Source organism: Rissa tridactyla, chromosome 3 (assembly GCF_028500815.1).
Source record: "Rissa tridactyla isolate bRisTri1 chromosome 3, bRisTri1.patW.cur.20221130, whole genome shotgun sequence".
NCBI lineage: Eukaryota > Metazoa > Chordata > Aves > Charadriiformes > Laridae > Rissa > Rissa tridactyla.
The window spans coordinates 85845877-85917965 of record NC_071468.1 but is presented as its reverse complement, the minus strand read 5'-3'; the positions used below and the strand labels follow the sequence as shown (position 1 = coordinate 85917965).

Sequence of the window (72089 nt, the reverse complement as noted above, 5' to 3'; positions counted from 1 at the left end):
GGCCTCGCTGCTTGCCTCCTGCTCCTTTCCTTCACCCACAGCCACCTACCATGGAAGGGAAACCCTCCCATCACTCCTCTTAGCTGTCTGATGGCCTTGCCACCCACACAGGCTTCCCTGTCCTCTTCTTACGGCTTCACCAGCGGCCCCAACTCCCCTTGCTCCCATCACCCCAGCTCTTCTCAGACCTCTGGCCCGTCAATGCCTGCATGCCACCGTTGCCTCCTGAGACCCTCCAGCCCAGTTCCTCGCTGCTCAGAGCTTCTTGCACCTCTTTTCTCCCTGCTCCTCATCCACGTCTCTCTTCTTGCCGTCCTATGTACGGTACTGATGGAAATCTTAGTGTGATGCTGATTTTTTCTGGTGCAGGCTCCTCCTCTCTTTTCATCTGCCATTGCACTAGCTGGTCCCTCCGCCTTCATTGAGTCCTACACCAGGAATTTCAGCTCCTTTTCACCCATTTTTGCCTATCTCTTCCTCCGCCACATTCCTTTCTGCAGAGCCCAGCAGGTTTTGCTAAGAAAAACAGTGAGCTCTGCTGTGACCTATCTCTTCCGTTTGACCCACTCTTTCCTTTAGTCACAAGCACAGCTTTGACTAACAACGTTATTCTCGGGACTACGGCCTCTCCTTCTGTGAAGTTCAGACACAACAGCCGTGCCTCTGCTACAAAACAGGCCAAGGGAAAGGGCCCGAGCAGTGACATATCTTTGTCCATACAGTTAATTAGGAAGGTCCCGGCACACTCGCCCTCTCTCAGCAATGCTGAAACATAGCCTGGGACTACTCCCAACCGGCTGCAGCAGCTCCATGGGGTTACCTGTGCGGTGTGAGCAGGTCGGTGTCAGAGCTACAAAGCCATCTCAGGTCCATTTTATTTACTAAGCCAGTTGTAATCAGCATGATCAAAACTGTTATGACAAATGAACTCATCGGCGAGAAGTCCTCCCTGAGTGGCAGTCCGGTCTTTCCCTCTCAGCAAGCGAGGGATGAGCCCCAGCAGCTCTACTGGCACCACTGTGCACCTCCCGCGGGACCTGCCCTTCCTCGCCGTGCCTGTCGGAAAAGTGTAACAGATTTGGGGAAGCCCTGAGATAAACTCATGGCAGAAAGACCCACCAAGGAGCTGCAGACCCTTCACGCTTTCTTCGGAGATGCCTCAAGCCCTAGGTAACTGCGAGGCGAGAGGAGCGACTGGGAGAGGAGGATCACCTCATACCTGCTCTGCTTCCGACGTGGCTCCCTGAGCATCCCCCACCGCCTGCTCTTGGGGACGGGCTGGATGGGCCCTCGGTGGCTGTTCCTCTCTGCTTGCCCTGTACGCAGTAACAAAAGCAAGTTCAAGGGCCAGAGCTCTAAGGGTGGCATTTTCTTCAGTGTGAGGACAGCTAGATTTACATACTGAATTGCTGTGTTAAAACAATTCAGGCAACAACAAGGGGGAAGACCTAGAGAGCTCATGCGCTACAAAAACCCAAGGGAGCTTTTTCTTATGTGCATACCTTATATTGTAATGTACGAAATATTGTAGCTAATGAGTCCCATTTACCTGAGATGTTAATACATCCACATCCTGTACCACTTTATCTTTTGACATTTTAGAACTTTTTTTTTTTTTTTATGGAAGCGATAATTTCCTTGAGTATATTATCTTGAATTCATTTAAACACCTAAAAGCTTAGCTATAGTCTAATTGTGACATAGATATCAGTAATATGAAATCTGCTTTTGCAATGCAAATGCCTGACTATTAGCAGAATCTTGTAAATTTGATTTTGAGTTTGGAGCAGCAGCTGTTTATTCAGTTCGCAGGTTTCTTGTGGTTTGTGGTTTCTTGTGGTTTAAACATTTGCAGGGTGTAGACACTAACGAGAGCACTGAATTGTTTATGGGGATCTTTGAAGCAGCATTGCAAATTTGTTATGATTTTTTTGCCAGGCCAGCAGAAACACATTAGCCTCTCCTTATGCAAAGTCCCACGTGCAGAGTAACCTTGCTAATCCAGTGCTTTGGGACCATGCCACCACGCAGGTCAGTGAGAGTTTATGCTGCTACTGTTTGGCAGTTGATCACGTCCTTTCTTCAGATCTATTATTTGGAGGATTGTCTTTTCCCCAAAACAGGGCATTCAGGCATAAAGAAAAATAAAAAAAGAGAATCATAGAATGGTTAGAGTTGGAAAGGATGTTGAAGATCATTTAGTTCCAGCCCCCTGCCATGGGCAGGGACACCTCCCACTAGACCAGGCTGCTCAAAGCCCCATCCAGCCTGGCCTTGAACACTTCCAGGGATGGGGCATCCACAGCTTCTCAGGGCAACCTGTTCCAGTGCCTCACCACCCTCACAGTAAAGAATTTCTTTCTAATATCTGGCCTGAATCTCCCCTCTTTCAGTTTAAAACTGTTACCCCTCATCCTATTACTACACTCCCTGATAAGAAGTCCCTCCCCATCTCTCCTGTAGGCCCCCTTTAGATACTGGAAGGCTGCTATAAGGTCTCCTTCTCTTCTCCAGACAGAACAACCCAAGCTCTCTCAGCCTGTCCTCATAGCACAGGTGCTCCATCCCTCATCATCTTCACGCGCGCTCGCAGCAAACACCCGTGTAAGAGCACTGGACAAGGCAGCAGGTCAGTGGTCATCTCAGCGACTCGTCAATTATCTCTGTAACGCCAGCTCTGCACTGGCGGTGCATGAACAGGCCCTCCTAGTTGGAAACACATCTCGCACAACAATCTCCTACCAAAGTCTGTGAGGCAGAGCTCTGCTCGCCTCTTCTGCGTACTTTTGCTGGTAATTCCAGACCAGTTCCACCACTGCCTGTTTTCCACTTCAGTACTCTGCAAAATGACTTTCCAGGAGTCTGATCACTTCACGCCAAGCTCCCTTGCATGAGCTACAGGGAGAATGGGCTGGTTGTCCCAAAGTCAGAGAGCAAGTGTCTGGACTTGTCCTAACAACTCCTATCTTGATAAATATTGATTGCAGAGTGGTCCATAGGTTGTTGTCACCTCTACAGGGAAAGAGAAGAAGCTTACCTGAAAAAGGTTGGGCAAACCTCTGAAGAGATATAGTTGTTGAAACAATATTGCACTATGGAGAAATAGGAAAATTAATCTCACAAGCCCTTTCTACCTAATTCTTGACAACATGCCATCTTCCTTGGGTACATGGCAAAAGGGAGCCCTCTAGGGTAAGTGTTGTATAGGAAGATCTCAGTCTTCAAGTTGCTTCACAGTTGGTTTCATTTTGTGCTTCAGCAGGTATGAAGGTTCATGAAACACGATGATTTATGTTGCAACTTCCAGCTCAAGGGAAACCCAAGCTGCTCATCCGAGCCCAGGGCACTTGGTCAGCAGAAAGATCTCGGCATCTAAGCCCTGTTTATCTAAGCATCCATCGAAGACAAGCTGGAAGGGCTGGGAGACCTTTGTAATGGCTCAGGCTGGCTGTTCTCATGCTCCCTAAAATGGGCTATGAATGGGTGAACGAATGCTGGGGGGTGGACACCCCTCTTACCAAAGTCCCACGCTGGCCTTCATTTTTTGCTCACCTATGAATGTTTCACAGCTGCCAAAGCCCCACGTAAACGTGCTGCTTCTCCTCTTCCTACCGCTATCCTTCATCACACGCTGCTCCCACTCCCACTTACCTACCTGCTGCCAGTACTGCCAGCCAGCATGTCCCATTTGTCTACCTTTTCTGTAGCTATCATGTCTTTTCCTCCCACTGCTCTTGAACTCCTTCAATAAACAAGCAAACCCATGCTGCTCGGCTTGTGTATGCTGCAGCGGGGGCGAGGAGAAGAGGAGAGCAGTCGTGGTGTCAGTGCTGTGCCAAGGAGAGAGGGGAGGGAGGAAAAGGGACAGCTGGAAGGAGGGGGATTGACTGTGATATTTAAAAATATGAGAAGATCTTTGTACCTAGCAAGGTCAGTGTACCTAGCAAGGCAAGGCTTCTGTTTTATGTAGGGTCTCTTCCTTGCTGTTGACTGAATGCAAGAACCAGATCTGCTCTGGTCCTGTGATGGCAGCCCCAAGGACAGGAGGGTGGCACTGGGGACATCCCAACACCTGGATGCCCTTCAAACTGGGCACGGCAGACGCCGACCAGCCGCAGCCTCCTGCCGCTGCCTCGCCAGCCCTCCCGTCGCACCCGGCTCGGAGGCACCGCGTCCGCTGGGCTCTGGAACTTCATACTGTTTTCTCAGTCAGGATTTACCGTCGTGTCAAGTATAACGATACTCCCTCCGCTCTCCCTGCCATTTTGCCAAAGCACATGGCTGTAGCTCAGGTAAATTACAAGCCTGCAACAGAAATTACTGGGTGTAACTCCCTGGCCTGAGTTAAAAGGATGACAGACCCAGGGATTGCAGAGCTTCCGACTGAGCCTGAGAAACCATGAATCGCCTTGTGAAGCCCGGAGCTTTACACAGTATTGCAAAGTCTCCTTTTTTTTTCCAGTCCCTTTTGTTTACCAGCCCACTGGTGGTGATTTTACTGGATCAGGCAGCTGCACAGCTAAAGGATCATATGACTGTATATTCTCTTGTCTTTTCTTCTAATCCAGAAATACCATAGACAGTAATAAATTCTTGTTCAGAATTTACTGTCAGGGAGGCAGTGCAAAGCATTTTCATTTTAATGGGATTTCCCATTTCTTCTTTTTCAACTGCTGCGCCGAAGAAATAGAAACAAGCAGCTTTGCCCTGGGTGCCAGCCTGTGGTGGTTCCTCTCCCATGTGCGGCAGCTCGGCCTCATGCTTCCATTGGGACCGAGATTTCTGCGCAGCATCTGACTTCAGGCAATGACATATGAGGTGAGGGAATGCAGCGGTTTGGGTGAGAAAGGCACCGCAGCCCACGTATTGCTGTGCTTGTTAATATTGGATTAGAGCAACAACAGCAAAATTAATTAATGTTTCTTTCCTAATCAGATGCCATGGCACTGTCAGAGATAGTCATGTGGAAACTCCCTCTCAGGCTTCACTGCTGACCTGGAGTGGGCTTTAGACTTCAATTTCATAATTCCTCTAAAAGTTTTGTCCAATTTTGAACTGGCTTAACTTGGGGGCCATCCCTACGTCAATGTGCCCCTCTGCAATCTGCTGGGGTGTCTTCTGAGTGCTGTGGGGCTAAGCCCACCATGCTTCGTTCTCTGCAAGGATGCTTCATTCTCCCCGCCCAGACTACATCTCCTATCATTCCTCACTCTCCCATCATCTGACTGAATTTCTGAGGTAACCACACAAGCACAGAGGGGCTGCAGGCATGGGAGCACGGCTCACAGGAGCGGGAAGGGCTCCGCTGGGCACAGCTCATGGTGAGATCCGTCTGGAAGAGAAGGCAAAGGGAGCACTCGCCAGCAGGGCAAAACACTTTCAAGAGCCACCACCTGGCACAGTGCCCTTCCCTTCCCCTGACGGGAACAGCCTGTCCTCATCAGAGAGGCATGAAGGCTTTGTCTTGGGTCACCAAATGGCATCAGTCTCCAAAAATACCTTCCTGCTTCCAGCACAATCCTGGTTATTGAGTCAAGCATATTCAATACCCAGTAACTAATACAAGAGTTTGGCTGTGACCGATGCTGATTGCAAAAGGCTTCACCCGATAAAGAATTGCTCAATTAGTCAATTAGTTGCTCTGAAGGAACAGAGAATGGCAAAAGACCAGATTTTGGGGTATTAGCTGCAATCTCTGGAGTGACAGAAATCAGAGAGTGTGAAAAGGAGCACACAGGCGAGTTACAAACTGTTTCCAGCCAGTGTCCTGGTCTCTGGCCCAGAGAGGGGAGGTCAGAGCGTGACTGCCTTTTCTTTCAAAAAGGCCTTTTCACCCCAGCAAGCTCTAGGTTCCCAACACTTATACTCCTTTTCATCCAAATACTCCCTTTTTGGAAAAAAATCCTTTAAAAAGGATTTCTCCAAAACCCTACCAGCAACTACCAAATAAACTAGCAAGCAAAACCTCCAAGAGTGCCGTCAGGACAACGTTTCCACTGCCTCTTGAACTTGGGAGACCCATTTCCCATGGCAGTGGGGCAGCACTCACTCTAATACCTAGATGGGTAGCGATGATGCTGCTTGCAAATTAGCGCCATCCACTGTATTACAAAGATTGTTTCGTCAGATGCTCATACAGATGTTGTAGCTCCAGAGCATTTACACGAGGCAAAGAGTAACTTCACAGCTCCCAATTAGCTTGTAGAAAAGAATACATGGCGCTTAAGGTACGCCAAAAAAGCAGCATGCAACTCTTCTGAAAAAGCAATGCTTGCTACTCCTTGTGATGCTTTAGCCTCCCGCGGTGCCAGATGTAGCTAGTGTTTTACTATTTCTTTCTTCAAATAGCAGTGCTCAGGGGGGATAAACTTTACTTAACCTAATTAATTTTAATCACAGCTTTCAAATCTCATACTGTGCAAAGAATTACAAATTGGAATACATTAATAGAAGCCATGGTTTATGCTGCAAGCTAATCGGGAAGTGTGCATTTACATTTTCTGCATGAGCTTGCAATTACCATTAAAATAAAATTCAGTTATGTCCTTTTAAATTACTAAAATGTGAAGAACAGATTGAGCTGGTCCCATTTGTTGTAGAAAATTACTTGAAAATGGCCTACATTTCAAAGAATTAAATGATTCTTACTGAATAAGAGGTTTCAGAAAATGATTTTCCAGTTGTCTAGAGTTAAGGTGCTTCCAGGCATTCTGGTTTAAACTATCTTTCTTTTAAAATAATGGATTGCTTAATGCTCCCTACCTGCTTCAGTACAGGTTCATGGAAGGAACAAAGAGAGTTCTCCCACAGAGCCTCAGCTACCTCTTCCTTTAGGAGCAAACCAGAGAAACAACATCTCAGGTGACCACATCCAAAACCTAACTCCAAGGTCTTACAGCACTGAGCATCAGTCCAGAAATTTTCCTTCCCAATGGGGAGGTTCCTCCTCATGTCATGAGTAAGGCAGGAAGGGGGGGAGGGCGGCAAAAATACCCCCAAATACTAAAATGCAGCAGCTCTGGGGTTACACTACAAACACAGAACTCGTCCCCGTGTCTTTGAAATTGTAATTCTGGTAGGACCAGGCTAAAAATTTTAGATATACCAAATGATTTAAGGTCCTTTGTCCCATTAAAGAAGAATAAAGGTATGCACTTGGAAGACTGATCCTTCAGCTACTGACGGTGACTGGGGCCCATTCTCCAGTGCCTGGCCATGGGATTGTGGGACCACTCTTCAGGAATGCCCACTTTTGTATCTGGAAGGTTAGGTGCCAAATTTCTGTGGTCTGTGTCACCTTAAGTCCAGGGACTTCAATTTCAGGGGCGCCAGTGACTACAGAAGGAGTAAAAATAAGGTGGCTTTGGCTTTGCTGATCCACGCCAAAGGAGCTGATGGGTTTTGTACAGGACTGTGATGCCAGATCAAAATGATTTGGCCAACTAGCGCTCATCTTCAAAAGCAACTCGATCTTTTAGGAAACTAAGTCCCATTGACTTCAGTGGAAACCTCGGTTTCAAGGTGCCAGACACCCTTCTGAGCATGCAGCTCAGATACCTAAGTCATCTGGCTCTTTTGAGAAAGTGTTATCTCACTAGAAACGGCTTCCTTTGCAAGAAAAGTCGAATCGTTCCCCAAAGGAGCACTGTCCTCAGGAGTTTATTCTGACCATATAGTCTATAGACTATATGGTATATAGTATAGTATATATATAGTGGATATGTATAGCATATAGTATATAGTCTATAGACTATATAGTATATAGTCTATATTCGGACTATATAGCCTGACAGTACCCAAAATTGGTTTTAATATAAAGTTTCACATCACAACAACAGTGTTCAAGAGAGTATAGCAGTGTTTGTATTTATTTTCCGGCGTAAACCTGTTGCAACTTAACTTTTTTTTTTTTTTTATTATTCAAGATCATGTAAAGCGAGCACTGCAAAATCAAGAGGAAAACCACAGTCTCATCGTAGTTTGTACAGACACAGACACAGTGTAGTCTTTTGTATCGCAAAAAGGTCAACATGCATGGCTTTCGGGAAAACACAAGCAGATGTATCTATTATAGATGATAACCTTTAGCGAAGTTGTAAACTTCATGCATATTAAATAATTGATAGTGCATCAGAGCTTCAGGAAAGCCACGTTGAACATGCTGAGTTTCAATAAAATGGCTTGTGATAATGATTTTTGTTTTGTAAAACATAATATAAAGTACAAATATTGACACGGAGACCAACAGGATGTAACATTTCCATTTTATTAAATAGATCATGGTGTCGAAAATAGCGCCGAACCTCACTAAAATCTCTGGGAGAGGAAAATTAACTGTGTTTTCACTGTGAAATATCACTGCAAACTTGTATTTGCAACAGAGAGCTTGTTGAGGATTTCTTCTCTTTAAAAATGCAGCTTAAAAGCTCTGTAGAGTGCTCATAACCACAGAATGATATAAGTAGCTTTAAAGGAAATGATGAGCTGATTCTTAACTGATGTAAATCATCAGAGCTCTGCTAGAGTAAGTGGAAACCTACTCAATGGACAATTTTAATTTTAAATAAGATTCAGACTGCAGATCCACCAAAATAGTTTCCATGTACTTTAAATTGCAATGAGAAGAGGAAAATTCACTTTTCCACCCCTCCAGTTTCCATAGGTGACTGTGAGACTACATGCTCATATGGCAGAAGGAAATGCCAAAGGACACCTCATTTTCCTTTCCGTCACGCTCAGGTAAATCACCGGTAAGTTTAGAAAGGTTGCACTGTTGCAAAAAATATACAGTCAGAGGGAGCGTGTAGTTAAAGGCAGCGATGCCTCATCTCTAAGTGATTTGTCTGCATCTTTTATGCCAGGTAGGAGGGTGAGAGCGGTGCAAATGCCAAACTTCTGCCTTCAAAAGAGCCCTGCCAGCTGCTGAAGCAGAAGCTCGACTCCAGCAAGCACTTTTTGAATCCTTTCAGGGTTAAAGATAAGAAGCCACTAAGGGTACGAGGCTTACTCCAGGGCTTACCCAGAGCAGGAGAGCCCTGCACTTGCCCTTCTGCTCTTTGGCAGCAGCTGCAAATACTGCAAGCATCCTTTGGCCGCTTGGGTCATTTCAAAGGCTGCTCTAGTAATTAATCGGGGTGACTTAGGTATTGTGGGGGTTTTTTTTGTTTGTTTTTTTGTTGTTTTTTTTCTAACATGGAAAATCCTAAAGCAAAAGTAACATCCAAGGTGTCCACTAAAAATAAATAAAGGCTAAGATACTTCTAGGCTAGATAATTCTAAGATTATTTCTTTTTAACTGCTATAACCCAACATCTTTTTTGTGTCCAAGCCCATCCAGCTGTCACCAAGGTCAGCCTGGGTTTTAAGTAGGCTCTTTGTAGTAGCTGCAAACCCCAGCCTCTACCCAAGCGCACATTTTCTTTGCCCTTAAATTATTAACAACGTCTAATTTCAGGCACAAAACCATTTTGCACGTGTTAGAGAGGCTTTGTGCTCTTGAACAGGCTCCACGTGACGTTCCTTGCCAACAATTCCGGACCAGAAGGAGGAAACCACTGCAATTCCCATTTCCAAGCTGTAAAACAGCTTTTAGCACCAGCAGCTGACTACTTAGTGCATTTTAATTAGCTCAGGAACGTTCCCAGGCCACTGCGTTGAAATAAAGTGTGCGCACAACTGAAGACTCGCTCGTTGGCAATCAAATTTTTAAGTTACCAGGCCTGCCGAGTTCTCTCCGCGGAGCAGAGCCACTTCTTCAAAAGCAGCCATATTCCTCAAGGGGCAAGGAGGGAAGAAAAAAAAAAAAAGCCCCATATTTTTGCATAATCACAGCTTTCAGCAGTACAAAATTCACCGCTCTGCGGGAAATTGCAAAACAAAAAGTCCTAGTAAGTACGAAGTCCTCAGTGCTCTGACATGTTAATGCAAGGGGAAAATTGCCTTGCGCAAAAGAGATTTAGCACCACTTCTCTGTTGCCAGGTCCTTATTCGGCGTCTCATCACAGTTACGGCGGTTTGAAGGGCTCTGTGAGCAATATAGCTCAAAAAAAAAAAAAAAAAAGCAGCTTTCTCCTGCTGCTCAGCCCTCCTTCAGCAGAAGTCTCTCTCACCTCCAGGAAACCCAGGTTGTATCGTGACGTGATTTAGCCCCTGCTGGCAGCCTCAGTATTGCTTAATTAACTTTTTCAAATTTATTGTGATTTCTTGCAGATCCAGCGTAAATGAAGTGTCCTGGCTACTGCAAAGCTGACACTGAGAAATTGTGCAGAGAAACTACATGTATTTATTACCACTTATATGGTGAAAATATATTGCTTTTGTCTACTAGTATGCGCAATAGAGAGAGGAATAACACATTTTTCTTGTTCACTTTGCTTGAATTTAGAGGCTAATATGTGTCTATCATGCATTTATTTCTATATATTGGCACATAAGGTCAATAATTAGGTAGTTTAAAACTCATCTGTGCCTATGTCCGGTCTTACAACAGAGATTACAAGTAGAGGATGACTGCGCAAGACCTCTGTACTTGCCTAAACTTCAGTGATGAAGAATATGGGGGGGGGGAAAAAAAACCCACCCTGGGCTGGTCATGAAGAAGCCATTGACCAAAAAAATCGATTGACCATTTCAATCATAATTTAGGGTACTGGCGGCGCAGATCTCGGCAATGCTCTGCTGGACAGGCCTTGGCTGGCTCCTTGGCTGGGTGAGAGTCCCCGGGGAGGGGGCGGGGGGGATAACAGCACCCCAAGCTAAGCACGTACAGAAATTTCTACAAAACTCAAAAAGGCGAGTCTCCCAGCAAGAGACGACGAGCCCGATCTTGGCTGACACAGCGATGGTACACTGAGAGCAAACACAGGACACAGCGCCCTGCCGCAGCCTGCTGGCTTTTGGCTGTACCCTCCTGCATTCAGCTGTATTTTCTGGATCATTGCAAGAAAACTCTGGCATTAATTTTTTTTTTTTTTTTTTTTAAAGTAAAGTGAGTTTGGCCCGGTTTCGCACGCCAAGTAGGCCACAGTTCTCGCAAAATGATGGGCCTCCAGGGAGCCACGAATAACTGAGCTAAGTCAAGAGACTAACAACATTTCTTATTTTGTAGAGCCTTAAAGGCTTTCTCCAGATATAAGTGAAACATGCATTTGTTTAATTTTTGTTTGCTCTTGCAGTGGTGTCACAACAAGCAATGCATTTTTATTTACGGCTTTCCAGTCACTGCTGGATTTGTAGAAGGACGATGATCTTGCATTTCCTGTGCTCTAAATAGTAAAAAAGAAACAGTTTGAGCCTCATGAGAAATTCCTTCTTCTTATGAGCACTGCATGTGGAGATACAGCTTTAGGCACATTCTTTCCTAACTGCACGGCATTTTAATGTAATTAAGCACAGTCACTTGTAAGGAAGATCTTGAAGTGTGTAACATAAATAGATCTCTGTCAACCTCTTATTTCAACCAAAAAAAAAAAAAAAACAACCCATAACTTTTAAAGGCTTTTACAGAATTTTTAATAAGTTACAATGTGTTTGGTTTCGAATATTTTACTCTCTCCTTGAATTATAAAGTTGTTTTGAGCATTACCAGAAAGTTGTCTCCTGGATTGTTTTATTTAGCTCATAGATATAGATTAAGCACAGTCAGCTAGTTTGTAGCAAGCCTAAAACTCGTGGTCTTTTATTAAAGCCTTTTATACACGGGAGACACATTATCTCATATTAAGATGTAATTTCATCACCCTGTTACTCATACCCAAAAGACGTACCCATTCATTCATTGCTATCCCACTTTCACAACAACAGCTGACCTGGTTTGTAGTTGGTTCACGTCCACTTGTATCAGTCTCATCAACTTAGCTGCAAACAGCAGTAAAAAAATAATAACAATAAAAAAAAGTACCCCATCTTTGCTAACTAAAAGGATGTACTGCTAGATACAGGAAACCTATCCTGAACTGTGCTGCTTAACTGATTCAGGGACAGAACCATTGGAGCCCACTAGATGTATTACTGGATGGACAGGCAGGGAACTTGAATTTTATTCCCAAATCAGGTATGGACCCTCTGGAAGGTCAGCTGCACTCCCTCGGGTCTCTATTTCCCCATGATCTTGCTTTTTGGAAAGTGATTTGAAGCCTTCAGGTGAGAAACACTCTCCAAGCGTTATATATCAGTAATAAAAGTAGGCCAAATGACTACATCTTTTTCCTGGTAAAGACTTCTCTTGGGGCCAGCATCACCCACCGAGACTGTTCTGCAGGATTTCCCTGGTGTTTTTACCCTGTGAGTTGTTGCAAGATGGGCTCCGGTTACTGGTTTCTCATTATAAGCCTGTGCTGAGACTTGTGCATCTAAACACCGGTGAAAATCCAATCACTGCTGCAAATTTTCTTATTACCCATGCTCTGTACATTGCCAAATAAGCTTTTGCCTCCTGGTTGCTGCAACGACGTTTTTTACAAGACGCTGCTGCCTGTGAGACCAGATGACAGCGCTAATGACCCATGTCCTTGTTCTTTGCTTCTCTTGCTTACGCCTCTTGTTTTTCCACACTCAATTAAGGAAAGGAATTGAGGTTAATATTCCTGTCCTTGAAATTAAATCTATCCTTGCCCCACAGTGCAATTAATGAAAACAATTTTACAGAGCCTTTCATCTCTAGGTCACTGGTTTATTTAGTAGGAGTTGACAATGACTCATGCCATTAATTTGCCTGCTGGGTGGCAAACACAGGGCGCATCGGCGATGTTAGCCTCCATTATAGGCATTCACCTTGCAAAACTACTGCCACAACTTAACAGCCCTGCTGCTCTTTGAGGTGAGGAGTTGTGGTGGCTACAAGACCTCTCTTTGTATCACAGGTCCTCCTGCAGCCCGCAGACACACCAAGGGTACGCACGGCCTGTGCTGCTCTCGGTACTGCTATTTCTAGGGATAATTAGGTAAACCTGACTATTATAACGTCAAACGTTAGCCTTGGTCCAAATAACAGGGCGAGTTATGCTACTGTGAAAGCTGCAGGTCAATTATACATTTGGCTGTTAAATGATTTTAAGGTCCCAGAACGTGTTCAGCAGCACAAACACAACAGATGGGTCAAAATGGGTGTAGGTATGGTGGGTGTAGGTATCACCTCTGTTTCTCCTTTTTGGCAGGTACTGACAAATGGGGAGTTACTGGGGTATTCACAAATGCCGAACTTCAGGCACCTGCGAGCAACCTCTCCCAGATCCACCTACATAGTCTATGGGGATGTGGACTCGCAAGGCCGAGATGCATGTTCTGTATCAGTTAGGGGCTTAAATTCATGCTCCCAGCTTGAATTACTGTGGAGGAATACATCTCCCTTGCCCGTAAATCAAGTGGGAGAAAGCATCTTTGTGAATACTTCTACCACCCCTCCAGTTACCTGCTCCGAGGCTGAGCTTGGAGAAAATGGTCAGTACGGGAAGAATAGCCATACACTGAGTTGAGACAGCATCATGCCTCCATCAGCCTGATCCTTGTTACAGAGAAGGCTCCATATCTTTAAGCTCACAGCAACAGGAACTTGTTCCATTCACCGCTGTCCTAGATACACTGGAGTAGGCTTTCCAAACCCCAACAAGCACGCTCAGCTCTTGAAAATAAAGAAAACCCTGTCGTTTTCTTTTCCTCATCTCTTCAGAACGAAACAAAAAAGATCCCCAGAGTCGGGGCTTACTTAAAATCATGTCAAAAATTGTCGAACTCTGCTGTGCCTGATAGAAAGGGGAGCCGGCATTAGTGCATTATCATCACTCACACAGCAACGCTTAGGTCTGAGCAGATACCAGGGGGAACATTAGTCCAAATAAATACCAGACGCTGGATCACAAAGGTTCAGGAGAGCGCAAAGTGCTCAGTGTTCATCGTCCGATTCTTAAGGGATTTGTATTTATGCCAAGGTAATAAGCGAACGGCATAACCTGCGATTCATTGCCATACTGTACAGCAGTATTTTTATGCAACTGACTGCAGTAACACTGATGCTCTGCTCAATTTTTGACTGGCTTGTGGAGGTGCCCCCTTTCCTCCCCTTGACACGCTCAGGCTGGACCGCAGCGCAGACCACGGAGTTGAGACAGCACTGAGATTTGAGAAATCTGTTGTGATGATCTTGCAAAAATCTTCACCACGTACAGCGCTGCTGTGGTGGCTTGAATACAGATGAATCGATGCCTCGCCTGAACGCTTCTGTATTTAAAACGTATTTTAGAGCTACTGCACACTTGTCCATTACGCAGCAGGAGGGACACTGAACCAGAACGCAATCAGTCAGCATTTTTAAACTTCCTTTAAGCACTTCTTAAAACATTCAGCTCATTCATCCCGTAAGCAAAAAGGGCTCTTGGGACCTGGCAGCACCGGCTGACAGATGGCTACTACAGATGATTTTATATTACATTGCCATGGACAGCTCTTTTGTTTTAACGAGTGATCTAAACCTCAGATTTCCTAAATATTAGTTTACAGATTACCTTTTAATTGATTCCAATATGTTTTCTCTGGGGAGGGGGGAAATAAGGAATCATGAGAAATGCTGTCTTTTGGCGCAAGAAGCCAATTTAAATGAAGAAACCTTAAGCAGCAAGTTGCTTATCACTATAAAACGTTTGTAAGAAGCTGCCATTTCAGCTGCTGCTGTGATATTAGTGAGACTTTCCCGGGAAGCGTGTAAGAACAGACCCCCTTCCTACCCCTGCACTCGCTGTTACCCATCAAGGACTGTGCTGTTTTGGGAGTCCAGTATTTGCTAGAGCCTGGCAAAGAGCAGGCAGTCGCACGGTGCCAGCTGCAGTTGTGACAGCCAAAGGGTCTCCGCCAGGCACGGTTTTTGCTGGAAGTGTAACTTCCAGAGTGTAACTTTCCAAAGCGTAACTTTCTCAGACCAACAGAACTGGAAAACTCAAATTTTTAGGAACACCATCCCCCTCCTTTCCCTGACCAGACAGCTTTACGCATCAGGATTAACACGCCAAATTGAGTGCAAATTCATTTTCCTCACTGGCATTCTCCCTCATTTTTCTTGCAAATTTTTGAGATTTCAGCATTTTGTTTGATTTCAGAAAGGGGCTTGGCAGGTTCACTTTCTGTGAACCCAAAGCTCTGCCTTCCCCCAGCAACTTCAATATCCAGACTAGAAGTAATCACTCAGGAAAACGAAGACACAGTGCTGCTTAAAAACTTGTAACATCAACACCTAAATGCCATTAGACTGATGTTCTCCCTACTAAAGACGTTCTGAAAATGACTCACTTCACTGCTACAAAATGTGCTCACAAATAAATCAAGTAAAGGCTAAACTTCTCTAGAGCCATCTTCTTTGTAATTAGATTTCATGACTTCAGCAACTGTCTAATCTCTGTACGTTAACCTTATTGGCAGAGACTAAATTTATAGGAGCCGCACAGAATACAGAAAAGCTGCGTGCAATAGGTGACATCAGCTAGCTCCTCTTCCAGCTCTGAGACTGGGCACCAGGGAAGGGAAAAAAAAAAGGAATCCCCAAAATCTGAGCTCTCAGACCATTAAAACCAAGTTCGATTCTTAATGTTGATCCCTTTTTGCACCTTTCATGATTTGTCACAAGAGGATTATATTAAAAAGAGATCAAGTGCTTAGCCTGAGGTCCTGCTCCTGAAGCAGTCGGATAAAAAGTTATGCTTTATGGAGGGGCAAACTGATCTGCCCCTCCACCTTGCTCAAGTCACTGACTTGCAGAAAAGAAGCTGCTGCTGGTAGCTCTCATACGAGTACACTGGCTCCTTCCGCTCCTGGAAAGGAAAAGTCTTTTCGGCTGCACCTGCTTAAAGCCAGTGAAAGCTGAAGATTCGTCCAAGAGGTGCAGGTTACGTGGTCCTAAAAACATAGAATTAAAGCAGCCGAGATTGAAAACTCAGTTTGACCTACAGCACTTTTAGGCAGGGGGCACACCATAATATGCAAAGTAAACAATAAGCCAGCCAAACTCAGATCCCCAGCTGCATTGACAAGGCTTTTCCCCTCTTCTTTCCTTTCAGGTCTGCACTTTCAAGTCAGAGCACTCACAAGGCAACCGTGAAAGCCTCCACCACATCACTGGCTTCACCACGTGGTTCCTTTGGTAGTGCACTCAGAGGAGGGCTTGTGCCAAAGCTCCGGGTGTGTTTCCACGATCCAGAGACGTGGGATACGGTGTGCTCAGTGACCCTCACACCCTTGGTGTTTCCCCTCCCTCCAAAAAAACCAAATCCCTCCTCAGCCACCTCTTGGCACCTGGTGTTTTTGATGAGTGTAAAAAGATCACCCTAAACCTCACACTTTGCTACAGCTGTGGTGTCTACCAGCACTCAAGGACACCTGGAGTGGCGGCTGAAGACCTCTAATGCAAACCAGCAGGCCTGCCAGCGCGCAGCCACGGCACCCTGCTCTGATGTAAAGCACAGCTGCACCGACCAAAACGGCTCCTTGCGCCGCCTCTGCCTCTCGGGTCCCATCCCAGCCCTTTACTGACAGAAGTGGTTTGTGGCCGGCAGCCCTGCAGACAGACCCCGAGGACATGCTAAATTAGCTGCACCTCCTACCTCACGAACAATTCCCGGCTCTGCTCTAGCCGTGCTGCTAATGATGAAGTAAGAAACTTTTAATAAGAGTCTGATTCGCACGTAACAGGTTTAACTTTTTGGAGACAGCTGCTTGAGGTCTCCTCCGGTGACGGGCACAGGCAGGCTCTTCTGGGACCCTGGGGAACAAAGATGCTCACAGGAACGCTTCTGCAGCAATGGCTTGGCAAATACGGACATCCTTAGATGAAAGGACAGTTTCTTTTTCTTAGCCTAATCTTTGTGACTTTGCCTGTTTTTGGGAGGGATTCGGAGTAGTCTTAAACATATATTATATTCACACCAGCAACGCTGCATAAAAGGCTCAGTGCAAACCGCTCTCCTCCTTTTCTTAAGCAGCTCTTTGGCCACCCCTCTTTTCACACCACAGGAGCTACCAAGACAGTGACGGTGGCTTTGCACATAGCTAAAAAGCAGCCCAACAGGTGAAGTCTGCCTTACTGCTCTTCATGAAAAAGGAGAGGAACAGACCCAGACAAAGCTCCTCAGCATATCTACTTCATCACATGATCCTCAAGTCTCCTGTAACTAGGGAATTTTTTCTAATTTTCTGCTGCAAGTTAAAAATCATGTCCCATCCCACGTGCTGAGCCCATAGGTTATATGAATGCAAGTCACTCCTTGGTCCTCTGCCTAAATACCACAGAAGAGCAGCCCACGTGCAGCTGCTCCGCAGCCTCTCCTCTTCAACACCAGTGGGAGGGAAAAGCATGGCTGGGAAAATGGAAGACCATTCCATTTCCACCAGTCTGCACGTTAGCATTAGCGGATTCATAGTTATGCAGGGAGGACCCACTGCTTAAGGACTGGGCGAGGTCCAAGGGGAGCGGAAACTCGCAGCTGGGGTCTGCACATTGCTAGGGAGCCGCAGTCGGGTGCACGGCCTCAGCCCCCATCTCCCCCAGCACCGGTGAAGAGCCCACAACGAGGAGGCAGGGGCTCCAATCCTCCCGCTTCCAGGTCTGCCTCTCACTTCCCAAGGCTGGATACGCTTTTAACTTCTCGTAACGCAACGATCCGCTCCTCTCTTTCCATCCATAAAAAGCAACGGTTCCCAAGAGCAAGAGTAGCTGGGCTGCTTTTATCCAAGTTAGAAGGGGGGTATGGGTAAAGCACGTGCAATTATGTGAACACAAGCCTATTTTATCCTCTGGAGCATCTCAAATTTTTAGCTACTTAGTGCAGAGCACACAGCTATGAATAACCCTTTTTTTTATTAATGCTTGTTTAGGTTAAAGCCCTAGGATTAGCAGTGCTCTTTAAGTATTTTATGACAGTATTTTATTAATAATTAAAAATTTCAAGTATTTGGTCTAAACTCAGTTTTGCTCATTCATGAAGTACCCCTCTACAACCAGAGCCAGGATGTAGGTTCAGCGTCAAAACATTTGTAGCAAATCTGTCCAAGTGCGGTGGGGAGATCGCAACCGCCCCTGCAAGAAGTAGAGAAGGGTTACCCGGGCACAGAAAACAGCTGATGCGCTCTCACGTACACACACCTGTATTCACCCGTCTCTATAGAACTTGATCCTCGCAGGCGTAGAGCACCACTCACCTAGTGACATTTTTGAAGTAAGTAAAAGCTAACTACAGAAAGCTCAGATTTTGGAAATAAAAAGACGTCTGCCAATTCTGATTTGATATATGCAGCTCTCTACACCTATACATACATACATAACAGTGTCTATAGGTGCGTGCATACACGTACCCAGGCTTACTTTCATAAGATCCTCCTCTTCAACCAGCTCACCACAGGAAAATCTGCATTTTGAGGGGTCGAGTGCGCCGCACCATTTTTTGCCCTTATCATTTCAAACTTGTCCTCCAGGTTTGAGCAGGGCACCTGAAACAGCCGAGTTGTTCAAAGCAGCTCAGAACCGACCTGAAGCACGATTTTGTGTTCTTCACAGGCAAGGAGACAGTTAAGGGGTTGTCTCCGTCTGTGCTACGGCGCTGGAAACTCTCAAGCAGTAAAATCTTTTTACGAACAAATCAGAGAAGTTCGAGGGAATGGAATTTGTCCAAAGGGAACAACAAAAGACGAGCGCTTATCTTTTTGTGGAACATCCGTCTGAAAGATGTGGCATTCTTAAAATATCTCGCTACTCAGTTATGAGCAGCACTATTCATCCTACACCCTGCTTCTGCACACAGGAAGGGAAGAGCTAATGGCAGAAGAATTTTCTTTCGGCGGTGGGAACAACTGCACGATGATTATCCCCCACCCTGTGTGGGATTCCATCGGAGATCATGGATGCCCTGGCAAGCGTTGGGGCATTACTACGTGTTTGTGGAAGTCTCTCAGCTTTTATTAAGTAGATTCCTGACAACGCAATAAAACCCTGTAGCAGAAAGCCACACTGGTCATTCCTGAATCATATGAAATCATTCACCATTTTATGTACAAGTTTTGCATTACAATCTTCAACTTCTCATCAGAAAAAATGCCAAAAAGCCTAAAAAAAAAAGCATTTTTGGCAGAACTGCACAGTGTACAGAAGTATACTTTCAATTACACAGTATCTTACAGAACACAAACTGTAACAAAAAGCAGAGCCTGTCACCTTTTCTGAGAAGGCAGCGCCCAGATAAAACTAGGTGTTTCACCTCCATTATTAGAGGAACAGCTTTAACTGGACAAAAGAGTACATGAAAAAATTCCTGAACACTCCAGATAGTTTAACAGGAAAATAAAAGTACATTTGTAAACAACTTTAAAACAAGAGCCTTATGAAAATAGTAACGGTCACTGAAATTTAAGCTGTTAAACTCTTCTTAGCCCAAACCAATATGTCCTACCCTTACAGGTTATTTTATGACACACAGATTTTGCCACACAGAACACTTCACAGAAATCTGGGCAAATTACTTTTTAAATTTTTGGTGGAATCAAGGAACGGGCAATTTGAAGGCAAAAGGTCAAACTCCAAATTCCCTCTGTAAGCGACTAGAGCAATATAACCGAACTATTGAATGGAGCCGAGTTCAACAGTGCGTGAAAGCACAGTACTTCTTTTACAATCCAAGACTCCTTTTTAATGTAAACCCTGAAAAGTCAGAAGCAACTATCAGAACACACTTTTGTATTATGTACCATTAAGTTAGCATTGCGTTCGCTTTCATAATTCAAACTTTGCTGTAAAGTGACTTTTCATATGCAATACTGATTTACCAGTGTAACTAGCACATCTCTTTTTTTGACAAGGCGAACTGTAAAAAGTGTCCTGGGAAATGCTTTTGTGTATGTAATTATCAACCACGCGCCTGAAGTTGTGCATTAGCCTCTATCTGCTCTACTTCATGCTTCAGCATACGTTAAGCAAGCTGCTGATCACTGAGTGTGTCCATTTTGGTAGACGGACAGATGTATGTGAACAGCAATGCTCTGGATAACTTGTGCTATTCCTAATACTACAGTTATTTTCTCTGCCAATTACATTTTGCTATAAATATGTGTGCCCTTAAGTTGATCCCAATATCAGTTTCAGCTAACTAATCAAATTATCTGCTAAGGTTTTGGGAATGATAACCCTTCCTTTATTTAAATAAAAAGAGGGAAGGGTTTCTAACTCCCAAAGGTTTGCCAATTTCGAGGACAGGATGACACTGTTCAGTAAACTGTTCGTCATCTTTGTTGTTCACAGATAAGCACAACAGTATTAGCGTTTGTTATCAGGCAGGCAGGAAGGGAAAGAAGTTACTCTGAGGTTTTTACCCTTCATGTTTTTCCAAGTTCTACTCAGGGGCTCTTATGAATAATTATTCACTTGAAATAAGTGTAAGTCAAATTTCAGATTACTTTTCTTACATTTTGAGGGCTCAACAGCTAACCTTCAGTTTTCTGTTTTCTTTTTGCAAAAGAGTGTTCTTAAAACCCTGCCCACAACTGAGTACGCCAAGAGCTTATGCAAGGAATAATTTCTTGTTGTATCTAGAAGGGCCTCACTTTTGTACCAGTTAAAAGATAATTCATAATCCAAATAATCAACCTGCAATGTAAACAAGTAGTTATTTTCTCCCATGTAATAATGGTAAATAATGAAACTGATCATTACATATTCTCCTTGAGTTCATTAAATGCAATTCTTCAGTCGCAAAGGCAGCAGGCATTCTGTGATGGACTTCCTTTGAACTATGTTCAAATGAGTGGAATAACTGAGATTCCTGATGGAGATCTAAGCCATTTCCCTCATTTTCTTAATAGCTTCCGCTATTTGCATACTTGACTCCCTCTCATAATTTGCTATTTAAAATAAATTCATTTCCCCAAACCCTTATCTCCCTATCCAAAACAAACTTATTTACATTTATGGTAAATGCTTCTCAGCAAATAAGTTGTAAGAGAAAAAAAAAAAAAAAAATCCAAGAAGTGGTACGAAGGGAGTAAGTATTTAAAATTCTGCATTCGTTTGCTTTCTGAAATTCCTTCCGCAGATGCTACAGGGACAAAAGCTTTAAAGGTTTAAAACACACTGTTGCACATTTTTGATTTTTTTCCCTCTTTTATACAAGGGACCTACTTTGCCCCATGAATCACCTTCATAACTTTTGCTCAGTAACTTGATGAAACTGCATGCCATTCCCCCCAAGAAAGTAAAGAAAATACAGCCTTTTACTTCAAATATTTTATGAATGCAAGATTACAAGAAATGTATTAGTCAAAATGCAGGACTATCAAAGCACTGAACCAAGGATGCTGGCATCCGTTTGCCTACCATTTTGCATGTGGAAAAAATACATTACGTCTACAGGTAAGAGGCATCACTAACGCATCATGAATTACTCTGGTCAGCCAGCATCACCTCTGCAGCTTGGTGCATGTTTAAGTCCTGAAAATAATTGTCATATTAATAGTTTGAGATGAGACACTGGAACAAAACCATTCTTAAACAGGAAAGTTTTTCTTTTGCTCTGATCGAGGTAACACCAAAAACTAAACCCAAGATCTTACAATTTAGCAGCCACTTTAACACTTGTTAGGCTAGCCTTCACACAAGGAGCATGCATACAGCCACTGTTCTTGTGTTAAACTGAGGGCTGTTGGTTAATTCAAGTCATTGTTTTCTCACCTTATTCGATTAACCTGTTGAACTGGATGTCCACCATAGGAAAAAGAAAATTAAATGATCTTAAGTGTAGCAGACAAATACAGATCACACCAAGAAGCTAACACTCATGAGTTGTCATAGTAAGGGATAATAATAAAAAAAAATAATCAGTCTTTTCTGTGCATATTTTTCAGTTGAAAGGTCCCAGGAAATCATGACGTGCCTGGCCGCTTCTGTTGCTGATTTCTGATGACCTCTAATTGTTTTTTGCATTGCTGATAGTAAGTTGAGAGACTTTTGTTTTCATCTAACAGCTTTTTATGTTCTTGTACCAGACGGGATGTATTTTGCTGGTCTTTTTCATCCTGGTCCAGTTCTGCTATTAGTTCTTGTCTAAAAAAAAAAAAATAATAAAATAATAGAGTAATTGTGATTTATAATTTACTTCTATTTGTGTGTAGATGACTTCATACGTTTCAAATCAGTACTTGATAATCTGTCTGAAGTCATGACTGGTGATATTGTGGGAAAAAAAGAATGTTGACAAAAAAAAAAATCATATTCTTTACTATAGCCTGGGAAAAAAATTATCTTCCAAATCAAATCAACATTTAAAAACTTTAAAAGAGCCATCGCCTCAATCTCTAAAACTGTCCTTTATATAATGGCTTTCAGACATAATTCTACAGGTCACAGTAAAACATCTAAGGATGCACACAGAATTTCATAAACACATTCAACTCTGCTTTTGCTTAACAATACGTACATTTACAAACGCAAAAAGCAACTTAAAAGGCAAAACTGCAGTAATCCTGGTAACTTTTTAGTGAAGTGCTGTTTTCTGTTTGGGCTTGAACTTCTTAAAGCAGTGGAAAAGCAGAATCAAGCAAATTATTTTTGTAACTGTCATTTCACTTAATTTACGCCATAAGTGTTCAATATGTTTTTTAGCAACAATTCTGAAGGAACAAACACACTTATAAACTTGCTATAAATTATTCTGCAAAACTGATGTAGCAGTTTGTTTTACTACTTGTTTATGAGGTGACAAGAAGGCAAGCTGCCAGCAATATTTTAGCAACAAAATAGTAGAGGAGACAGTTCATGTTAATTAATTGTTGCCATATGGTTTGTAATTACAGCCAAAGAAAACTTAATTATTCTATAAAGGTTGAACTAATAACTACCTTAACCAGCATTAAATTCGTCAATCACAATAGTATGTTTTGTTTTAACACCCATGGGCAATTACATTCCATCTAAGTAAGAACAGTTTGGGAAAAATGTGTATGCAGACATTCTAGAAAAAAAGATAAAAGTATGAATCCAAAGGTACAGAATTAACAGCTCTGAAAGAAAACCACATTTTTATATAATTTATTGACCCTTAGGGAGAACTGAAACAAAACCAAAATTAAGATCTTCACGCTAGCTTCAGTATCTCCTCATGAAGTCTAAAAATTTCAGTTTCACTTGAAAAAATATTTTTTTTCAGGATGCTAAGCCAAAAGTGTATAGATGGTAAGAGGTCGATCTTATGTTAGCTCTTCCCCCTGTTCTGTATGCTATTTCTAACGTACAAGAGGTTTATATACACATTTTTCTTGTTAGCTATTCAACAATCACCAAGGCAAACTCTTCATTAACAACCGCTTGCCTGCAGTGGCTCAGACAGTGGCGGGTAACAAGCTGGTTACTTGGTCTGGCACGGGAGCGTATAATGACCTCTCAGAACTGCTCCCCGGTGTCAGGAAACAGAAATGATGAGAAGCAGAACACAACAGAATGTACTGCAAACTGAAGTTCTGAATCAGCAAGAACTTTGGCCCTAATCCAGCAATACATGCAGTTGCTTCCTTTCTATGTGTACGTGATGTAAGAGGAAAGAGATTATTTCTAGTGCACGGAGGACAAGAAGGTACACAATGGCTTTTAGGTATTAGGTCCTAAACCCCTGGTAGAAAAATACAACATGTGTGTTGATAAAACAATGCGATGACTGACAAAGTCAGATATATAAGATAAAAAACTAAGTGCAAAATGAGCAACTGATATATTACTCAAAATTCTATAATGCGTTATTCAAATGATGAACTACATATTACAATTTAAAATCTTTTACTGGACAGCACGTGAAATAAAATTCCAAGGTTCCTCAAAAGTCCAGGTCTTTCATGTGAGACAACACAAACAAACATTATTAGTATGTTACATACGTAGATGTGCTACGCACTTTAAAGTAGGACTTGTCCAGAAGAAGTCTTGATATTGATTAAAACTTTCAATTACCTGCTCTGAATCCGTCATCTATGTTGAGCAGCTCAGTATTTCTGAGATTAAGTCTGGAAAATAATTATGCCCTATAAAATGTTACCTCATAAAAGCAGAAATAATACTCACATATAATAGACCTAGGGTAAAGGAAACATACAGAAGAACAGAAAAGGTTCAACTCGTTTCACTTACTTCCTCTGCAACAGCAATGCAATTTCTGTCTGAACTTTCATATATTCTTGTGCCATTTTGCAGTGCTGTTCAAACACAGCCATAGATTCTTTGGAGTTTGGGCATGGTGCTAGAGGCTGAAAATAAATCAGACATGTTAAAAACTAATGAACTGATATCTTTGTATATAGTGTGTTAGAATGTCTCTGCAGTGTATTTATAACGTCTTTTAAAAACCAGTAATGTTTTAAAAATAAGCGTTAAACCATGCCCTGGAAAATGTTACTGCACTGATGTCAAAGTTGACTCAAACCTCCAATCTGCAGTTATTAATCTCTTACTGTCTTTGTCACAAGAAAAAAAAAAAAATCAACACCCCCCCAACAAATAAAGTGAATACAACAATTTAATTCAGTAACACTCAAGCAAATAATGTTTTATTTTGACAGTCAAACTCAGCTTACATTTGGTTTTAAGGATCATGTTTCCCAGGGCTTGTTTTTAATAGCTTGATCAAATCTCAGTCAACCAATCTCAGATTACATAATATATTTTTTTAGCCTTAGTCAAAAGTTAGACAGAACATAAACACAGGTAAATATGCGGCACTATATTTTGCAGCCCCAAATTACCACATTAGAATGAAATGCGAGATAAAGTATCTAATAAAGCGTATATTTATTACCTGTAACTGATGATCTAATGTAAGATATGCCATTGGGATGGAGTTATCTGACCCATTGGTCTCTGTAACAACACCAAGAAAATGTTAATGTATTTTCAGTTAATTTAATTCTTATAGGACAAAAACAAGAATACTAAGTAATTTCACAAGACACAATCTGAATGTGGAAAGGCAAATGGAAATAGCAGCGTTCCAATCCCAAGGCAGATGAATCATTTTGTTTTTCTGATAAAGTTAAGGACTTCGAAAGTATGGTCTATCACACCAAGAAGAAATAAAGATTAAGGTTATCATCCTACACTTCTAGAAGCCATGTAACAGCATACAGATTTTAAAAATACTATTTTTATACAGTTTGCAATCACGTTCTCTATTTATAAAAAAATTGCCATTTCATTCTTGTTTATGAAGGATCAGCCAGCCCATGCATCTAATGATTTTAAAATTAGAAGCTGTGCAAACCAGCTCTGCCAAAATAAAATAAGCACAACCTCCTGCTCAGTTTTGAAACCTACTCCCAGTGAGGTCTGTATCTTCCTCACAACATGCTCTAAGGGCATCTTCTTTGCTCTGTAGAGATACTTTGTGGGTAGCAAGGAACCCAATAACCAATCTATCTCCTGGGCCTGGCTGCTGTCTTCTTACACTGCAGTTACTCTGGATTTCTCTAGTGCTTTCATTCCAGATTAACACGTTTCTGAATTCTTATGGATCCTATATTTTGGTAGCCCACAATCTGGGGATCGCAAGGTTACTGTTAAGCTTTAAGAGACATAGGAGTAAAGACACATGGAGCAACTACTGATTTTATAGCTGCATTATTGCTACTAGAGGATTATATGGAGGAGGGTAGGTGGGAAAAAAAAGGGGCTGCTTACCCATACCCCAAAAGCACCTGCCACAGAGTAGTCGTGGTAGAGAAACTAAGGTGTTGCCCTCAAAGACTATGCTATCTCCAAGAGCAGCTTCAAAAGGAAACAGAAATAAGAGAGTGGGAATGGAGAAAAAGTGGTTAAGTGTATGCTTGTAAGGAAACTGGAAGGTGGTAAAAAAAAAAAAAAAAAAAAAAAAAGAAAACGAAAACAACCCTAAAACCAGAGACTTAATCACCACAATATCTTAAATGAGAACAACAGAAAAAGTCCTCCCCTATATTAGACTATTGCCATATATGGAATACTGCTACAGCAAAGGAATTATTGCAATGTCTCAAATACAACAATACATGCAAAATACTTCAGATTACATTCCTGAGCATTTCATCACTCTGTCACAGCACTATAACTTTTCCTGTGATTGACCAGATTCGGCTGTATCCTCATTTTATCGTTTTGCCTCATTAACTTAAAAATGTACCATCTTTTACCAAAAACTAAAATTATTTCTCTTTAGAAATTAAAACAATTCTTTGTTCGTGGACTGCATAAACCTAAGAAAAAAAAACATACATGTGGTATATTCTGTATTTACTTGAGTATAAGGTGAGGGATTTCCATGGGACAGAAAACGGACCTGACTTTTACCTCTAGTGCTATGCTGCATTAAAGGCCAAAGACTTGGGACAAATCGCCCTTGCGCTGGCATACGATCAGCACCTTTCAGTTGCCAATGAATTATTGACTGGGTAAGAACTTGCTTCTGTGCGAGGCAGCAATTCCCGTAAGTGCTCACTGCCTGAAGCAACTCCGGACTCATGCCAGGCAAAAGAGGGCACAGGGTGGGCTGTGGCAGTGGGCAAGGGCTTTGGGAAATTACAAGTGACAAGGTGTAGAGTGTCATCAGGCAAAGTGACAATGGACAGAAAGAAGAAAGCGAAGAAGCAAAATACAAGAGTTATGTTGCCCTCCCACTAAATGGGTGGGGGGAAGGGTGAAAAAAGTGCACACCTTACATACAGAATCACCTTATATCTGGTAAAATACCAGTGTGCATATATATATATGCATGCTTGTGCAAGAGTCAGTCCACATGTCAGCTTCCATTTTGCAGTTGGTTACAAGAAAAAAATGAGAGTCTCATCAGCCAAAGATGAAATGGATCACAAGAAAAAGATTTCAGAATCTGAGGCACTATGAGGCACCAGCTTGAGATCAAGTGCAAGGTTCAATGTGTATATTTTGCTAACAAAAATGTAATTCTTATTTATATTCCAAAAAGGAAATTGTGGGGATTCATTGTTTTCGTGCAGTCCAGTATTGGTTCTTTTCATAATGGAGTGCATTATGACTTTTAAAATTGAATACAACTATTAAATCATGTTCATTCTTAATCCTATTCTATAACAAAGAAACAGTGATGCTACAGTAGAAATATTTACAACACTTCTGCAGACACACTTATGTTAGTTCATTTAAACACAGTAAGATTGTGTGCGCATGTACATTCTGCATAAGCAAAATTACAAGGCAGATTAAAAAAACCCCAGAATTAATGTATTCCAGCTGATACTCACCTACACCGCACTTCATTCCAGAAGTCAGAGCAATGAAAGCTTTAACTGCGCATTCATAATACCCTGAATTCCCCCAAACCACACTACAGTCAAAAACTGGTGCTACATTAACTGTATTACATACTAGTATCACTGCATAGGTACAATACTTTCTTACAAGCAAAATGTTTACAAGTTTATGTAACTTAATATAATCTTTCTAAAAAAGTTCTTAGAGCCAGTGTGCAAAACAAGCAGTAATGTAATGATTTAATTTAAGCAGAAGTAAAACAAACTGTGACTTTCATTGTTTAATTTTGTTAATGTATAGGCACACTCACCAAACCATAATCAAATAAATATTTTATGTTTTTTTACAGGCAAAAAGTAAACTAATGAACAAAGGATTACCTGCATCATCAGGTGTCCATGGATTACGAGTTGGCTTTTCAGAGGTTGGTCCCGAGGTAGTGATCATTCTCACACTAGGACTAGATGATCTACTGCTGTTTCTACTCTCCTGAAATGATAAAAGAAAACAAATTAAACGATAAGAAAAGTTACCTGAAGATTTTTTGAAGGGTTCATTTAAAAAAACATTATTAAAAAGAAAAATAAATGTGAAGAAATCTGAACCTATAATCCTCCCAAATACCCTCCTCCTCAAGCTTTTACCCTGAAAGCTCTCCAGATAGTTTGATAAACTTTACAAGCGTTGAAGGGGTAATTCCATCCCCATTTCTACTCCATCTTTACCGTATAAAAAGAAATGTATGTAATTTGGCTATTCAGCATAATAATAACAAATGTGTTCAAGATCTTTATATAAAAGCGTGACACTATGCCTAGTAATTTTCATATCACCACTCAGTGAAATCTACCAGCTCCATAAAATACGGAAGAAAAAGTTTGTTTCCCATGTTTAATCGGTGAATGGAACTACATTCAACTAAAGGAATGCATCTTAGTAACTGCACTAGACTGCAGTGTATTAATCTACAGTTTCTTATAGTTCTTATATGTTAACTCAGAGGTTATGTGATTCGTCTTCAGAAAACATGAAAAAATATTTAATCAAAAAGGATCAATCAACCAAAGCAAAACAATTAGAAAATGAGTACATTCTCTCTCACAAAGCAAATTAGGAACTAAAACAAAATTCTGTAGGAAGTGCCTTTCTATACAGCTTCACTCCTCCAATCCTTTTGTTTACCAAAGTGCAAAAACATAATACAGACTTCATTATTCTATTGGGCTTTTTTTTCAGAATTATTATTTACAATATATATTATTGTAATTCCTATAACCCCTCATCGACAGAAAATTAACACAGTAAAGGACTTAAGACTATAAACCTCAGCAAGTTTTGCAGGAAAAAAATTAAGTAAAAAGAAAAGATGCAATTAAAATACAACTATTTTCAATATAGTGTATTTATCATTAAACGATTAATTAAATGTCCCTATTTTTCAATAGCAGCACTCAAATATACATTACCTGGAAACTGTATTTCTTTATGACTCTAATTTCCAAATATCCTATCTTAATTAAATCTTTAAAAGGCAGGACTTCAGTCAAGTAACAATCCAAAGAGTAACAAGATTTTACACACTGAAATATCCATCATTTCAACTGCATTACATTTCTCCTGTAATTTTCATTAGCTCTTTAGTGTTAGTAGCCAGAAACAGGGCAATGAAACATTGTAGAAATAATCCAATGGATGATACTATCAGGATGACGGCATCAGACATTTTGAAAAAGCTTTTGTATTGGAGTCTTTTTTGACATTAAGCAAGGTTTAAGTTGTCGAGCTTACTGCGTACTGTCCGCATCCTCAGATATGAGATAAACACACTCTGTTGATGTAAAAGGTCAGAAGACAGAGCAAGCACTTTGGCTTAAAGTAAGTCCTTTATGCAAAGAGAGGTTTGTTGAGCATCTACAGGTGATAGCAAAGGGCACCTGAGAAGTACTCTAATTACAGGAACTTCTCAATGCTGTACTAGACTGCTTGCTGTATCACACTGTTTTCATCCATCAATAGAAAAAAAAACAAAACAAAACAACACATTTCCTTGATATTGCTATTTAGACAAAATTACTAGAGTTAAAAATGATGGATTTGTATCTGAAGCATATCTAGAAAGTACTGCAAAGCCCAAGGGGAGTTCCCAAAGCTGAACATCTGTTAGATTACAGGGTTTGAGTGCCTTGAATGAGATGCTTTAGGCCTCCTGCATGCCAGCCCCTCTGACAGGTAAGCCAGTGACCGTTCTTTAACAATCAATTTCTGCTGCCCTTTCACAGGTATCTTTCCGTCCTTGCTTCCTGCAGGTATCTCAGTACACTCAACAGACTCGTCATCACATTACTCTCAAATCACCTTTGCCAGCTGGCCAGACCCCCATGGCATCGTTAGCTTCTTAGCTTCCATTTCTCAAAGACTTGCAGTCTTGAAAAGCTGGTGTGCTCCGAGAAATAATCTCCCCCTCAAGTTTAATTTAAATGGGCAACACAGTTTAACGAAATCATCATTACTAGACCTGTCTCCTCATCTCCTCATCTGTGGATTTTATCTCGCAGTGAAATGGGAGAAAGAAATAATGTGTATCTGTGACCAATTTCACAATCTCACAGACAGAATGATTCATCTATATAATATCAGATCCCCCAAATTATCACGCTTAGTTTGCATGCATGTGGGCACGTACATTCCGACCTTCCTTCTCAACCGTTCAATACAGTACGTGGTTTTCTTTAACATATTAATTTTTTTTTCCCACTTCAAAGTAACTGGAAGAATTATGAAGGCCCAGCAACAGTTATTTAAAAAAAAAAAAAAAAAAAGGGTTTAAAAGGGGAAGTTTTGATATTACAATAGCACTGTGAAAGATGATGTACCAAAACAGCCAGCCCAATAAAAGATACACAGGCAAGGACATGGATACCTTACTAGGCATCTGATCACAACCTGCAGTTCTTGAGTGATTATGCCAATATGTATCTCAGTATAACATATCAAATTCTGTAAAGACTCTATCCAGTGTAAATGGCAGGTTTGCTGTGTTCCTTCAAGCCCCTGGAAGCTTTTATGGCTGCAGTTCAGAGTCTGCACATCTGTTTCTGTGTTACAAAGGTGTTCAGGCAAGAGCAGCAGTGCTGGACAGACGGCACAATACAATGTTTTAAAATGCATGTACAGGGAAATGGAAAAGCAGAAGAAACAATTCATTGCAAAAAAAATTTATGTGGAAAAATGAATAGGGCATCACTGTATATGGATGGAAACCAATGGAAATGTAACATTTGACCGTACAGAGATGGTTACACCAGTGCTGCTCGTGTCACTTGGAGGATGGTCCAGTCTAAGGTCACCAAGCACTAGGGAAATCTCTGGGAAATCAGGCTTAAACACACGTTCTAAATAACGAACCAGTCCAATAGCTGACCCAGTGATGGAAAACCTTTGGCTTAGCATATTTTCCTATCTGAACTGTTGATGTAAAAGGGTCAGTTGAGTACTAAAATCATCTGCAAAGCACTATTACTGTCTGCTGTTGATAACATCAGTAAGAGCAATATTGGAAAATGCCTTAAGGGTCTCAACAACATAAAAATAGTAATCAGCCATACAAACCACACAAAAAGTTGTTCTAACAGTACACAGAAGTAAAATATACATACAATCATAAAAACATACAAGGTGGTCTGATTAAAACAGAGCAACAGTTAAGCAGGGTGACAAGAGTCTTGGTCTACCCTTGCAGGTAAGCACCCCAAACTTTGGGATATTTCTAATTATCAAGACCAGTGTTTTCCTCCACCTTAACAAAAACTCCATTCTGACTTGGCAAAGCCTTCCTGACTGAAGAAAGTTGTAGAAGAATCATTTTCTTTTGACATGGCGGCAACTTTCAGGAAAAACACATTTAATAAAAACATTTCTGACCAGCTTTAGTGTGTCAGTCAAACAGTTAAAAAAAGAAAAAAGAAAAGCAGCACCATGGCAATCCTTCAATGTTGAGCGGGACAGGGGCTCACAAGGGTTGGGTGCAGGAGCGGAGGCACGCAGTGCCATGGGGGCTCGGTGAGGAAGGCTGCGCCGCAGGGTGGGTGTTGGAGAGAATGGAATGTGGGGAAGAAGGATGTTTGCAATGAAGAGGGAGGGGGAAGGAGTTTTTCATGTTAGAAAGGATAACCTATATATGCTATGGTGCGGTGCATGTGGGGAGATATCATAAACTGACCAGAGCTATGCTAGTAGATGTTTTTTCTGCTTTGGCTAGTAGATTGCTTATATGGATAGCAGTTGAAGATTTTTAATAAAAATTCATTGAGGTCCAGAGCTATAGAAACCCATAAAGAGTAATCTTAAGTCAAATCCTTTGCCATAATTACATTGTGCATGCTTTCTTCATTGCTTTCAGATTTTTTTTTAAATATATAAACATATGTATGTCAAAAGTTATCATTAGTTGCAGCAGACTTTTCTATCTCTACTCCCATCAAAAAGCGGAAGAAAATTCATTATTTGTTTATACGGACAGTGCAAAAATTTCTTCCAAGGTGCATTTTTCATGTCTGTTAAAATATTATGTTTTCCAAGTTATATCATAGAGTTTCCAAAAACTGCAAGATAGCAGCAGAGAATGGTAATTCTTCCATTTAGATTTCCAATATATACACTATCAGAAGCAAGAAAGTAAAATGTGATTCTGGTACTTCTGTAGACCATAATCAGAAATTGGTGAGGTAAACAAAAAACTTTTCTGTATCCTCCCGGCCACAAGGACAATTTAGCTAGAACATCCATACAGTTGAACAGCTTTCAAAGAAAGACTATTATAATAGTTATTAAGGTATGAAGTAAATGCTGAAATCATATATATTTAAATATTAACTATTCATTAAAATGAAGAGAACAAAAATTTTAAAATGAAAAAGCTATAATTAAATATATTCATACATCAGTCAGTACAATTTTGTGTAACTGACGTACTGGCACTTCATTTTTTTCCCCAAGTCTTGCATAATTTTAGTTCTACAATTAACTGAATAGGCCAATCTATTTCTTTACTCAATTTTGCAGATTCATTTCTTTCTAACAAGCCTGTCTCCTCTGAAGATAGTAAAATATATTTAAGACTCATTTTTTATTTTCTAGATAGATGTACATAGTAAATTTTACTAATAATACCCGGGGGATTGATGAGATTTCTGTGACTATCACACTCCACGGAATTAAAGAAGGATCAAATGCTGACCTCCCTGATAACTACACACTCCAAAAATTACCACCTATTTTAGATTATTGCAGTAGGTTGTTTAATATGGAAACCTGGTTAACCTGATGAATATGCTAAGCTCCAGTTTCCCCCATCCAAATAATAGTAGGGATCTCAAAATTGCCACACTATCAACCAAACAGCCTCTGTGAATTATTGAAACAGACAACGAAGCAATTAAAACCACAAAATAAACACATCAGAATGAAGCATTAGCTGTACTTTTCACATTTACCATGTTCTTAGTTTAATTTCAATTTTATATAGCATACCACTGTCGGTTACCATGGTACTTACAATACCAGATAAGAAGCTATGTTGTTATAAAATATCTTATTGAGATAGTATTTTTTTTAGCAATTCTTTGTGACAGCACCCTCCTGTAAACCTTTCACTAGAAATGGAGAGCTACTACTCTAAGTTACTACTCATGGTGCAGAGATTCATAATAAATACATTTATAATAAAGATGCACATGCTTTTTGTTTTTCTGCAAAAAGTGAGTCTAATACATTCGTAACTGCTTCAGACAATCACAAGTAGTAATTAAATTGTTTTCTACGTATAGAGAGGTGAAAAGGCTTTCCTGCATAACATCTGCCCTCAGCCAAATTAAGTGGTACACAAAAACTGTGTGTACATAAAAATGATAAATGCTGCGTGAGCTATACAGAAAACACCTCTCATCTAGAGCTCATTCATAGATTACCCTCATGGAATCTCATTTAAATGCAATACAAACGACACTACAGTCTGCCAAGCTTCCACATCACTTGTACGAAAGCATCAAAGGTGAAGATTTCCAGACCAGTTTCCCTGTACCGATTTGGTGTTGACTTCACCGAAAGATAAAGATGAGATGAGAAAGACGTTACCTGACTGGACTCTGTCCCAGCAACACTAAGATCTTGAATGGATCTGCGCCTCTGCTGTCCGTTTCCTGCTGGGAAAAAAACAAAACAAAAACAAACGAGTGAAATCTATTCAGAACCAAATAAGAAGGGTGCGACTGTTGCAGAGGAGCTTGGAATTTGTATAAATCCACAGAGAGAAAGTGAGAGAGGGGGAGAGAGAGACAGCTGCAGAATTTTAACTCAAAACATGCTGGCCTGTCAACAAAAAGTATACCCTAATACAATAACCACTCCTACCACATGAATAGCTGCTGCACTCTACTCCACCATCTTCTGTCACATGTATTTGATCAGGCTTAGTACTCGGGGCAGGAGCTGATGACGACATCTATTTCAAGTGCGTTACGTTATGGGGATTTCTAGAAGCTAGACCGCAAAGATAACAGGCTGCCAGCTTTAACCTGTTGCTCTTTGGCGTGCTCAAGGAACACAGCAAGGACTTCTGCCCGCGTGCCGCTCCCCTCCCGAAAATTAAGAAGCGAAAGCGCTTCCTTCTGGTCTTTGTCTCCTTCAGATGAACGAAACTATGTCCTATTCTCATGCTCTGAGAAGTGTGAAAAAGGGACTGTTCAGCTAAATCACATCTCGCCATCAACCTACTGAGCACAATGCTGTAATCTTTTCCTCTTCTCCTTCCACCTGTTAGCAATTATCCACCAGTGACAGCTACATAAAACAGTTTAAATTTTAACACTGACACGCAATCAAAGGCATTTCCAGGAAACGAAGTCTCCTTAAAAATAAAAGGAGATTATGCAACAGAATCCCCCTGGCTACTTTGATTTTTATTACGGTGATTGTTTATATTGTCTCTTGAGAGCAGGTCAGCTGTCCAAAAGGAAACACCAAAACGTCCCGAGTAACAGCTGACAATGCTCAAAATTCTTGCTCTTCGCTCTGCGTGATGTAACTTTTCTACGGGAGGGGAGCATCCCAAACACGTCCCCTTGCCCTGTGACCCTGAGCCAGCCCAGCACGCTCACAGCCTTGCAGCAGGCACCACCGTTTTAAGCTTTTAGATACTTCTTATTCAGCATCATTTCCATGCAACTCCACAGCCGGGCTTTGACAGGTGGTTTGATTTGCAACAGTTACTACAAAAATGTAAGGCTATTTAACAGTTATCAATACATTTCACGGTGTCATACTTTAAATTTTTAAATATAGGTACTACTACATGTAGGAGCACACCACCACACAACAGCAATACAAAATTCTCAGTGTCACTTTACCAATTTGTCATGACTATTCACAGTCTAAAATTTATAGCAAGTACTACGAGAAACAAGCATATAAGAAAGTCAAGAAGGATTCTAAATTGGGAATATATTCTTTGCTCTGACTACAAATAAATTTGAATTGCAACTTTTCTGTGGTCTTGATCTTTTACTTCTGAAATTCAGGGAAAGTATAGACATACCTAAGCAACAACGGCTATATTACGTTTAATACCCCCACATTAGAGATCACGTGAATGACAAATCTACGTCAGAATTTCTCAACTTGTTCATTTGCAGTGAACTTTTTCACTACCTAATCATTTAACAAATAAGATTATACATTTAATAGAACTCAGTGCTGTGGGTACTTCATCCGGCTGCCACAGCTCATCTCAATATTCAAGATATGGGGCAATCCACCCACGACCGATACAAAATTATGTGCACGTTTCATTCAACAACACTGTTACAAAATTAGCTCAACTGAAATAGGCTTGCAAAAATATCTGAAATTCTCATTTCAGATTAGCAACATTTGTGAATTTAAAGAACCCGGCACATGTGTTGCTGAAATATTAGAACATGGCTGCCAAAACGTTAAAATAATCAGGGTGGGGTGCAAGAAAGAAAAGAAAATGCCTCGGGGGGAGAATGAGGGGCCAAAACTACTGTGTTGTAATAAGTGAACACCTTTAAACAAAATACCTTTGAGTTAGTAGCATGAGGGAAGAGCAAGCTCTACTAGGCAATGCCATTTTAATTAGTATAACTACTGCAGACATCTGGCAAATAGCTTAGACAAAGCAGAAACAGACTACGAATCAACAAATACTTATTGCTCCAGATTCAAAACAAATTTCAATCAAAAAATATACTATACAACATATAATCTATATTTGAAGTGACCACTGCTATTTCTCTATACTTTCCTCTTGTAGGTTTGATCTTGTTTTTACCTCTATGTCCATTTAAAACTAATTTTTTCTCATTATAAAAACTAAGAGATTTGTAAATGCACAGAAGTTAATATACAGTGGCTTGATGCACTATGTCAGGATTTCAGTGGTTTATGGGATTTTAAGATTAAAAAAAAAAAAAAAAAATCAAACATCACAAACATACTTCCTGGCCTCAAAAAAATGTTTCACATACTGTTGTTTATTTTCTAAAATGAAACGGTAAAGGAACAGGAAACTTCCATCATGTGCTGCCCCACATACTTCAACAAAAACAAATTCTACAACTTAAGGCTTTTTGATCTCCTCCCCCCTTGCCAAATATCCAGACCAGCTATGAACTCGTCTCCCTGCCCTTTAACAGATACTGGCGTCTCCTTTTACACTCTCTTATTTGTGCACAGAACTCTCTCTTCCTTACACACCTGCAAGACTCAAACCCCTCTCACAGTGCAGGACAATCAGTGAGTGTAAGATGCTAGAAGACATTTTAAAGAAGTTTAAAATATTGATCTGAATTCCAGAAGAATGAAGTGATCTGGGGAGACACGGGTGGGATTTCTGGCTTATATTGGTTTTAAAAGTAGGTAGAAAAATTACAGACCTAAAGCATCTATAATTCCTATCCACTTTCTAAAGACACTCAACAAAATGTGTGTATCCTGAGTAATCATTCATGCAGTGTCAATGCTGTAAAAATCTTAACGCTGTGGCACGGTTTCAGATTACAAAATTACAAAGCCAAATGCAATTACGCTATATGCATGAGATGGCTAACGTTGCCAGTGAAGAAAAGGCTGTACTTGAAGGTTCAATTTGCTAAATGCTGCTTGACTGGTTTGTATCGAAAAGCTGTTCTGAATATTTCTCTTGATCATATTACAAATTATACTTATTTTTTTCTTTAAACATATAGCTACTTGAGCCTTTTGTACGTACTAGGGTTTTTATTTTTCTTATATATATATATAAAAATAAAATGTTAGTGCTTATTATCTATACTGTATATTATATATATACACTATAAATCGAAAAAAAATAATATTGATACTTCACTTGGCTATCTGGTTGCAGGATACAACCACCGCAAACTCATTTGCCAAGTTGTAACACAAAAAAGGAATTAGTTGGTCCATTTTTCAGTTTCTAAGTTTTGTAAGCCAGTAACACAAAATAGCATCTAAAATGAAAGTAAGTTTTATTCACCCTTATTTAAATCTATTTAGAAAGAAGAGAAAGATATACTAAGAACTTTCACTCCTGCCAGCATTTTGCCTTCAACTGATAAAAAAAATTTGTATTTCATGACCTCGGGAGCACAATCAGTTCGTGGATGCAAAGCAGCTGAGGCAAGACATTACGAAAAACCCCAATCATAGCAGATGTAGTACTCATAATTCTAAAATAGCCCTGCCCCAAAGCAGCTGACTCACGGTAACGTGCCTGCCTGGTGCCTCCCCTCTCCGGGCGGCAGCTGCTTTACCATGTGCTCAGCAGAACTTCAGGCAGCAGCGCAGAGCGGGTCGGTCGGCATTCGTGCAGCCCCGAGGACGGAGACGGGGCTGCTCAGCTGCTCGCCCCACCGACCGATGTGCCCAGGGAGGTTCGGAGGAGCTGGGTACGTGGCAGAAGCGCTAAGGAATGCAACGGCATGGGATGGAGAGGAAATGCACGTTTGGGGGGTCTTGGAAGCGTAACTAGAAGAGGAAAAGCGTGTCAAGAGGCCAGGACTGAAAGCCTTGTGCTGAGAGAGTAAGGAAAGGAAAGAGGTGAGAAATAGGCCACACTATATTGTCTTTAAAAGAATAACTGAGCAAGGTACTTTTGAATAACTGCTTTAGTATACAGATAAATATAATTTCACTGGGCAGATGATCACATCCCTGTCATGTAACAATTAATCTTTTTTTTTCTGGCCTCGTGATTCTTACAGGAAAGCTGTTCTGACAACTAGAAAACTTTTAATATACAGCCCAGACTTATTTGTAGGCAATTTATATCTTTTTTTTTCTGGAGTGCCAATACTATCTTTTAGCTTAAATAATTCTCTCTTCCTAGTCTTTCGCTGCAGATCCATGTAGAGAAAATAATTATTCACTTCTCAGCTTTCATTCTATAGGCTAAGCCTATAGGCTTTTTTTCAAGATTCTTCTTTATACTCTCCATACCACCCTAGTAGCTCTTCTTGCTATTATTTCAGAGCACATATATGTTTCTTTTATATGGCTGTTGAATTCCAGATTAAACCTCAAGAAGTGCCTCTAAAGTTGTGTTAGTGCTTCCTTGTCTTTCCTGGAAATGAACCCTAAGTTTTCACATAGTTTTTCACAACTCCATTGCATTAGTGGCTTATGCTACCTGGGATTAACCTGCATGCATCTGCTATGGTCCTTTATCATCTTATTAAAAGAAATTGTTGCTAGTGTATGACCCTCAGTGCATGACTCTGGATTTTACCCTATTTCTAATCTCCCACCGTGCAAGTCACAACAAAATTCACCCTATGTGAATAGTCTATGTGATACACTAATCCTCCTCTTATGAAGTTGCTTCTGATAAAGCATTAAGAGTGAATTTCATTATCGCTTATTTAAGACAAATACCTTTGTATTTGTCCTTTGTATATAAATACCTTTCTATATACAGGTTGCTATTTCTCTCGTATCTATTCCAAATTCACCTTGGAGTTCCCATCCTGTCAAGTTCAATTAAAATAGTCCAGGCAAAGAACAGCTAATTGATTTCCTCTGTCTAAATAAGTAAAATCAATAGAGTGGTACAATCTATTTTGTGAAAACAACAGGGCATTCTATTTCACTAACTTTTTATGTATTCTCTAAAAGCTTCAAGGTTTCTTGGAAGCCTCAGTGCTGTTACATGCTGACAGTGTGCACAGACGGGAGGCACTCAGTTGGCTTCTAGACCTTATTTCCCAGTCTCTCATCACCTGGTGATGCTGGAAAACTTGACAGATCACTTCACCTTCTCTTTCCTTGCTCTCTCAGCCTTTCATTTAATGGCATGGCAGGCCAGGACCATTTGAAAATCACAGTGGAAAGCTACACTAGTAAACTTTCTTGCCAATATGTAAGCCTCAATGCCAAGCAGGTTTTCTTTTCATGGGCACTGCTATTGTTCTTTGGAATCTACTTTTTTACATTCTGTATTTATATATGTAAACTTCAATAAAGTTATGTGAAAGAAACTTCTGTACAAAATTATCTTTTGCATTCAACTTTAAAATACCAAACGATGTCAAGATCTTCAGATGACGCTAATTTACAGTAGAGGGTCCACAGTTTTTAATGAATCTCTAGATTAGCAGTAGATACTATTACTTGCATCTCCTGCCTCCAACAAGGCATTTTGAAGTGACTTGCATACTGCTAATGGTATACCTATCACAGTTTGGGATTGATTATACTTATTTTTAGGCTTTGAGAAGTATGAAATGAAAGAGAGAAATCCATTTTGATGGCGAAAAAAGGAATGGGAAAGGAAAACGGTACGCTGCTAACTAAATATAGACTTGGGATAGATGATAATTATTCATTGAAGTCCCAACTGAAATTACCAGCTATGGTGCCTGATTATACTGATTTTCTTCCTGTCAGAAGCCTCTCCTAATAATTTTAGTTTGCATTAACTTAAACACAACAGAAATACCTCATGCAGACACATTTTAGCTCTAGAAAAGTGTAGTCAAATATGAGAATTACATAGATTAAGTGTTAATTGGTTTTAATCACACGTATCACATGGATTTGAAGTTCTGTACATAATGGATTTAAGTTTTTTGTTCTACTAATGTTTGATTTGATTAAAAATGGATGCTCAAACACAATAAAGGTCAGGGCAAGACAGTTACCTAGACAGGAATTTTTCAACTTAAGTCCATTTTCACCAAATGAGGTTTTGTAATAAAAGACTGCCTACATAGTTTTGTGCTATAAGACGACAGCACCAAGATCATAAAGGAAAAAATCCTTTACCAATAAAAGTAAATTCAAACTAGAAGATCGAATCCTTTACTAGTAAGTTTGTACTAAGACATCATGCTCCTCTTTACAGAGACATTATGAAAAAATTATTGGGTTAATTTCTAGTTCTGTCCTAGAGCAACTGGAGCAAAAAGTATTTTTTAGCAGTCTGATCATTATTCCGGCATCTTAACCAATTGACCCGTTCACCTGGTCTGCGATACCTGGTATGATGATCTCAGGGACATCCAGAATGTTGCCAAATGAAGCAGTTTTACGATGGCCTCGTTTAGGCTTGGAATAGGCTGAAAAAATACACATATACAATACACATGCAAAACACTAAAATGGCAATAGCAAAATTATTAAATTCCTAATATTGCATTTTTCATAAACTTGGTTAAACTATAGTTCATGCAAAAATGTGTCATGCAGAATAAACTGCATTGCCTTCCACTCATGCTTACACATAGTAAAGCAACTGTTAAAAAGCAAAAAATGCAGAACTAGCCATCATTACAACACCGTGTAATTAGTTATCGTTAGCAACACAAAAGTCAAACACAGAAAGCAGCATGGCAACAAGGAAGGGAAAAACCAAATGTAGTTATCCAAAGAGAGAACAAATGAAATTTAGATCACCTGTATATTCAGAATAAATTCTTGACTGCCTGAACTTAGACAACATTTTCTCTTTAGCGCTGGGTACAAACTAATTTATAAACAAGATTAATAGTTGGGTACTTCTGTTTCTTTAAATCACATCCTTTTAAAGGAAATCTCATCAGTCTCTGAAAAAAGGTGCTTACTCTTACTACATTTGATAATCATTCCTCCCTTCCATACGTTTGTCTTATTAGTGAAGATTTTTTTGTTTTGCAAACTGGATATCACTATCAACCTTTTCATTTTTGACTGGTGTTCAAGAAATACTACTTAGGAATAAAAATCTAATCATACATGTTTTATTTTTCTATTATTACTTGTGTAGTTTAAGATAAATTGTTACCATTTAGAGAAAAGTCTGAGTATATCACCCTAAGGTAGAACATGGCAGCATATCCATCTCAAACTTAGTAACAGTAATGTGCATTATCTGATTTACTCTTACACTTAATCTAACGATAGGTGGAACAACATTAAATAATTCTAGACCTGATTTACTCTTAACAGCAGCCCAATTCTCACCCAGCCACACAATTTTTATCAGGTTCACAGCATATTATTTCTGTCACACAGTTTACAAGGCTAAAAAACAAAGCAAAACCAATACAGTGCTGTTTCAGCTCTTTTTGAAAACGTTATGGTCAGATGGGTTTGACCTCATTTCTAGTCCACTCTGCCTGCAGTGATTTCTTAAAAAAAACCCAAGGGAACTAGTATGTTCAAGATATACTTTACTTTTTTTTCCCCCAAGAAAGAGAAACCCTAAAGTCATAACAACAATAAAAATCTCCGAATAGTCTGAAATAATAATTATTATTCAGAGCAATGTACTTTAGGAAGACAAACCAGGAAAATTAAAAACTCACACAAAGGAGGGCCAGGTAATCTCCACTCATGTCCAAAAACTTACATTGACTTTAAAGTGTCAGTGACCAAAGTGAGTCCTGACATATTTTAAAATAAAATCAGCATGTTATTATTATCAGGTAAGTACACAGCTGCCTGCCTTCTGTGTTAGGAAACCTTTAGAGATATTCAGGGTGAGATGTGCTACACAATCATCCAGTCAAAGACTGACAATACAAAAGACAAATCTGGGAATAAGGCTTTAAAATAAGAACATAAAAGTAAAAAGTGTTTATGGCAAGATAAATATTATTTCATGAGTAACTTCAGTACTTAGTAAAACAAGATCCTGGAGTAATCATAATACAATGAAGAACAACAATGAAATATGGTGCACAAGAAAGCCAGAATATGATGCATATTTCCTTATTAATTACAGCTACTTGATTACTCTAATTTTGAGATTGGCAGAAAAATGCTAGAACAGCTAAATAATTTTGTCTGATTATTTAAATCTGTGGTTATATACCGTAACAAAAAATAGTTTCACATATGAAACTTAAAACCTGAAGTTTGCCTAGGTTAACAAACAATATCTTTGATGAAGAAAAGAGACAAGAAAGTGTTTGCCAAGTATACACATTTTTATTCATTCTCTCTTCTGGGAAGAATAAAGATCGCTTTCATGATAAAATTACGTATTTATACTTACACATAAATTCCAATTCACTCAAGGATTCAATGTTTAGACAGAACAGTTTACAGCTACCTGAAGCAAACCTGGCAAAACACCTGTAACTTTTTTAATTTTTTTTTTTTTATTTAAACAAAAGATACCAATGCTTTCTTAATATGATGGCTAAAATCTAACTATGTTTCTCTTCCTGAAATCTGTCAAAGTGGACTTTAAAACTAATTTGGGAACATGCTGAACTTTAAACCCACCTCTTAATTTAAAAATATTATAGGAATAACCTTGAAGGAAATATTATTTCAGAAATAATTATGCTAGCAGAGATGGAATAACATTATTTCAGATGCAAAGGAGAAAGTTGTGCATTTGGAATAGGACTGACATTTAGTAGTCTCATTATGGTTTTTTAAAAGGTATAAGTCTAATTCAACAAAAGTAATCTCTTCCACAACCCTATAAGTACCCAATTAAAATACTCAACCTTGTTGAGCATACAACCACGAATGAAGCCATTTCCCCCCATAATTAATAAAGGGCAATACAGACTATGTGAAAAGTTAAAGTATTTTCATATGGCTAATGATATTAACCTTTTGTAAGACTATGCATGTTTTACATCTTCCTCCCTTCTTTCCTTCCTTCCAAATCCTTAGTCTTAGTCTAGCCCCCAAACATCCTTTAATTTTACCTGTGATGGAAGCTATTCTTGCTTCTATTTCAGACATGTCAGCACTCATCCTTTTGGCTTCTCCTGAAACAAGGGCTGACTGTGGTCGCGCACGAACATCTGACAAGCTCTCCACACTGCTCCCACGAGACGGGGGTAAGCTCAAACGGCCAGGATCACCCTGTTTCAACAGTCACATTTTTAAAAAGAAAAAAAGTTCTGCAGAAGCCCCTCCATGATATGCATCATATGTAGGTTAAAATATATTTCTATAATGTGCGTTTTAAAAGTGACAAGATTTAAAATTTATAATTCAATAAATGGTAATAATTTAGCTATTATTGGCATACAAGAACCCAGTATCTGCAACTTTCAAAAGAATCTAACTTTACACAGCTAAAAATTGAGTAGAATTAGGCCAATATTATCACAAGAGGATCTTTTGTATTTTTTCATCCTACTTGAAATAAAACAGTATTTTAAAAATTCACATGAATATTTAGTCCTTTCATGTCATACTAATATTTTGTTTCTAAATTAAGGCAGCAATTTTCAACTATAAGTTTCTTTTAACCTAACGAATCCCTTTAAATAAAATGAACTATTTTTTTATTTCACTGGAGATCTTATTAGAGCCTTCCATTTTACCTTTTTGGAATCACTCAATATTTTTCCATCCCCTTTCACGTTTTTTTTCCTATAACTGTCTTCAACTTTGTACTATTTTTGAAAGAAGACGCTAATGTTTCATAGCGGTTACAACACTTCTGTCCATCTTTGTCCATTTCATTATTAGTATTCAAAATTGTACGTGTTGGCTTACCGGCTGCTTGGCTGTATTTTTCATTTGCTGTGCCAATTTTGACTCTAAACGTTTAATAGTGTCATTGGTAGAAGCTCCTTGGAAATCACTTGGTTCCATGTTAGCATCACTCTTGTTACTTGTGTTTGTAGAAGTGATGTCCATGAATGAACCTAGAAATCAGTAACAAGGAAAAATATTTGAGAATTTCCATTAAAAACACTAAAGTGCATCTCTTCACTTGAGCACTCTGAGAAGCCTAACTTTGCTTTAAAGCAACACTTCTAAAAACTTTTAATGAAAGGCAGGCTGCAAGACTGCAACAGATCCATTAATGTAAAAAGGAAAAGGAGTGAAAAAGACAGAATACATGACTAAGTACTATGATGACAGTCAATCTTTAGCTTGCCCTGAAATTATTGGGGTAGATGTTATATTAACAACACAACCAGCAACCTCATTCACAATTAATGACAAAGTCCATCATTAAACATAGAGGAGCACAAATACCTGAAAAATAACAAACAATATATATTCGCAGTTTAAAGTGATAAATCATATCTTAAAATCATGTTCTGAGGGGTGGTGAACAGCTAGTAAAGTCAGTACAGTGCTACAGCTGAAAAGGTTTTGTATATACAGGTCACTAAGTTGCAAAGTAGCCAAGGAAACTTTATCCAAAATAACAGCAATTTGTTTGGAGATAGAAAACAAACTTAACCAAGCAGTGGAAGGTGAAGACATCTAAGATTAAAAACAACTGAAGTGGGAAAACTGTACTCTAAAAAATGAGAAGACCGAATGATCTTTATTTTCTATCATTAAAAGGATTTCTCTGAAGGCAAGACTACCTGAAAGCCTAGCCCACATTTTGTTCCATTCACGTTTCTAGTGATTTCCTTGCACGTCGCTTAAATCACTGTATTTACTGCATCTTAACATAAAACTACTGCAAGTTTAAATTGCGGATATCATAACTGAAAGAAGGTGCAGCTTTCAAGAATAGTCAAAAATTTAAAAGTGCCAACTCCTAAACGTTACATACGAGTGAAAGAGCATCAATTGCCAGCAATCTTCATGGGGAAAAAAAGGAGACCTTAAACCTGGACATTCAGAGACAGCTCTCATTATGTGCTTGTTCACCACTAAAGGTACACTTCAGCAAAACCATTTGGCTAAGAACACTGAATATGATGTGGTGTGAGGACTCAACAAGAAAACAGATTCCTGCCAATGCTTAAGATCTTTGGAAAGGTTACATTTCCCAATTTGAGTTCAAAATCAATGTGAGAATGTGCTTTATAATCCATCTGCATCGTTTCACGTTGCTGCTGTTCTCTCTTACTATACAAGTGTACCTGTACTAGTGGCAGAGTTACTTTGGCCTTCATCTGAATACTGGCAAGGATACTGCAGAGGTTCATCAGCTCCTGGAAAGTACTGTGAAAAAACAGCAATAATTTGATAAAAAAGTAATTAACGATTGCTTTAAAATGATTTAAATAGTAACTCATAAAATAATTTATACTTATACATATGTAAAAACATAATTACATATAATGTTTATAATTATTTAGAAGAAAAATAAGTGCAATTACTTTTAGTAATAGATTAAAATACACCTACGACTATTTTCATTAATTTCCCCAAATCTGTTACAATTTAGTATACCTCTCACATACGAAGAGGAATTATTTCCCTTCTCTACTGTAGTAATTTGATAATTTTTATTAAAAAGAGAGGGAAGGAGAGAGAAAATATGCAAGTCCACCTTTAGAGTGTGATAAAAGGCATACCTTTTATAAATCGATTTCCTAACTGAATAGATTTAAAAAATGGTTAAGATACTAAAATAAAGTTTTATACCCGCATCAAGTGTGTCATTATTTTAACAATTTCCTCCATGGATGGTCGTTGTGAGGGATCCTTGGACCAACAACGGGTCATTAAACTCTCAATTGGTTTAGGTAAGTTTTTGATCAGTGGTGGCCGAGTACCTATGATTGAAAGTAGACAAAAACCTTAATTAGTTAAGCAGGCTGTAAGACTACTGACAGCGACTGAACTCTCTCTGGTATTTTGCTAAATAAATACGGGAAAACATAGTTAATTGTAGTTTGAAAGAACTGGCCTGTACTTATTTTTCTCTCTTGCAAACAAAAAAAGTCAGAAAAAGTTCCTTTGCACTATATACAAGTTACAATTACATATAAACAAGTAGAAAGAAAATTAAACTTTTCCTGTGGTAGTGCTCTGAATAAATTTCAAACCAAACTGACCAAACCCAACATATTACAATGGCTAATGAATATGTTACCACTTTCTGAAGAATAAAGCTCTAGACCAAACTAGGAAGAAAGCAGTAACAGTCTTTGGTTACTAATGTGGTACTCACAAGGAGAAAAAGAAGAAGGAGAAAAAGAAGAAGGAGAAAAAGAAGAAGGAGAAAAAGAAGAAGGAGAAAAAGAAGAAGGAGAAAAAGAAGAAGGAGAAAAAGAAGAAGGAGAAAAAGAAGAAGGAGAAAAAGAAGAAGGAGAAAAAGAAGAAGGAGAAAAAGAAGAAGGAGAAAAAGAAGAAGGAGAAAAAGAAGAAGGAGAAAAAGAAGAAGGAGAAAAAGAAGAAGGAGAAAAAGAAGAAGGAGAAAAAGAAGAAGGAGAAAAAGAAGAAGGAGAAAAAGAAGAAGGAGAAAAAGAAGAAGGAGAAAAAGAAGAAGGAGAAAAAGAAGAAGGAGAAAAAGAAGAAGGAGAAAAAGAAGAAGGAGAAAAAGAAGAAGGAGAAAAAGAAGAAGGAGAAAAAGAAGAAGGAAAAAAAAAAGGAAAAAAAGTAATTTTGAGGGCTGATTTTGCTCTTAATAGCTTCCTGAAAAATTATTAAAAGCACTGGAAGCACCAATTTTGGATGACTTTTTTTTTTTTTTTTTTTTTTTTTTTTTTTACAGACCATGCATGCTTTTTATTACATATTTTACTTCAACTGTTGTATAACTATTCAACTGTTTTTTGCTTCAAGTTTCTACTCTTTTTACTGTTTCAACAATGAGTACAATTAATGGATGTCCATTTGTGTTTAATACATGAGATGTAGTGACATTTTGCATAGAAAGCAGCAAGTATTTAAAAACGTATTAACCATAACAAGTAATACAGGAGGTAGGAGTGCCACAGTGGTTTCAAGTGAGATGAAGTGCACTAACATTTCTTTCCTAAGAAGCAAAAGAAGGGGGGGGGAGGGGGAAGAAGAGAGAAAGAAAAAAGGGGAAGTTTTTACGGCAAAAGTAGGGACAGATAGGGAATCTGTCTTCCCCTAAAGGATACCCCCACACCTTACTGAGGCTTTCTGATTTATGACTATTACATTTACGCGTTCTTTAACAGTTAATGCTTTTATGCAAGGCACTCATCGCTTCTAATCTCAATGACTTGTGTCCTTGAAAAATGAAATGGAGAATCTCTTTCTTCATTCAAAAATGCCATTTGCGAGCATCCATCTTTGTGCATTATTATGACTAAAATGCTCATCCATCCTATCACTGTCTGCCCTTTTCTCTTCTTCATTGAACAGGATGCCTGTGCTCACCTTAAGCTTCTATCACTTAGTACTGAAGCAATGACACTCAGGCTGAGTACTGGCCTTCATTGCTTGTTTGTTAATTACGTCTTCCAAACAAGTTCGTGCTTTCTTTGATGTTGTCTTTCACAAATGGCAGAAACTCTTTGCGGACATTCACTGAACTACTTCACTATCATTACTTTATTCTTCTTAAAACTCTGCTTTGCCACGGTACCTAAAAACACACTGTTAAAAAAGTTACATGAAGAACTTGCTACATGAAAAGTAGCATGAAGATACTACAGTCTATTATTCTGACCAATGTGGTACCACTGCCTTCTTTTGTCCACTTGAATCCAGCCATTTTCTCCTGTTTATATTCTAAGCTCCTAAGAATCTGTTCTGCATAGTACCTAGCACAGTAGGATCCTGCTCCATGACTGCAGGTACCTAGACATAAAGGTAAAACAATTCAAACAGCAGCACAAAAAAAACCCAAAACCAAACAGATGCAAACCAAGGTAACATTTTTAAGGCATAACGTTCCTGCAGGAGTTTGACAGTTTCTCGCATTTCTAAAGACAGGCCAAGTTACTTGAACTCACATATTTACTGTAGATACTCAATTAAAAAAATTTAAAAATACAATTTGGCTAATAAAACTGTCATTCCTCCAGACAGAGGGGTTGTGGATTCTTTTTGTAGCACACGATTCAGATCACTTTTAAACTGGAGTGTCATAACAAAAGAACATGGCTCTTTTCCCTTGTTTGTTCATACACTAGTTACACGTAGCAGGAAACGCAAGCACTGTAGCAGCCAAATAACACAAAACCCACACTGACACAAAAGTGGCAGTGTCTAACTGTTAAGTTTTTATGAAAAAAATGCATATTTAAAGAAGTGTAAAATGGAAAAAGTAGTAATGTAAAGCTGCACATTTAAGAATGTTTAGCAAATTTAAAGGTCAAATACACAACTTCATATGCAGTAAAATATTTTCAACTCACCATTGTGAACTGCCCACATTATGCGGAAAGCCGGACCACCAATCTCATCAAAAGGTTTCCTACGGGTGATTACCTCCCAGAGAATAATACCCCAGCTGAAAACGTCACATTTTTCACTGTAATTGCTACCTGGAAGAAAGCCAATGATGTAATTTGTCTCTTTTCTATGTAACACATTAAAAAGAAGTCCAGTTTGAGCTGATAAATAGCTCTATATGCTTCCTTTCACTTCACATTTGTTTTGCTGAGAAAAAACAGTTTTCTAAAGCCGGCTGATTCACGCTAACTTAAGTCTGAAATCATTTGACAGTAGGATCGTTAAGGATGCCTCTCTCTGGAAATCAATCCTTTCACTTGCAGTCATCCTGAAACGATAAAATGCGTCAGTTTCCTTATATAATATAAAACTCATTTTATTAAGTTTCAAAGATCTCTTGCATTCAGGATTTAACTGACTATGCTTGCTTCCTCTAAATATTCTTCAACTCACTTCTTCCATGTTAGTCACAATATGCCAGCTGATAACATCTCTGTCATATCCATTGCTCTTTATTAATTACAGGTCTTTAGCAGATCTAGAAAGCTACCATATGAACAAATCAGCAGATTCCTCAATTCCTCACCATCTGATTTCCTCCCTGTTTATTATTCTTACTCTTTTTGTCATGTCGTTACTTAAAGTTCTTTGACCATACGTTCAATATTTCTATTTCACCTTTTAAAGGTGCAGAAGACACGCAGGTGGTACAGAATAATGAATAAAAATGTTCAGAGACTGCAAAGAAAGAATGTATGCTCTGTAACCACAACTCATGCAAATACTCAAAAGAAGTGTGAATGGCTAATGACGTGATAATAAACGTGTGAATACAAATCATAGAGATTGGTTCATCTGTCTTCTAACAAGGATCAAAACTGTCATTGAGTGGCCAAGAGATTTTTTTGTTAATACGTAATCAGAAAGCATAATTGAGACAAATCATTTCATAAATAGTGGAATTAAAGAAGCCTAGTTACACGTGCATACCCATCATATAGATTCCAGTTGCAACAGGCTCCACTCTACCTATGAGCCGTCTCCCTCTGCCCCCATACCTCTGACAGACTCTGCGAGGACAGCAGCGTGTTCTCAGGCCAGTTCTTGCAGACCAGCTGGTTTGCAAGGCAGAAAGAGAGAGAGGCACAAACCACAAGTCCTAAGTGAAGGCACTAATTTGGACTTTTCCCAGCTACCGATTTTACAAAACTCTCAGAACTTGGCATCTCCAAAACTCGAAGTGGTTGAGTCACCATCCCTGGAGGTATTTAGAAGATGTGGATGTGGCACCTAGGGACATGGTTTAGTGGTGGACTTGGCAGTGCCAGGTTAACAGTTGGACTTGATGATCTTGAAGGTCTTTTCCAACTTAAATGATTTTATGATTCTTTACACCTGTATCAAAGTAGCTGAACACGGCTAATGAGTTCAAAAGTTCCTGAAGGGGAATAGCAAAGTCAGCTTTACCAGTCAGCTTTTTTTTCAAAAGTGCTGGGGAAAAAACGTATCTCTTAAAAAAGGCAGATTGCAAAGGGAAGCAAAACAGTCCCTCTCACCTATGGAGCCATAGCACTTCCGTGAAACACAGCCTATGACAGGGAAATAGTGTTATTCTCCTGTTTGAGCAAGGAAATTCTGTTTTGTGGCTGAGAAATCTTGGACTAATTCTGAAAACTTAAGAGTCCAAAAGAAGTGAGAGAGTATTCTCTATCATTTCATTGTGTAACAGACCAAGGTAGTTTAACAGACAGACACAATCATTCCCCAATTTATCCAATTAGCCCAAAGCAATTTTAAAATAGTTTCTTCTAAAGGGAGTTCCGAGATTAGAGCAGAAGCTCTCTTTCACTTTATCCTGATCTAAATAATATTGTTTTCAGTTAGACTGTTTGATCTGTACAAGCCTTTAGGTACCCTAATATTTAAAATGAGGGGGAAATCTCAATTTAGGACAATTACTTCAATAAGCACTCTGCCATCTACAACAGATACTTCTTGTGCCTTTATTCTTCTCATCTAAAAATGTTAGTACTATAACAGGACTAAAAAAATATTTGCATTTATTCCATTGTTGAATTCTGATGCAGTAGCATAAGCAAACAAATTTTTAACAATTTTGACATTTGACACGATAATTTTAGTAGTTTAATGACTGTTTCAGAAGTAATTTGATATGCTGCATCATAGAAGCTACCAGATTCCTTTCTTTCCTTGATACCTGTACAAAAACTAGTGTCATTATAAGTAAATGCTTTCAGATAAAAGTACATCAAACCAGTGTAAAGTGAAGGCTTTTGCTGCTGCCCAACAATACATCTGCAGTACAAGATTTCTTTGTTCTGCCTTGCTGAATTCATACACCAGAGGAATTAGGATATGCACTGTAAATTCCTACTATAATATACTTATTTCAAAATCTGTTTTCAGTTAAGATTTTTCACTCAAAAAAAAATCTAGCTTTAACACAGATTGTCCAACTGATTATTTCTAGAAGAAAAAAAATCTCTTATTTATACAATTTAATTTAATAGTAAGCAAATGTTAAGGAAAGCAGCATTCCTAGCTAGAGTTGAAGAAATAGAGCAGGTGCCTCAATATAAAGTGACAGAATGGAAAATTTTTAGGCACCAGAATGAAACAGATCAACCTTGGCTGGGTCCTCTGAGCAACGTGTGGGAAAAAAAGGTCCTTTCAAAAAAAAAAAAAAAAAAAAAAAAAAAAAAAAGCTCCAAAGGTGGTATCTGGGAGGAAACACCTCCTAAAAATGTATATGGACATATATCATTTGCTACTTCTCTCTGGAATAAGGACAGTAAAAGAGGCCACTTGGATCCACAGTCTGGGAAACCACCGCTGCACACAGGCACTTGCCAAATATGTCAAAACCAGGACGCTCGCTTCCTAAAGCAGGAAGATGACTTCCCCAGACCACTCTGCTAATCGCAATAATAATTTAGGGTATTGACTAGCTAAAAGGTGCTTAATTTGCAATCTAATATTGACCGGATTATTTCTGATAATCATGCAGCAATTGATAACTTGGTATCAATTCAAGCTATCAAATTATATCAAAGTTATCAAATTGGCATCAAAGATATCAAATCAAATATGCAGCAACTTGATAATTAGATAATTATCTAGTGTCTATCTAATTATTAAGTGTAATCTGTCTTTCCCAGCTACACTCCAAGAAATAGCTTGTTTTCCTACTTAACTAAATTAACTGTTAATAACAAATTTCTCGGCAGGTAGGAAAGAGGAAGTACATCAAATCTCTAGATTACACAAAAAGAAGATGGAGTTACAAGAAAGTGGGGGATTGAAAATGAAGGCAATTATGTTCAATTTAGAGACACTAACAGAGGAATTCTAAAGATAAAAGCTGATCAGAATAGGGAGTGAAAGTAATGACAGTGTATTTAAGTGTCAGAAGAATTTGAAATGACTTAAGAATCTTGGGAACAGCACAATCCTGGGGAAATAGCCCTCTGGCTATGTTTTACCTGCTTATAAAATAAGAAACAGCAGCTGTCTAAAGGTACTTCTTATGTAAATCTCAGCAATGACACAAATAAAGGTGCCGCATCTTCATGTAATTAACTAATACTAACGTGATAGAATCAGTTCAGTGCTGCTCTTCGAAACTTTGCATAATTATTTGACAATATGCAATCATACAGACTTTTAAATAAATGTGTGACTTCTGACAAGACTCTTTTCAGCTGTTACCTCAAACTTCAGTACCTCGATTGAAATAAATAAAGATTACATTATGCTCTTTTTCCTAGACCAAATTAATTCACAGTTGCATCCCTTGAAAGAACACATAATATTGACACTGTAAATTATTGTTACCTTCAAAAACTTCAGGTGCCATCCAAGCAGCACTTCCCTTATTGTTGGTCATGTGTGTTTGAATATCACAAGCTGTACCAAAATCACAGATTTTCAGAACTGTCCCCCCAGCTACCAAGAGCAAACTGTCAAAGAAAAAAAACCAAATTAAAATAGTACGATGAAATAGTCTAGTAATAAACCACTGATTTTTTTTTATCCCAACGACTATCACTCTAATACAGTTAAATATCTAAGGCTTTGCTTCTCAGTGCTTTAGGTTTATAGTTTGAGAAATAAGTAAGGTCACTTGTGCCTATTCCGAACATACGAAATATTTTAAAATAATCAAAATATATATTGTAATTTATTAATATTTCTACATTAGATTTTACATAAATATATTTAGCCATAGTAGAGCACTAAACATACATTGACAAAATTAGCCTTTCAGATGCCAGAGGCCGAAAAACAACAAGTGCTGTTAACAACTTTGCCAAAAGACGAATGATCAAGACTCCCATTAACGTCAGTCAATGTAGCTATTTATTTAAATGAGAGCACTCGAAGTTACATGTTAACAGCTCTCTAAATCAAAACTGGGGATACAAGAAGGAATTCAAGATTTAAAAGCTTGGCTTCAAAACTGCAGGCAATCCCCAAAAGGGGGTGATCCTGCTGATCCCCAAATCTCTGTTTCCACCTAATCTGTGGAGCCAGATCTGAAGCTGTAAAATTGAGTCAGATCAACAAACTGGCTGGGCAGAAAACTATTCAGTTTTGTTTCAGAAGAAAGTCACGGGAGATTCTGAGAGGGGTAGTGGAACAGGCAGAAGGAGGGGATAGAGGAGGATGGCCATGTGGGAAACGAGCTCTAATGTATCAGATTAAATATGACATTAAAACCAAGCAACCAAACAACCCCCCCACCTAACATTCTCTTATTGAACACCAGAACCCATTGTAAAATTGAGCCATTTTAAATGCCTCTGATTAGAAGCCCTATCCCTATCAAAATCCTCTTCCATGATGCAGGACAGGAGCAGGATGTTTTTCCAGTTTAACAGAAAAGTAACTGATTACAGGTAATTTCCTGTACCATGCACCATCATTCTGTAACTGAAGTTTCAAACGCACAGCCTTCATTTAGAATATAGTACATCCAATAAAGTTAGTATCAATTAAAGGTTCTTCTTTCTAATGCAATGAAATTATTATAAATGATCTTAAATTCCAATTGTAAAAAAATAGGAAATATGAGCCATAAACCTACTTTGGTGGTTTCAGGTCTCTGTGGATTAGAGCCTTTGGTTTCATACTGTGGAGATATGCCACTCCTTGGGAACACTGTAAACACCAACTCATGGCATGTGCAGCAGTATAATGAGGCAGAGGTTCAGCACCGTGCAGCACTGCAAAACAAAGGCACAAACTAAAAAGAACTTTATTGCATATTACAACAGATACAATGGAGTTAACACCATACCAGTCAGAAAGCTCTATGAAATACAAGTAATTATCAATGCCTCATCACTGCAATTGAAAATATCCTTCTGCAGACTGTTAAAATAATGGAAATGTCAAAATATTTTCCATTTTTTAATATGTTTTTCGTAATTTTTGATGTTAGAATTCAACATGAAAGGTGTTGTTTGTTCTTAGCTATCCCTGGTGAAGTCTATGTTATACAAACGCTAAGGGAATTTACAAGTTAAGGAAGAATCTTTTCAGATATTCCACCGGAAAACGTTAAATAACTTGTACAAAATATAACAAACTGGTATCAAGAAACAAAACAGTGGACTGAAAAGTGGTTTGTAAAAGCCCACTCCTTTATCCTTAAAATTATTTTAAGAATTTCAAAGAACCACAGAATGGTTGGGGTTGGAAGGGACCTCTGCAGCTCCACCAAGCAGGGTCAAGCAGGCCACCTACAGCCAGTTGCCCAGGACTGTGTCCAGGTGGCTTTTGAGTATCTCCAAGGATGGAGACTTATGTTTGAAACAAATTTATACTTTAGATCATGATTACCCTAACACTAGCACTTCAGCTCCAGGAAGACAGTACGTTGAAATGATACTCACCATTGTACAAAGAACCTCCTTCAGCATACTCCATAACAAGACACACCTTTGGGGGAGGAGGGGACAAAAAATAGGGATGTTTTAAATGTAGGGGCGGAAAACAGCTTTTGTAAACTGAAAGTTCTTTGAGAGAAACTGCAAAGTCTCCATACCTAAGCTAATGGAAAATTTATCTATGAGGAAAGAGTCAGTCTGAATGGTACATATTTACGTATATGAAACAGAAATCAGTTTTACATTTAGTTCCCACTGTAAGTTAGGAAAGGAGAGAATGACATCCCCGTCCTTATCTTGAAAAGCAAATGCTGTCATCAAACTGCATGTCATTTGCCTTTACATTTTTTTAGTGGCTTACAAAAAAATTTAAATACCATGCCAAAAGAATGTCACTAGTACAAGGAAAAAGGGATGCAGCATTACTTTAACGAATAGCCCAAACTAGAATTAGCTAAGGATACATCTGTCCTGTCACAGTCCTTGGTTTTCTGCTTTAAGAATTTGTGGGACTATTTGCAGCTGTGGCAGAAAGAAAATCCTGAAAATTGCATATTTGACAATATGAAGTGATTTACAAGCTACGAATCATGTGTTGCTAATGTATTTTCTTTTTCATATTGCTGATTTGCAATTAATAGGACTGCAGATGTGAATGACATTACATATGTAATACCCCAGATGCCGTTCTGACAAACTGAATTACAATTGGTGTTTAGAAACAGCATTTGGGGTGTTCTTGCAAGAATCTATTTCGCATAACAGGGGAAAGAAAAAAACAAAACCCTGAAAATATCAACCAACATACGTATCTGTGTATTTCTTTATTATGTCAAAACCATACAAAATATCTATGAAATATATATTTCTGAATATAAAATACACATTTTGTGCATTGATGCGTCCATACATTAGGCTAGTCACCTTTTGTCATACCGACAAAGCTGTAACTTACTGGGTTTAGACAGGCTCCATATAACTTGACAATATTGGGATGGTTTACTCGAGATAGTTGTCGAAGCTGTAATACAAATCAAACTTCATTTCAAACCAGGGGAAAAAAAGGCTAGTGCTTTATTTTCACATCTATAATTCATACACCACAACAGCAATTACAGTTTTATATATCTGCATAACCCTAGATGGTGATTTTAGGAATTACAAAACTGATATCCCTGTTTGCATTTTAATTTATGTTATCAGGTTTGTGTCTAACTGGAACTGTATTTAAAAGAAATTTTAAAGAAATTAAAGAAAGTATTTTTTTCTATGGTGTAGAAAAATCACACAAGTCAAACACTATGCAACTATGACCTCTATAGTTTCAGTGCTCTTCTGGGGCAGCTTATGCTGTTCATCATCTAGGGAGCAAATGCTATTTTTTTCTGTACACTTCAGAATTCTAAAAAAAACCAGAATGGAGTATCACAACTGATGCTTGCACTGTGTAGGGTTTCCTGAATCCCAGCAATTACTGAAGTATTTCTGGGTTCATCTTCTCAGATCTCTTCTGAACACAAAAATGGTGAGAAACTGATCAGATCTGCTCAGTATTAAGTTAGACTTAGATTAATAACACTGAAAACTTTCCATGGTAATGAACAACATATAAATATTTACACAGAAAGGCCTACTACAAATGCACTTCCTTTAACCCTTCAGTGTGTTACATTTTTAGTTCCAAAATTAAGAGATTTATTTTTCACATATTTTGTCTATCTTGAACATCCTAGATTCTTACTGATTGAATACTAAACAGCACATCACAGATGTATCTCATTGAAATTACATGGCTAACTTTTGAATTTAGAAAATGTTATGTATCTCAGGAAGTTTATCAGTATATCTGAACTACTAAACATTCTGAAGAAGTAGACGCTGAATAGAAAAGAGCGATTGCCCTTAAATGAGTTATATGTACTAATAAATAAACTTATATGTAAGAAAAAAATAATGAAATTATTAGAACTGCTGAAAAAAAAAAAAAAAGGAAATGATTTCAAGTATGGACCTGCTTGTATTAAGAACCTACGCTGTAGCCCTTGAAGTGTTAAATCAGCTCCAGGATTTTGGTGGGTATTTCAGCTGCACCCTGACTCCATACTGGGAAAGAATCCAGGAACTGGTGTTTTCCCAACCTGTGTGACCTCCTCTCTCCCCGTTTGCCTTCCGGTTTTTATGGCATGTGAACTAAAGGAGCAGCAGTATGCTCTGCCAGGTGTCCTGTTCTGCATGACAAGGGGTTCAGGCCTGTACTGGGTACCACAGGCTGCATTGACCTTGTAATACAGACATAGCTTTTAGCACACTAAATACACCCATGAATTGAAGAAAACAAGCTCTACCAAATCCCACCTTTTCCAGCAAACTTACTGTACCTCTACAATGAAGGCTTTTCTTTCAGATTCACTTTCTATTTGTTTAATGGCTACATCTTTAGCTCGCCATTTTGCCTTGCAGACCACACCAAAGGCTCCTCTTCCAACAACCTAGAAGAAGATAACATGAAACACTTGAGTTAAAACTTGAAATGGTTTCATTTGCTGCGCAGGACTTCACAAACAGAAAAGAAATTTAACTTTGAAAACTGAACATACAGAACAAAGTTTTGCAGCAGCAATTTATTATTATGCCATCAAAGCATAACTGGTGCTTAGCTAAGCTTCCTCCAGAGATCATTTACAGAAGAATTGGAAAACACACATAAAAAACATCTTATTATTAACATGCAGTAACAATATTTCAGCAAAATATGATCTTAATTATTTCAAACAAGATTTGCTCAGAAGAAAATTAGGGGAATGATGGCAAATTTATTTTTATAGATTTGAATCTATCTGCCATATTCATTTATGCTTGCTAAATAACAGAAATTTGTAGAATCATAGAATGGTTCAGGTTAGAAGGGACCATAAAGATCATGTAGTTCCAACCCCCCTGCCATGGGCAGGGACACCTCCCACTAGACCAGGCTGCTCAAAGCCCCATCCAGCCTGGCCTTGAACACCTCCAGGGATGGGGCATCCACAGCTTCTCTGGGCAACCTGTGCCAGTGTCTCACCACCCTCATTGTAAAGAACTCCTTCCTAATATCTAATCTAAATCTACCCTCTTTCAGTTTAAAACCGTTATCCCTTATCCTGTCTCTACATTCCCTGATAAAGAGTCCCTCCCCATCTCTCCTGTAGGCCCCCTTCAGGTACTGGAAGGCCGCTACAAGGTCTCCCCGGAGCCTTCTCTTCTCCAGGCTGAATAACCCCAACTCTCTCAGCCTGTCCTCATAGGAGAGGTGCTCCAGCCCTCTGAGCATCTTTGTGGCCCTCCTCTGGACTCAATTCAAACTTCTGAAATTTAAATGCATATGCAAACAACTGCACAGAACTATGCTGACGTCTGGATGAGGTGCTCAATGTGCTCAAAGTTATCCTTTCATTTTCTCACAGGGGCCTCAATAGTGTGAGAACAGTAAATTCTCCTGAGTCCTCTAAATAAAGCACAGTATCTGTATAACCTATGTTTTCTTTATGTTTGTTGAAGTCTGCTTTCTAGTTTATTTGGAATGAACATTGCCTAAAAATATACAAAACCAGACAAGAGCCATAATTCTTCACCGTAACTTCACAGAAGCAGTAGTAGCAGCTTCTGCATACTACATTATTCAAGAATCCTTTAACATTTGCTGTGAAGAAGCTCTAACACCACCATTATTTTGGAGTAGTTCTGTGAAATCAAGCACAAAAATGAAAGCAGGATAGAGAGAAGCATCCTTCTTCTGTGAGGTCACTTTCAGTTACTGGTGAGATATAAAGTATGGTGAATGGAAAATTAACTTCTTTGCATTATGTTCTTCAGGAAAAAATGGCAACATATACAAATAACAACAAAACACACATACGCAATATAGAGTTGAAATTAGAGGGTCACCAAAAGAGTGACCCTAGCTGGTACAGGAAAGCACAGACAAGCAAGTTGTTACACATCCACCCAAAAGACAGGTGGAGAGAAGAGGAGGAGGAAAGGGAAGGCGCACAAAGGCACAGAAGCTAAGGGACAGGAGCTCCTCCAACTCCAAAAAATGCAAGGCAGTGCAGATGGGAAGGGGGGAAGAAATGGACCAGGGGCTGGGTGGGATGTCTCGGATTCCGTATTTGGCCCTAGCAGCTTTTCTTCACTGTTGGTATTAACAGCATTCTGTGCTTGTGTTCTTAGTCCTTGATTTCAAGTAATATTGTATGTATCCTGAGGAAAAAATCAGATGCTTCTAATGAAATAAACAGTTTTTTGGGAGGTGAACAAAAAGAGACGGGAAAGCAAGGGGAGTAGGGAGAAAGTGGAATAGAAGCATTTACAAATGTGATTATCATTGCAGTTTATATGGCAGAATTTAATTTTATTTTCTCAAATGAATATTATTTTGAATGGAAAACCACACTTCCCAAAATTACAAAGCTCTTCACTAGAAAGACAATATTTATTTATGACTTTATGCAATAAAAAAGGGAAAGTATTTTGGAGGGGGGCAGGAAGGCATATTCAAAATTAAAATAGAGAAATGCAATGTAATTAAAAGACCCACAAAATGTTCAAACATAATATTGCACTCACGTTATAAAAACAATACAGGCTTATAGGTTCACTAGTGAACTCACTCCTAAACAGGATGATTTCTTGAAAGAAAAATGCGATCTGTAGGAGATCAGTGAATAACCACACATTCCCAATGCTGAAACAAAACAAACTGCCTGCTGCCTGAATGCTCATCCTTTGAAGAAATAACATCTACTAATTTCACCTCTTTTTTTGAGATGCCTCCCAATATAGTAATAATTCAGAACATAAATTAAGAGTGCTGATCCAGAGAAGGCAACTTGGTAACCAGGACCATATGAGCACCTATCAAGGCTCCATGTCAAAGCAAACTGACTATCATGTATGAAAACCATGCTTGGATTAGGGTCTCGCTAAGTGCTTTCCTTATGAAGAAATAAATAGCGAAGCTGATTTTCCCTGAGAATGGGGCAGATAAGGCTGCAGGTGCATAGCTCAAGACCTGCTAAACTTTCATGCAGAATACGAGAAAGTCTGTAATCAAGGGCCCTATTTGAAAAGGGGCAAAATACAAATTAAAATAATAATCAAGATTTTGTTTTAATAAAGATGAGAAAAGGGGAAGTATACTCAATATTTTTGTAAGGTTACATATCGATACGAGAGATGGCCGCCCAGGAATGGTGATCAACGGCATTTTCTTCTTCTGGTTTCTTTAATACACACAAAGAAGTATTTTTCTCTTTTACATTACGGCATGCACTTAGCCTTCCAGGATCTCCTAGCTTCTCCCCCTCTACAACAGCGGCTCATAGACTGAGTCCACCACAAGATATCCAGAGTAGATCCACAGAACATGCCCCATTCTGCCCTGTGTAAAGAGGGACCTGTTAATTGTAACCTCCTCCCCCAGCTACATCGGACCTTGACTTATAAAACGCACCAACTATTTTCTTGTGGTGCACAACCAAGATGGGAAACACCAAGCCATATAAATGATAGTCAAGCAGCCTACGAAAATAGTACGTATAAACAAACTGGAAACAGTGAGTCACCAGAAGACTTGAAAGTCCCAAATAGTCTCCCTTGGCATTTCCTCTTCTCTCTCAGACCACATTTTGAATAAAATTCCCCAATTTCTTGGGGTTGGCAGGCCCCCTACCCTCTTCTGCTGGCACAAAAGAGTTGCCCGCTACAAACCCTCTACCCACCTTGCACAGTGCATGACCAGACCTACAATTTAAGAAAAATTGTGTATATGTGTCAAAGTCTGCATTTCACAGAAGCCCTGATTCACTGAGCACATGGACTCCGACAGCAGCCTGCTCACACCTGAGAAGTGCTAAGTACAGACAGTTAGCAAGAGAAGGATGACACAGAGCAACCAGGCAGGACAAACTGCACTGGCAGCAGCAATTCAAGGTGTGCTGCTCCCATATGACATGGAGGAACCCAAACTGGTCAGGTAACTGGGAAGAACTCTTCCATCCACATAGGGAAAAGGAAGCATGCATATAATGATTTGTCCCTTCTGGATACAATTGGCCTTATTGTGCAAGACTGAGTGAGACCCCTTTTAGAGGGCTCCTTTTCTCAACGTACCTTTTCTTACACTCTTTCACAGTGATTGACTATGACTTTGTTACATTTAATCCAATGACACGGAAAAAAAATTCTATTTGAGAACAGTGCATATACTTCAGTTAGAAGATTGGTCTCAGATACATCTGATAAAATGTAATGAAGCAATCTGACTTTTTTTTTTTTTTTCTCCACTTAGCCTGAATCATTTACAACAGTTTGTGATGGAGCAGGCTTATTTTTTCTGGCCAGTCTATATTTCCTTGCTGAAAAGACTTGTATATGTCTGTATCTACAAATATATTATATGTTTTACGGATATAATTTTAATATTATGACTATGTAATAGACACTACAAATATTTTTATATAGTAAATATATTTACTTTTCATATGTATATAAAAATAAAATTGAATGTATAACAAAAAAGTAAGCCCGAGTATCTCTTGTATTTGATTCTACATGGTCAAATTCAGCCCATAAGACAATACAATTGCATACTGTTCCCCTGAAGATAAATCCATGACTATTTGCAAGTTTAATACCAAGAATTGGTACATGCATTTCCAGCTCACATACTAGGCAAACCATTATTTTTCAATTTTGCCGTACTTTTAAATAACATTTCTTTTCAATGAAGAAACTAAGAGAAATGAGTATACCACTCAATGTGATGTTTTACATTGTGCCATGAATGTCACAATACCTGGGCTCCAGTTGAAAAGTGAAATAAATTCCAAGAATCAGATGCACTTTATAAAGTCCTTCTGATGACTGGGGGGGGGAGGGAAATAAATAAAAAAGTCAGTGTCAGGCACCAACAGGAAGAATTTACCAGGCAATCTAAATCTTAATTATATAATAGAAAGCTGTGAGAGACCATCAGATATATAAATTTTATGGCTGGTGCAAAGAGTTTAATAAATGACTATGCAGTCAAGGTTTCATAACAATTTATCAGTGACTTGGTGCCTGCTTAGGCAGAGGGTTGAACTTGAGAAGAGGACACGAATGCGCTGAGTATTTACCTAGGATACAGGGAAAACAGAGAAGAGCTGATCCTCTGTTACAGCCGCTCAGCCTCTTGGACAGCATATGAAAGGAGCAACCGTCAGAAGCAATGACAGATCTGACAAAAACTTGAAGTTTACCATATGTGAAAGCCCGGTATGTCTTTCCTACTTAATCTGGAAAAAGTATCTTACTCATCGTAAAAACATCTTTTATAATCGACAGAATGGAGCCTGTGGTGGATTCCACTTACATTTCATTTTCTTCCTTTAAGTTTTCACTGAACTTATTCTTTAAAGGAGTAAGTCTTAGAATTTGCCAGAATGGTTTAAACAGTACGCAGTTTCCTTCAACACCGTGCACTGGAACTAAGTAACTTAATAGCACAGGAGGGAGGCGCTGCCTGAACTTTAGTTTCTTCACGCTCATTCCTTCTTGTCCCCTGCTGTTGGTGCCACACCATATGTTTGGGCAGTAGTGCATATTCTGAATTATATGAAGCACAGGTAATGGAACTATTGACACGACAAATCAATAAACAGCAGTTGTGGTACTGTGTATGTTTGGAAAATGATCTAAAAATAAACACATTCTTTTGGTAAAAGATTCTGTCCGTCTAAATATCTTCTAGGAGAAAAAAGGAAAATATAGGGCAGATGACACATTTAGAAATAGAACACCAGGGCTTCTACTTTTCCACAGAAGCAAATAGAGTTTGTCAAGTATCACTCAGTTACTACAGTGACACAGACACATTTTAAACTGGCAGAAATGCTTAAAGAGCTTTAAAGTTTGAAAAGTATATACAAATTTATTCCTCTCCCTAAAAAATTCAAACCAGTAAAAAGTTATGTTTTACTGTGCAACAAAGTGACATGGCTAAAGACAGTGCCATTTGCATGTTTTCCAGATAATGTATTTAGAGTCTTATTTAAAGAATATGAACCATACAAGAGCCCTGGGAACAAACATTACCTCTGCCTCTGTGTACAAATAGTATCGAATGCTGTACATAAACAGAGATACATGATGCTGACTTGTAAGTATGTAGACTATACTGACTGGTATGTATGTAGACTAGAAATCATGCAGGAAATAGAGACTGCAGATATGTTAAGCCCTTAAGGATGTATTTTGTCCTAAGGGATGTGACCAATAATTTCCCCCCACACACACAGAGTAAAACAAGAAAAATGCATCTCTATTTATTCAGAGGCACCCTATTCCCTTATCGAATGTCAAAACTTTGGAAGAATTAATTTCAACTTCACATTAACTGCACAGGTTTTCTATTCACTCAAAAATATAAAGATACAAAGTTATCATCTCTATCCATGAAGTTTCCAAGTTAGTTAGCTCTGCATGCTGGATACCTAGTGCTTTTCCGTCTTAAAAAATTTTGCTGGGTATACAAGAAAGCAATAAAATCCAATAGCTCCCGGGTTAGCAGATGTAGTATTCCTTGGAGATTTGCCTTCATAATTTGCAGTATCTACATGACACGTTTGTTTACAATTTTGGGAAGCAAGACAAGCAGTTAAAAAAAACCAACACAAACCCAACAAAACCCGTGCTTCCAAACAGACAGCAGTCTCCAAATTATCTTTAATATCGATGTCCCTTTGGTTACCGGTATATTTGCAAATGAAAGGTTCATGCAAACTGAACTTTCGGATCTCTCAAGCTTCAGACACGATGCAAGACGGAGTGTGGGAGGGAAAGTTCTACAATGCTTTGTAGAAACAGAAACACATTTTAAAATTTATTTGCTTCTGTTCTTTCTATCTACCAGAGTTCCAGCACTACCAATAAAGCACACTAATGTTTTCAGTTTTTCACACATCTGCCCATACAACATATGGAAAGCACATAGATTAAAAAAAAAAAAAAAGAAGTGATAAAAGAAACCAGGAACAACAGTTTAAAGCCCCTAAAAAAATAGATGTCTACACTTGCTACCATTCATTTAACCAGTCTCAAATTCAAACGTTGGTTCCTCTGTGTGTGCTATGCTTTATTAAGCAGGTTGAAGCAAATCGGCCCCATGCCACAAATGGCTGTGGCCAATACCCTGGCAGCAGTTTTAAGGAGTTCAGATCTGCCAATTCTTACAGCTACGTTCTTTGACTGGTTAAGTTTATTTGTATTAGTGCTCAACCCAATTCTCGATGTTGCTTTCCCTTTCTGGGATTCATACAGCAACGAAAAAAACCCAACCCCCAGCCTCCCCCCAAAAAACCCCCATAAGCAATCCCACTAATTTTAAGTAAACTAAGTAACTGAGTTTAATTTAAAGTTGAAACTTGGAAACTAAATCTAAAGTTATACAAAACACCATAAGAAAAAAAAATTCTCAATGAAAAAAACTGGTTATTAAAAAATCAATTTATATTCTTAATAAATATACATAACTTCAGCTTGACACAAACTAATACAGTTGGTCCATATTTAGGGCATCATCTGATGGAGCTGCACAACACTGTACAGCTATTATTTAGTGACTCGACTATCTGAATTTAGCTCTGTTTTAAGAAATCATTAACTTTACAACTTCTTCAGCACATGCTTATGGAGAATTGCAGTACCATCATGTATGTTCCTAAAATTATGGGTGTTTCCAGAAATTCTTCCTTTGCTCTAAACACACAACCAACCCTCTCTGCATTTTGATAGCTCAGTCCTTCTAAGAAATGCGTGCATCTCAAGCAAAGATAACAGTTTATCAGGTTATACTTTCATTCCAGCTCTTTACATACTGATAGCCTTTTACAGATCTGTCTCAAGAATTGAACTCATTTTAACTACCAGTAATTTAAAAACATAAACAAAACACTTTTCTGATGTTTTACTGTGAATCAATTTGTTCTGCTACAGCAGCCCAGACAGGGGATTGTAGTTTTAGTCACAAAATGCTAGGTAATGAGGCGCTCGGGGTGAAGGACTACAACATGAGTTGGACTTGCTGGGCTGGCACAGTTTAACATTACTGTCTTTGAAAAACAATCATTCTGCGGTCAGTAAAGTACTGCTAGAATCCACTGGGTGGGATAAATAAGGGACACATGAAGTCTGCTTTTCTTAGGGAAAGGCCTTCCTCCCCATCCCCACACCCCAATTTCTGACAGCAATTACGCTGTCACTAAGCTGTGACCTTAGCTGCTGCATTAGGCATGGAACTTTATTATTATCTCATAAATACGCATCTTGCTTTCATCACTGGAATAGATGTGAGGTTTCTTTCCCACACATTCTTTATGAGAGTAAAATACAAGTTTATTTTACAGGACAAATCGATGCACTGAGTAAATCTGCATGCGTAGAAGTAAGTGTAAAGTCTTACACTAACAGTTTAACTAGCTTATTAGCCATTTTCTAACACTTACTGCATGCTAAGTTTGATCCACATGAAATTGGTGTTATGTAACTTCCGCTATAAATTCACACTCCAGCTGACACTTCAGCTATTTTCTTATGGAGATGAATGAAGAGAATCTTCTACTGGTATAACTAAACAAAATTAAAATAGCGATTTCAATTAAATCAGAAATACACTTAAAGTAAAATCACAGGAATTATGGCTTATGTTTTCACCATGTACTAATTTTTTGCCTTTGCTTCTGGATGCCCTGCTTTGCACCTTGAAGGCTTACTTTTTGAAAAAGGCTGAGAAATTGTAGATGCAACTGACTTCAAACGGATTTCTAACTATCACCCTCAGCTTTTGAGAACCAAGCCTTTTGTACTTACATCAGATATCCAAGAATATTTTTCAGATCTCAAGTCACACCTGTGGTTCTTTTCCAAACACCTTCCAATTTTGCAGATTTTTAGAATGGGTACTCTACAACCGGACACAATCCCCCAGGACATAAAACCAAAAGTTTTATACACGGAGGTTGTAACAATTCTATGTTCAGCTGTAGGTCACACAAATCTACTTTACGTTTTAGTGTAATGAAGATAATCGGTTACCGCATCTCATTAACTTTTTAAAAAGTTAACTACTATAAAGGGGAACAAAACCCAATTGTCACACTGTATTCCTCATTCTCTTGTCTCTAAACTGCTCTGCTCCGTAATCACATGGAACGCATGCAGTTCTCAGCACACTTCTCAGGCAGTTAGTGAAATTACTCAAATGTTTCAAAAATGTCTAAGGTAGGTGAACATGCCATAAATTGTAGCTCCTTAGTTGCTGGCACCTTAAGCAGGTTTTCTAAAAATAAATATTTAGAAAGCTTACCTGTTCATCCTAAAGAAAACATTACCTTAAATCCCCTCAAAATTTACTACTGTTGCCCAAATAGACTGTTGAAAATAAACTTCAGCATATACTACAGCACATCAGCGGAGCGTTTAGCAACAATTTTCAAATAATTTATGCTTTCAGACTGTTCAAAAGTAACTCGCAACTACACAAATATGGCAATGGTTTTCAACTTGGCTACGTCAGACAGCGACTGGGCCACAGAATACATGACCAGACATGCATCTTCTGGCTGTGTGATCCAAGGCATACACACATCGTGTGATGAAGAGGTCTGCATTTTGGTCATGTATGGGACTGTTATCAAGTTACATGATGGAAGAAGGGCTGTGGGATTTTCAGGAAAGACTGTCAGGGAGCAGGTTGCCAGAACAGTTCAAACCCAAAGTCTGTTCATTGCTTAGATGGGAAAGCTCCTCTGGGAAGAAGAGACAGCAGTACGTAGGCTAGATCTAAATATGAGATTTTAAAATAGGGCTGTCAGGCTTTTATTGTTAACATGATTTCAGTTAATAATATTAAGTTTTCAGATAAATTCTGTAGTTTTAATTATTCAGATTCTAATGATTTGTCTATCTAATACCTTAAAGGTATTAGATAGTAAAACTTAAGAAAACACATTCTCACACTCAAAAATTTGCATGGTAAAGTAGGGAACGTTTCTGTTGAACCCAAGTTTTATGTTGGTTTTTCCCTTCTAGTTTTGAAGATGCTCCCACTGTATCACATCAATTTTGATTTGACTCCAACTCATTTATAATAGTCATCTCTATATTTTACTTCAATCTAAGCACTTCAAATAATGAAAAGGTAGCTTGAAGTTGGAGACATGTTTGACTGGTGGGCAGTAACACTACAGTACTGTTAGATTATAGTCATGCACACAGTAGCTAAAATAAAATATGGTATATTCTTGATATTATCCAGCAGAGTTCAGCCAAATCTAAATGAAAGTGCACTTATAGACCTCACATTTATTAGCAAGGACTCGTGGCCTGCAAGTATTCCAGAACTTCAATATCTATTAATAAACCAGTGGCAGAGTGGGACTGCTATCTGCTGACAAGACAAGCCTTGATAATACAACAGCAAAGCTATGATTATACAAGCATTCATTTGAGTTTCCAGTGTAGACCTGTTGACACTCCATTTTGAAACATCTGAAGTTTGCCAAGCATATTAAAATCTGACCATTTTGGGCCCTTACAGCCATTTAAGAATCCTTGAAAACTTGCCAGCCTGAAGTGAGAGCACAGAAAATCCTCAGTAATGATGTGCATTTTGTTATGACTGCAAAGTTGACTATTTGCACTGAAACTGCATCATGAGGTCACCACACACAGCTGAGAAAAGCAAGGTCTAAGTATGGTCTCTAATTCACCTGTCTTATTGTAAAGTAGCTCTTATTTCTTCCTTTGTGCAACGATGTTTAGACTGTGCTCAGCATTATGGTATCCCCATTGCCTAAAAGAACTTCTGGTAGGACAGGTACACTGACCGTAACTCTAAACGCTACACCAGCTGTCATCAGATTTTCTCATGAAGAGAACACTTTATCAGAGCTCCCTTGTTTATATCACATGAGTTTTGTCATCTCCAACACAGATACTACATTGAGGCTAATGCAACAACCACACTAAATAAAGCACAAATTACTGCTTAGGCATTGTCTTTACACATATTTTTGTGCACATAGTCCTGTCTCAGCATGTGCTAGGGAGGTATGTAGGATGCAGACAAGCTCCAAACACTAAACCTTAGAATGACAAATTCTAGTTAGACCAATTACACACTATGCAGCTCCACACTTCCTACAAGTAAAATAGCAATATAATCCTTGCTAACAGCCTTCCCAAGGGTGTCATAAGGATTAAAGATTTTGTATAGCATTTTATTCATTCTAAGTGCCGTGTGTAACATAATAGATGTGCTACTCACTTCTGTGAGCCATCACAGGATACCTTTTTATGATAGATAAATTCCTATCAATTTTATTTTCTTCTCTGGGTGAAAAAAGCCATTTCTCCCAAAGCACGTGGTTTGATCCCTGTCCATTAATAAGTGTTGCAAAGATGTCAGCATACCAACCATTTGGTTGGACTCGTTGATCTCAAAAGGTCCTTTCCAACCATGAAGATTCTATGATTCTAAGATTATCCAATGCAAAAATACTTTCAGTTCCCAAACATCATAAAGTTTTCTTACTTCAGAACAGTTAAATGCATAAAGGGAAGAGGAATGATTAGACTTACAGCGTCAAAAGTCTTCATGATTGCCATATTCATAGAAAGGGAAAAAGGCAATCTTTTGGAAGATGCTATCTTCTGAGAATATCCAGTGTCTGCTACAGTGAAAGTTAACGTTACCGCACCACCAGCCAAATAGAGCAGAAAGTGCCTAAGTGCTCTATGATAATATTGCAGATTTTATGTTCTGTGACCTCTCCCAGATCACACAAGCCCAGCACAATAATTATGAACAAACCAGTACCTAGCAAACCAATTTAAAAACGTGAGATGCTGGTTGTCATATCTATGAAAGCTACTACACAAAACTAAATTCACTTTCACATAAACTTTTTAAGAAAAAGGAGGTAATCATTACTGAAAGAGAAAGATAGTAATCTGCAAATAAAAGCACAAAGACTTTTTCAGGAGTCTTGGGTGTCTGTTAGGTCCAGACTCTACAAGCTGGCCTCACTGAATTCAGTATGGATCTGCATGAAACAAGTTCATTCCTGTAGAGACGCTAGCAGTGGAGGAAGAAAAAAGAAATCCGACAGCAGCAATGTTGTTGTGTGATTCTGACAGCTAAAACACTGTGGTATACACATACTACTGAGCCCTTTAGTAAAGCATGTAAGCTATCCTAGATCACACCCATTCTACTTTCACAGGAAATCCAGACAGACAAGTACGTACAAAATTCTGTACTTTGTCCATCCCATTCCAGACTCAAAGAATATAAGGCAATAATTTTACTACGAAGTTTTCTACAGAAGAAGAAATACTTGCTTCCAACTACGTTATATGATAACTGAGTGTAATTTCCTGGGTAACACGCACAGGTCACAAATGAAATGTGACCATGAGTGACAATGATCCACGAGTGCAACATCACTAGCCTATGTTAAGAAAAAATAACACAAAAAGATCTGTACGTCCTTAGAGCTAACAGAGCTGTAAATTTAGCAAATAATAATTAACACTGGTACGATGATTACATACACAATGGTTCAGTTAGGTGGCAGAAGGAGAAAGCAGGGGCATACAGAAATAGAGATCCCAAAGAAACATCAGAATTAACAGTTCCCTCTTGCGACAGTGTTTGACAACTGTTTGCCACCCATACAAAAGTGGGTGGCAAAATAGACGGTGAAACTTCAAAAGTCCTGAACAAATGTACCCTGCTTCAATAAAGCCCCACAGCACAGCACCCAGCACCCGGGTCGGCGGAACCAAGCTGGTACCTCGGCTTCCAGCCATACCGCCTTTGTTCTCTGCTGCCAACCGCTGCAGCATCCAGAGGAGAAGGGAACCCCCGGGGCTGGGACACTGGGGGTGTGTGTGTATGTGTGGGGGGGGTGGTCCCGACAACCGACAGCCCCCCGCACCCAGGAAACCTCTACAGCCCCGCACCCAGGAAACCTCCGCAGCCCCTCTCGCCAGCCGGGGGACGGCGCCGGGGGGGGCAACCCCGGGGCGGGCAACCCCAGGGCCGGCGCCGCGCCGGGGGCCCAGCTGGCCCCTCCGGCCCGCCCGCAGGCCGCGCACGGGGGTAAAGCGTGTGGGGAGGCGGCCCGGCGGCGGGGCCCTCGCTCACCTCTTCCACCTCGATCTCTTTGTAGTCGATTTCTTCGAAGTTGAGGACCGGGGGGGTTTCAATCATTTCAGCGGAGGCGGCAGCGGACATCCCTCCTCTTTCACCTGGGGGAGGAGAGGCCGGGGGCGGAGGGCTGGGCGCCGGGCAGCCCGAGGGCCTGGGCCGCGGCTGGGGCTACGCGGGGGGCGGCGGCGGCGGCGGCTCCTGCCCTCCGCGCGGGCGCAGGTCGGGGCGGGCCTGGCCGAGGCGCCGCCTGGGCCGCCGCGCGGGGCGAGGCCGCATCCGCGGCGGCCGCGGGCCTCAGTGGCGGCGGGCGGAGGCCCCGCCGGCGGCGGCGCCGCTCCGCATCCCGCACCTTCCCGCACGCCCCGCGCCGGCTGCCCTAGGCCGCGGCCTCTGCGGAGCCCGGCAGCCGCCTGGGCCGCGCGTCCCCGGTGGAGACAAGGGGGCGGCCCCGGGGACGAAGGTCCGCCGGCCCCGGGCGGCAGCAACAGCGGGGCGAGGGGGCCGCGGCGGGGGTGGGGGAGCCGCTCAGAGCCGCGCCGCGGCCGCCGCCGCTGACATCAGAGCCGCTTCCTGCTGCCCCGGCCAGGGAGGCGGGGGAGGGCGCGCCGAGGGAGGGGGCGGGAAGGGGAAACGCGCCCGGCAGCGGCTGCTGCTCAGGCGGCAGCGGCGGGGCCACGGCCTGGCGGCGGCCACCCCGCCCCCGCCCCGCCCCGCCGCCCGCCTCCGCCAGGGGGAGCAGCCGCCGCCGCGGCCCCGCTTCCTCTTCCTGCTGGCAGCCGGGAGGCGCTGGGGAAGGGCTGGCAGTAACTGAGGCAGGGGGTCAGTCGCCGTCGTTTTTAGCCGGGGCTGGAGGGGTAGAGATAGGCCCCCTCCCCGGGCTCTGGGGCCATCCGGGGCGCGACCCGCTCGCCGTGGCCTGAGGGTGCTCCGCTCCGCCGGAGGCCGGCGGGGCCAGAGGGACCCGGCGGGGCCGAGGCGGCCGCCCCCGCCGCGCTTTGACTCCGTGTGAACGCGGGGCAGCGCGCCTCGAGTGCTGAATATGTCTTTTCCTTATATATGTATATATATTTCCCCAGGGGAAGAGGTGTACGTGTTGGGGACGTGCGTCCTGGGACGTGTTTTCTCTTTCTCGGGGAAGTGTGTGTATGAAGGTAGCTGGGGAGTGGAGGGTAATTAAGTAAATGATGTAAACACCTAGCAATAAGGACTCAGGAATGAACATACACCTTAACTGCTCCCTCTCCAGTCCCCAGCTAATGTGAATTTCGGCCTGCTCTTCCAACAGCATGTGCCAGCTTCGACTTTTTGCTGAAAGCAATGCATCAGTGTGCTGGTGGTAAAATCGCCCAGGCTGAGGCTTCAGGGCGACCCACGGTGCGAAATCAGTGCTGGGACGAGTGGATATAGCTGCTGTATTTTACCGAAACAGCTGCGCTTCATTTCGATATGTTTAGCCTCGGGGCTATATATAAAAAGTTATGTTATTGTACAATGCTGTTAATAGTATGTGATTTTAGTAGATCTATTAAGCTTTCCTAGATCTTCTTTCTGTAAAATGCTCGTGAATGTCCGTACCTCACAGTGAAGTCTTGTAAATGGGAGATAGAGCTGGTTTACAGAGCTAGCCTGAGCAAAGCCATGTAAGCAATTAGCTAGGAAAGAGAAGATCAAGGGCAGCCTGTCATTTTGGGTTGCTTCCCTCTTGCCTTTTTCTGTCAGTTTTAGTAATTTGCCCAGGATTTCCAGATGCCTAGCAATCCAGAAATCCCAGACAAGCAATCATAGTGCCTGTACCAGTTGACTGTGTTGGATGCAAGATGAAACTAGTCTCTAGAACAGGTTAGGGCGGTGTCATTACATGGTGCGAATGATCTGTGTGCACGTGGGGAGCAGACTTGTGTCCTGGATGCATCAAGTTCTTTTTGCTTTTTGATTTTATTATATGATTTGGTCTAGAAAGATCTAAAGAGGCTTCTGTTAGACATGGGAAGGTTCCATGTACCACAAAATCAGGCTAATACCTGCTTCATCCAGCAATGGGATTATTCAGAGCCCCTAATTTCTCAGAGGTTATATGTAGGTTTGGATGTTCATATTCACCCTGGTGCTCTCCAGTTACATAGTCTATGGATGATTTGGATCTAGTACCTGCTTATACCCACAGATATATTTGAGTTTTGTTTTCATGAAAGCTACTGTTAGTACACATCTTGATCATACTGTGACACGGAGTCACAAAGAACCACATCTTTACCTGGACCTGATGATTTCTTGAAGAAATGCGTTATCACTTTTGAATAAGCAGCTGCTACTATCTCAGCTACTGAGTGTGCAATATATTGGGTTTTGAAAGGTGAAGAATATGGATTTCTGAGGTATTGAGAAACTGCAGATCAGATCAAAACCAGCCTCCTCTCAGATAAATTCATAGTGCTGGATGAATTGCTTCAGTTCTCTAAACACTTTTAAGACTGAGATTCAAGGCAGCCAACACAAAGTCAACTGAAGTCTGGGAACAGGAGTGAATGAAAAAAGGGGATGTGTGAAAATCTATCACTGCTGGTCTTGGTACCTAGTTGCAATCTTGAGCATGGTGTTGGGCAGAATTCTGAACCTAAAACTTCTCTTTTTCTTTTTTTTTGGACACGTATGTTATGCATTGGGGAAGGTGAACTACATCAGTGCTTTTTAGAAAGATGGCGAAGTGGGTGGTGGTACTTTAGGTGGCAGTTGGTGATATCTAGTAAAAGTAACTATATTTCGCTTTTTGCTATGTTTCACAGACCTCTCTTGAGGATATATATCAGGTAATTGACAGTTGCAGTCTTTTATATTTTAGTGGTGAGATTTTTCTGTTACCTTTATTTTTTTTTGTTGATGAGAATTAAGAGCGCAGAGGAAAGCATTCCAATTATAGTTGCTTGTAAGGTTCATTTCCTTTCAGAAATTGATGTAGAAATATGTATCTCAAAAATAATGAGTTCTCTCTTTGTGAAGGCAGTCATCATCATTATCAAAATGTCACTGTCGTGAGGATCAGGTGTGGTTTTAAGGATGTGGTAATTTTAATGTTACTTCTTTT

General features: G+C 39.8%; 1 protein-coding gene across 8 annotated transcripts; it reads right to left on the bottom strand.

Moving 5' to 3' along the window:
- Positions 1-18997: 18997 nt before the first annotated feature.
- MAP3K7 (mitogen-activated protein kinase kinase kinase 7) lies at positions 18998-69194 on the bottom strand. Of its 8 annotated transcripts, XM_054194366.1 has the most exons (18): positions 69002-69194; positions 56151-56261; positions 54728-54793; positions 53779-53824; positions 52968-53106; positions 51716-51840; positions 47824-47952; positions 45131-45261; positions 44623-44704; positions 43286-43437; positions 42484-42643; positions 39814-39894; positions 33395-33462; positions 27643-27751; positions 24801-24862; positions 24137-24252; positions 23960-24012; positions 21921-22063 (listed from the first exon to the last, which is right to left on the bottom strand). In XM_054194366.1, the coding sequence occupies exons 1-18, from the start codon at positions 69089-69091 to the stop codon at positions 22053-22055; spliced, it is 1731 nt and encodes a 576-aa protein (XP_054050341.1). In that variant the 5' UTR covers positions 69092-69194; the 3' UTR covers positions 21921-22052. The 8 variants fall into 8 exon arrangements, with proteins under 8 accessions (XP_054050336.1, XP_054050337.1, XP_054050338.1 ...); XM_054194361.1 differs by lacking the exon at positions 23960-24012 and having other exon boundaries at positions 18998-22063; positions 69002-69192; XM_054194362.1 differs by lacking the exon at positions 23960-24012 and having other exon boundaries at positions 18998-22063; positions 33395-33459; positions 69002-69192.
- Between the last annotated feature and the right edge of the window lie 2895 nt (positions 69195-72089).

Coding starts and splice junctions, on each gene's coding strand:
- MAP3K7 (XM_054194361.1), bottom strand. CDS start 69,091: ATGTCCGCTGCCGCCTCCGCTGAAATGATTGAAACCCCCCCGGTCCTC. Junction 47,953..51,715: donor GGCACCTGAAGTTTTTGAAG/GTAACAATAATT, acceptor GCTTTCTTCCAG/GTAGCAATTACAGTGAAAAA. Junction 24,253..24,800: donor CATTAGATCATCAGTTACAG/GTAATAAATATA, acceptor ATTTATTTTCAG/CCTCTAGCACCATGCCCAAA.